The 71656-nt window shown below is 32.7% G+C and overlaps 1 protein-coding gene, 1 long non-coding RNA gene and 2 pseudogenes across 2 annotated transcripts; 3 read left to right on the top strand and 1 right to left on the bottom strand.

Moving 5' to 3' along the window:
- Positions 1 to 10081: 10081 nt before the first annotated feature.
- Positions 10082 to 10970, top strand: LOC133030972 (uncharacterized). The gene is made up of 2 exons (XR_009684525.1): positions 10082 to 10710; positions 10832 to 10970. It is a non-coding gene; the product is annotated as an uncharacterized LOC133030972 (long non-coding RNA).
- Positions 10971 to 36864: 25894 nt separating this feature from the next.
- Positions 36865 to 39736, top strand: LOC115723338 (E3 ubiquitin-protein ligase RMA1H1). Its single transcript, XM_030652781.2, has 2 exons — positions 36865 to 37026; positions 38832 to 39736. The coding sequence occupies exon 2, from the start codon at positions 38854 to 38856 to the stop codon at positions 39622 to 39624; it is 771 nt and encodes a 256-aa protein (XP_030508641.2). The 5' UTR covers positions 36865 to 37026; positions 38832 to 38853; the 3' UTR covers positions 39625 to 39736.
- Positions 39737 to 42138: 2402 nt separating this feature from the next.
- On the bottom strand, positions 42139 to 43802 carry LOC115723675 (uncharacterized; annotated as a pseudogene).
- A 1026-nt stretch (positions 43803 to 44828) lies between these two features.
- On the top strand, positions 44829 to 59316 carry LOC133030784 (uncharacterized; annotated as a pseudogene).
- The last annotated feature ends 12340 nt before the right edge of the window (positions 59317 to 71656 follow it).

Genomic DNA, 71656 nt, shown 5'->3' with positions numbered 1-71656 from the left:
TTAATATACTTAACTTTAGTAAAATTAATTTTTTTAACTATATATTTGCTACTAATTCAATAACTATATACATATTTTATTTAAAAAATATAATTTATATTAATCATATTTTTTTAAGGATTAAATTTGTAGTTGATATATTCAATATAGTAATAATTAATCTTATGTTTTAAGGTAACTAAATGATTACTTCGTACATATAAGTTATTAATACTTGTAAAAATTAATTATTTTAAGACTAATATATTAGTTGTAAAAGATCATTAGCTTTTACTGACTAACTATTTCGTCACAAATTTCAAAATTTTTAGTGACCAAATAATTTTAGTTACCAAAAATTATTAGTTTCGCTACTATTATAATTTGGCGCCAAAGTTTTAGTGACTAAATACTATTTTAGTCACTAAAATAACAAACAGTGACTAAAAGATTGGTCATTGATTTTTTTGGTTCTAATTAAATGTTGTCTCATGACTAAAAATATTTACGACTAAATATTAGTCGCAAAATCTAATTCTTAGTGACTAAGTTGGTTTAGTCACAAATCTAGTTGCTGAAAACTTATTTTCTTATAGTGTTGGTAAATTCTGGTTCAGCTTATTGGAAGTTCAGAAATATAGGTCCATGGTCCCCATTCTAGTTGAGAACATACTGCTTGTAAGACTCAAATAATTGATTTTAATTAAGCAATTATAATCCTAAAATTAGACTATGTCTAGTTTATGAACCTGGCTAAATTGTGAAGAAAAGAGATTCTAGGTTTTATTTATTAATTGGAAGACTTTATTATGTCTAATTAATAAATATATTAAATGGCAATATTATTTAATAATTTATTTTAGTTATTAAATAATTAATTTTGGCATTTAAATTGTTAGAATTGGAAAATTGGCGTTTTTGAGAAAATAGAAATGAAAATTGTCAAAATTGCAAAATACCAAAGTGGGGCCCATTGACCCATGGCCGGCCACTTAATGGTGATTTTCCAATTAATATTTTCATTATTTTAATGCCTAATAATTTACCTATAAATAGATAGTAATGGCTCACAGAGATTGAAAATCAGAAAATTTTGCCTTCAAAAAATTGAGCCATCAACTATCCTTCTATAGCCGAAACCTCTTCTCCCTCTAATCTTCTTCAAATTTTTGAACCCTTGAGTGATAGAGTAAGTGCCCACACGCATCAAGTGGTATCTCAATCATAGTCTGGAAGATTGTGAAGAATCCAAACTGGCTCAGATCTTGGTGATACTCTGCGACAGACAGGATACAAGAGTTAGAGATCTGAGTGGAAGGAGACATATTATTCCGCTGCATCCAATGTAAGGTTTCCTAAACTTTATATGTGTTTAATTTCATTATTTTAGAATTCATATTAGGATGTTAATGAAACATACTTGTTAGTAAATCTAGATCCTGGTAAAACATATTCCAACGTTAACTTCTTCATGACACAGGTTTCTTGGGAGCAAAAGTAGCCTCTACCCCCATGGAAGCAAATATTAAATCAAGCAAAGATGTTGGCACTCCTCTTTCGGATCCAACCATTTATAGAAGACTTATGGGTAAGCTCATTTATTTGTCCATTACTCGTCCGGACATCTCCTATGCTTTCAACACTTTAAGTCAGTTTTTATATGAGCCACGCACCCCTCATTTACATGATGCACATAGGATTCTTCAATATCTCAAACGCACACCAGGCCAAGGCCTGAATTTTTATGCTAATTCTAATCCTCATTTGTGTGCTTTTGCTGAATCTAACTTCACAAATGCAGAACAACAACTTAAAAATAATTTTAGTTGCAGATTGGGGCTCTTGAGTTGACACCCGTCGGTCCATCACAGGGTATTGTGTCTTCCTTGGATAGTCCTTGGTCTCATGGAAGTCTAAAAAGCAGCCAACACTTTTGAAATCTTCCGCTGAAGCTGAGTATCGAGCTATGGCTCAAGCTACTTGCGAAATCACTTGGATCCTTGCTCTCTTATTAGACTTTGGCATTCATTACACCAGCCCACCTGTCTTATATTGTGATAATACAGCAGCTATACACATCCCGAAAAACCCAATTTTCCACGAGCTTATGAAACACATTGATATTAACTGTCATATTGTGAGGGAAAAGCTTCAACAAGGTCATCTCAAACTCCTACATGTCTCTACAAAGGATAACATCGTCGATATCTTAACCAAACCTTTATTCCCCAATCAATTTCAATCTCTTCTACACAAGATGAAAGTTCACGACATGTACACTTCATCTTGAGGGGGGTGTATTAGGATTGGGCTTATTTCTTATTTTATGTTTTGTGCTTCTTATTTGGGTTTTTCCCACTTTGTATCAATACTATATTTTTCCTATTATTGGGTAATGAGAATTTTACCACTTTTCCTTAATACATATGTCTATAATTTCAATTTAATATAATACTTCTAACTTCTAAGTATGCGAAGATTTAAACTTTTAAAATAATAAGAATAATATTGATTTGTTTAATGTCCTTCTAGATGATGTTGTTTAGTTAGACTAAACAAAGTGTAGTCATTATTATTAATCTAATCAAATCCAAAAATACTTCTAAATTAATTTAATAATTTCATGACTGAAGTAATAACATATATTCTAAATACAATATAACTTTCGTATATTATTAACAAAATATACAAAAGTTAACATATGCCACGAGACTACCTGAGCAAGGTAATTTGGGTGTTTATGGTTAGACTGGACTTTTCTGATGCTTTTTGCGGCGAAGCAGTTGCGGTTTGCTTGGCGCTTGAGGTGGCAAAGGACAAAGGACATCAGTTTATCCTGATAGAAAGCAATTCAAAGATAGTGATCAACACTCTCAACGATGTGGAACCCGATTGGAAATTGAAAACTACTATTTATTTTGTAAAAGAATCGTTCCCTCCTTCATTATCTGTTTATTTTATGGGAAATTTACAAAAATACTAGAATTTGAGTTAACTTTTACAAAAATACTGTCACGCAGAAAAGTTTTCAAAAATACTGTGTTTTTATAAAACACCAGTAGAACACTAAACAGAACAACTCAAAACAACTAAAAAACACTAGTAGAACACCAGTGAAAACTTAACATAGTATACTGCAGTATGAAAGTTATAAAAAAAAACACAGTAAAAAAGTAAAAAATACCACTTGGCACTATTTTTGTAAAAAAATGATAAAAGTTAGTATACCATGTATATTTAACGGCTAGATCATGTAATTTTATGGCTCATAACGTGGCCAGATGGGCTTTTACTCGGAACTTGTATGGGTCCCTTGATGTTGCTGCTATTCTCACAAATATTTGTTGTAACGACCATGAGGTCTAATGTTCTTATTGTTTTATTAATGAACGAATCTTTTCAAAAATAACATATGCCACGAATTAGAATTGGAATGTTCTAACATGGAATATAAAATAAATGGTAGTGTTTTAGGGTCAAATTAATGGGGCGCCTAATTATAATGAGAAGAAGTTCCTAACCATACATAGCCAATGCAACTTCAAGAAGGTTCTTCTAGTTCTAACATCCACTCATTAAGTGAGAGTTTGAGAGTTCTGTTATGTTGTTGTTATGGTTGTCAAAATAATGCAAGTCAGCCAACCTAAGTTAGCCACGCGTCTCCACATTGTTTAATAGAATGGCACCACGTAGTCTTAGGGTTAGGGACCACCATTGGCCTTTTGTCTGCTTTTTTAACACAGACATATATTGATATAAAAAGTAAAAAAATTGACTAACACTGCCGTACAAAGAATACTCTTCTTACTCTTCTATTCTTTCTTTTTTTTTTTTGAAACAGTTCTAGTCTTCTATTCTAGATTCTCTAATATTACTCTCGATGATATACTATTTGTTTTATATATTTTCTGATTATTATTATTACTTAAATTATAAAATTATATTAAATTTTATATTTTATATTTCAAATTTTAATATATTTTTGTATACAATTTTTAATGGAATAATTTACGGTATAAATACTTAATTTTAACTCTCAGTTAGCGGTAATAATACTTAAGTTATAATTTTGAAACTTCTATAAGTACCTAGTTAAATAAATTGACACGTGGCAATCCTGATTGGTCCAAGTCATTAAATTTTATTATTTTTAAAAAAAAATTCATTCAAATATACCAATAAGAAAATGACACGTGGATATAATGGTTTAACATTTAACGGTTAGGCACCTACAGAATTCCAGAAATATAACTTAGGTATTATTACCGCCAAAAATTAAACTTAGGTATTTATTTACAACTGAGAGTTAAACTTAAATATTTATGCCGCAAATTACTCTTTTTAATAATATGGGTAACTATTCTACTAAATTTTCATTTTTTACTCTTAATAATATAAGAAAAATAAATTATATTATAAAATCTTAATTATTTAGAATTATATAAATGATAATTTTTAATTAATTAATTTATTATAGATATGCATTATTCTACCGTTAGTTTTCAAACTATATATAGTTTGAAAAAAGATATATAAAAATTAATAAATTTATATAAATCAATTTCAAAACTGCTGTCATCATCGTATCTCACTTGTAGTAGTTGTCACTACATTAAAAGTTATTATCGTATCTTACTTTTAATCGTCATTATCCTTCCAATTTATTAATTGATAATGAGAAAATAAATAGAACTGCATCTAATTAAATATAAATTTAAATAGTAGATTTTAGATATTTTTAATTAAAGAGATATCTTCAAAAAAAATTAGAATTTGAAAAATCATCACACAAAATATAATTCTAAAAAAAAAAAAAACAATTGAGAAAATGACTGTTATCACAAAATAAATATTACGTGATAGATATATTGATTTTTTTTTTCAAATATTTATAAAATAAATACATTTAGTTTAGATATATATTTTATAAATAAATAGTATTTTAATTAAAAAATAAATAAAATAGTAACATTTTTTTTCTATAACAATCCGTTTAGATTTAGATAAATAGATTTTTTATGTAATTTTTATTTTGATAATATGTGCAATTATTTTTAGTTATTAATTTTAATATCAAAATTTATAATGAGATCGTTTGATATTTTTATTTTTTACAACTAAAATTGAGTGATTTAAATAATGGATTTGGTGTATTTAAATAATAGAATTATTAAAAGAATTTTAAAATGATTTGGAGAGTAAAACATAAGTGATTTTTTTTGGACTATTAAATATATTTGTTTAGATATTTTTTATTAAAAAATATATATTAATTATACATATTAAAAATAGATAATTATGTAAAAAAGCTAATGTTAAATTTAATAAAATAAAATTTTGAAAGAAAAGCAAAAACAACTAAGCATTGTAACAAAAAAAAAAAACTAATTAAAAATTAATAGCAAAATATATATACATGGCATGCAACTTGTTTGAAAAAAGTCTTTTTATTTTTTAATTAAATTTATTAGTAGCGATTCTGATAGACACACTTGGGGCTCGTTTGGACGCCGTATTAGGTCGTATTGTATTGTATTGTATTATATTAAATTGGATTATATATCATATTTTTATATAATACTATATTAAATTTTAATTTATACTAAAATATTTTATATTTAGGTGTCCATAAAAGTTAATACCACATATAGTTTTACATAAAAATATTGTATAAAATACAATTCAATATAATACAATACAATACAATACAATACGACCTAATACGGCGTTCCAAACGAGCCCTTGGACTATTATTTATTACACACTTACACTAATTATGTAAATATATAAATGAAAATCAGACAAGAGATACAATTAATTAGCTTATATACTTAATTGAAAAATTATATAGAGATACAAAAAAATAAACAGAAATTACCACATATATTATTTTTTAATTTTTTTTCAAGTTTATGGTTTGAGTTTCTAAGGTGGTTTCTATGTGGGTTTCTATACGAATTTCGGTTGTGATTTAGGTTTCTCCGTTAGTTGCAATATGACTTTCTATGTAGAATTCTGTATAAATGCAAAAAAAAAAAAAAAAACAAAAAACAAAAAAAAAAATGGTAATCATATGAATATTTTTCAAAGAAATAAAAATGAAATATTAAATATTTTGTTAATTTAGTAAAATAAAAATTTATATTTAGGAAAATATAAAGAAAAAGAATAAAGTAGTTTAGAGCAATTTAATTAAATAGTTATCTACTTAAATTCAAACTCAAATTTAAATTATATATCTTGTTACAATATAATATCATTATTAAATTTATTCAGTTATTATTCTATTATTTTATTTTTTAGTTGATTACTCTTAAATTTAAAACTATATGATTATTAATATTTAGTTTGATATTTTTTTCTATAATTATTATCGTATATTTCTTCTCTAACAATTTTAAAATTTTATTATTTATATACAATTATCTTATTTTTCTTTGTAAAAATTTATATTTCAAACCAAAAATTTCACATAATAGCTATGTAAAATCATTTCAATCTATTTATTTTATTTGCCAACCTATATTAATTAATAAGCAAAGTAAAAAATATCCTTAACATATAATTTATAAACATAAATATCATCATAAATTAATATGAATAAATCTCAAAAAAAAAAATGAAAAGAAAAAATTATATTTAAAAATAAATATCATAATACATAATTTATTATTTTATTTTTTAAAAAAAATATATGTTTAAAATGTACAGTAAAAAATATATACACACTAACTAAAAAATATTTCTAAATACTAACTAATAAACAAAAGAAAATCCTCTATTCAAAAAAAAAAAAAAAAAAAAAAGAACAAAACAAAAGAAAATCCTACATTTTTCAATCTATATATATAAATCTCCCTACCCCAACTAATTACTAGAAAATATTTTTAACTAAATAATAATTAAAAAAAATATCTATATAAAAAAAATATTCCCAAACCAACAAACTACAAAATTATCTCTAATTAAATCAAATAAAAGTTTCAAAAAAATTAATAATTAAATTATTTATCTATCTTTTTTCTCCACCCTTTCTATTTTTTAAAATTATCTTTAATTAATAATATTATAATGAGTCATTAAAAAAAAATACATATAATAAGGTATACTTAGTATTTTTCGGTTAGCAGTGATTAATAACTATTTAATTTTCCATTCAAAAAAAAAAATAACTATTTAATTTTAACTTTATTTTATGTGTAATTAACCACAACTCATCATTTAAAAAAAAAAAATTAGTTAAAGGTCACAATTTTTTTAATTGTTAATTTTAATAAAAAAAATTCTTTGATTAATTAAGAGTGCCTTTGGTAACATTTTTTAAATTAGTTTTTTATTTTTAAAATTAAAAAAGTGAAAATATTTTTAAAAATCATGTTCTATAGAACTATTTTCACTTTTCAATTTTTTAATTGAGAATCAAAATTATAAAAATTTTGAAAACAAAAAAAGTAACTTTCAAAATTTTTTAAAAAATTTTATATATCTATTCTATATAAAGTGTGCCTATATAACCGAATTCTTGGTTTATAAGAAATGTATGGGTAACTTTTTATTTATATTAAAAATAAAATGATTTATTATTAAAAATAAAATAGTTTATGAGGAATTTATGGGTCACTTTTTATTTATATATAATAAAATAAATCTCATTAAATCCAAAAAGTTATATTTTAGCACATACAATATAATTAAGAAACCATAAAATTTATAATTTCGTCTTCTGTTAAATAAAAATAAAAGCAACTTAAAACATTATTATAATTATGCTGCTTTGTACATGCTGCGACAAAAAGGAATGCTAATCTTATTAATTTTTCCATATTCTAGCTATTAATGCAAACCAGAAGAAAAACATTTACTAAAATCCACCAAAACTTATCATAATTAAACCTGAGGCATTAGATGCAAAATAATAATAATAAAAAAAAGATACTAACAATCTTATTGTGCATTTTATAGTGCTATAGCATATGTTGAACTTGATGACAATACAAAGAGCCTATCTGCTGTCATGTTCGCAGATATTGTAGAAAAAATATTTTTTGTGTACTGCTGCCTAACTAATGAAATATACTGCAGAGGTGTAATTTTAGAAAAATAAAATAGTTTTACATGCCTTTCATAAGTTGATTTTTTAAATTAAATAAGCTATGCACACCATGTCTAATCATTTTAAATGAAAATACATTACAATTTGTAGGAACACCGCCGCTTTGTCGACACTACCATATTCAATTTATCAACGAAAAAATGAACAATCCAAATATATGCGGACCCGGCTAGAATAAAAGGAGCAAAATATAAAAATTACACTATTGTCTCTATCGAAGCAAATGAAGATTGAAATCCACCAATGACTATCATTAGTTTTCTTATCTACAATTTTTTGACAAATATTCTTCAATTATCAATAATTTAGAGATTGATTTTTAATTTTCTTTTTATCTTACACCCATTTAAGTAATGTTTCTTTAAGTATTGGAACATCAATTTTTAATTTATTTTTAGATTAACCTAAGAAGATATTTAAATCATCAAGCTTTCTTAAACATTAATAATCTCACCTAATAACTAATAATATTTTTCCTTAATTTTTAATTGTATCACTTTCAACTAACATAGAAAAAAACTGGCATAAAATTTAATATACGTGCCTTGCACGTAGCTTTTTGCTAGTATATATATATCAATATTTTAGACTTCTACCCCAACCTAAACCTACCCGGACCCAACCTGGATTCGACTTAAATAAAATCAACAAATGAAAATAAAAATAAAATTTACAGAACACACTTTTATTTTTCGTTTTTAAAATTATAAAATAAAAGTGGTTATAGAACACATTTTTCTTTTCAAAAACAAAATTTTAAAAACAAAAAAATTATTTTATTTTTTTGACTAAAAAATTTAAAAATAAAAATGTTACCAAATGTGACCTAAGAAAAGACTTCAACCAACACAATTTAAATTTTATTTAATTAATAATTAAAAAATAAAATATTTACTTAAATATTTATAACTATAAACTGTCTATCTTAACAACCTTAGTTCTTTCATATATTTTTTCAAAACGATTTCAATAGTTTGGTACATTTTTAAATTTTAATATATTTATTGTGCTTTGGTATTTAATTTTAATTAAAAAAATAATTTATTTATTTGTCTTTCCAATGTTTATTTATTTATTTTAGTTGTATATGACTATGTTCAGAGAGTAATTCATCTGCCAAAGTATTTGGAAACACAAGTAATGAATCAATATCAATCAATATCAATATATAATATAAAGGAAAGCACAAAACATCTTAAGTGGCATTCTAATCTTCTTCTATTCTCTATTCTCTATTTTTTTCAATTTCTATTTTTTTAATACTTATATTTTTAGTTTGAAGTAATTAATTCATTTCAAATTGATGTCTAGCCTTAATACTATTGGCCCTTTAATTATTATGTATTTTATTCTTAATTATATGTGTTATTTGAAAAGACCACCTATCATTAATTATGTAGATATTATTTTTTTTTTATCAATTATATATTATTGATAATTTCACACTAATGTCTATATAGATATTCTTTATTTTTTTTTCTTTTTTTTTTAAATTTTTTAATTATTTATTTTTAATTTTTAATTAATAAAAAAACAAAATAATAAATCAAACACTCTTTCTATAAAATATAAATAATTAATAATCAACATCAATCAATATAGCTATCTATATATAAAAGAAAACTTTGAAAAAGTGATGTGGCATCTTCTACTTCTAGGATTTTAATCTTTCAATTTTGTAATTTTTTCACTATATTATTTATATTATTTACTTTTATCATACTCTATCTATCTATACATAAATATAATAAAATGTAATTGAATTTAATATAAACTCCATAACCTCTCATATTAAAAACATTATTTATCATTATAATTAACATTAACATTAACATGATAGAATATAATAAGTCACTTTTTATTTTATAGTTTTTTACATTATTTAATTTAATTGTATATCTATACATTATTAATACAATGTAACTTAGCTTTAATCATTAATCTTAATCATAATCTCTAAAATTAAAAATACACTATTCACTATTGTAATCAACATTAACATTCTTGTAGAATATAGTAAGTCTCTTTTTTCATATTAATTGATTTCTATAATGTTTAACATTAATTATAATTGTAATATTTTATATTTCTCTTCCTCATTATGTATATAAATATATTTTACGTTTTATTTATTGTTATTATTATTTTAGTATTATTTTTATTGTTATGATTAATATATGCATGTAATTGTAAAATTATTAATATATATATAATCAATAATATATCACTAATACAATACAACTAACTCTTAAAATTCTCCCTAAACAAAACTCACTTAGTAGTTAATAATGAAGTAAATTCAATAAATATATTTCATTTATTATATAAGTGTCTTTTGAATTCTATAGCCATGCTTCATCTATATTTAAAGAACATTCTTATGCTATTAGCATATTGCAAAAAGAAACAAAATATCAATACTTTATATAAAATCACTATTATTGTTTGTAGTTTTATTTCTTTGTTTTTAAAATATTCTTTAATAATTTTTTTTTTTGTTGGAGCTACATTTCAGTTTGGAAGATTTTTTACTTCTCTCTATTTAGAGAAACACAACCAATTGTTGATCGTTGATAGATATAATGATGATCACAATTATTTCTACAATTTTTTTCTATGTGAGTGAAAAGTAATTTTTATTTATTAATTTTGTACATTTTCATAATCAAACTTCTCACTTTGTGTCATGTTTCAAAAAATAGAAGTTAATTTTACTAACTCTCACTTTTCTCTTTGCAGATATATTTGTTAAGTTTGTAGATGAAAGTTGCTATGAGTTCCTCCAAGAAAATTAATATGGTAATTTTGGTTAAATTAAAGTAAATCTCATCTCTCATGTATTTGTTTCTTCAAATTTTAATCTCTTTTTCTTCTTCTTCTTCTTCTTTTTTTTTTTTGTGAAAATGAAATTTTAAATTTTCAAATTGTTTTATTGCCATTTTTTCTTACAAATGTATTTATTATATAAATATATATATGTATACCATGAATTTGTAAGGTTTCTAATTTTATGCTATGATTTACGCATATATAAGTTATATACATAAAATCACTTCTATTTACTTAAATTTTTTCAACATTTAATTTTTAAATTACTATTTTTTTGCTAAGTGGAGGATTAAGCTTCTCACTACAACCATTGAGTTTTTTAGAGAGGATAAAAGTCCTCTCTAGAGAGCTCTACCCCAAAAAACATAGTTTATCCAATATTCATCACTTACATAAACACTAAGGAAATTTATGATATACTTTTCAATCAACTATTTGTATATATGCTCATTGTTGAAGAGAATTGTGAATTTTATTGTATTATTATTTCAATTCTTTTTTTTAAAAAAATATTTTAAAGGAAACATTGTATTTCTCTCTTTACATAGCAGAATTTTTGAGATGTCATGTGACAGTTTTCTCCTAATTTTATTTTTCTCAAATTTTTAAAATTTTTAGCTTTTTTCTTTTGATAATTAGTAGGAATAATTTTATTTCAACACTTAACCAAAGCCACAATATAATGAATTGGGCAACAAATAAATTAAATTAAAATATAAACTATAATATTTATATAGAGAAAGAAAGATAAAATTGGTTCTACAAATAAAGGTGATAAATTTAAATTTTTACATTTACTTTATTTTATTAATTTTATTCAAAAGAAAAAATTAACCTTATTATTTATTAATCTAATACTATTTCTTGGTAATATAACTGAGAATCTTAGTAAACATCATTTATCTTTTCAACTTTAACTTGAAATTAATATAAGTGTACACGTATAAAATATATGTATTTTAATTTTTAAATGTGAGGTTAAAAAAAACACTCTTAAAAAAGCCCTAACTATATGCTAAGAATAAACCCTTAAAAAATTTTCTTTTTTTATCTCAGTCTCTTTTTTATTTTTATTTTTATTTCTAGAAAATAAAAATTGTAGCTAATAGTTTGGTGTGTGGCATTAGTGACTATTATTAATTAATATAATAAAATTTTTATTCTCTAATAAATATGATATTATTTAACTTTAAATTACATATAGAGCATTATATCAATTTCAAATCAATATCTATTAAAATTTAAGGCATATCGTTGTACTTCTATTTTGCAAGAGGACATTAGTATAAAAAATAAAAAATCTAGGCAGAATACATGATTTACAAAAAAGTAAAATTAATTAGAAGCAAAAAGAGAAAAAAAAAATATATGAGGCAATAAATAGAAAATAATTGAATAAAATGATGCTTTCAATTATTAAAAGACCGCGCGAAGCGCGGATACGTTGCCTAGTTTATAATAAAATAATTCACTTATTTATAAAAAGTGAGTAGTGAACTAATTGACTTATTTATTTCATGTACAGACAAAACTTATTAATAAGGTTAGTTGCAACTAAAAGTGGAATTGGCGACTATAATTGAGATACGGTAACAACAAATTTAAATATTGTGGCGAATATATACAAATGAGGTACGGTGATGATAACAATTTTGAAATCATATCATAAGTTTTCTATAGATTTATCAATGGTCTTTTTCTCATGACTTAATTTTGTATGAGGATATTAATTTATTTTTCTAAGTAAAAAATATTGTAAAATAATTAATTTTACTAATAAAAATATTATATCTAAAATATTAAAATATCAAAATTTAATATTGAATGTATTTATAATATAATTATCAATAAACTAAACAAAAATACAACCACACGTGAAACGCGGTTTGTTTTCTAGTCAATATATATCTATATATAAATGAGAAGTATGAGACAGTGAATGACATTCTAAAATCACTCCAAAACTATTTTTCTTTTCTCTCCTTAATTCTCTCAATTTTAATATTTTATTAAAGCATAAATCTACAAATTGATATTTAACTATTTTTTTAATGATTTTTCTATAAAAAAAGTATAAATCTACAAATTGATATTTTACTATTATTTTAACTTTCTATAGAAATATAAAATATTTTTAAAAAAAGTTACAAAATAAAAAAAAATTCCAAAAAAATGTTAAAACTTAAATAAAATATAATTAATGGTAAATTTTGTTTATATATACATATCAATTAATATAGGCTAATTAGTAATTTTTCTCCCTGAACTTTGACATGTATTAAATTGTGCCCCCTGAACTTTTTTGGCGTTGGAAATTCCCCCCGAACTATTGAGATTGTTAAATTTAAGGACTTTTGTCTAATTTCATTCAATTTTACTATTTCAATGATTGTTTATGTACTAAACCATGCTCCCCAAACTTTGATATCTACGAAATCATGCCCCTTCAATTTTGATATGTACTAAATCATGCCCCTTGAACTTTCATCCGTGTTAAATTTTTTTATTAAAATTAGACAAAAGTCCTTAAATTTAACAATCTCAATAGTTTAGGGGGAATTTTTAACGGCCAAAAAAGTTCAGGAAGGACAATTTAGTACATGTCAAAGTTCGGGGAGAAAAATTACTAATTAGCCATTAATACATATATATATAAAAAATATATATATCAATATATCAATCAATCAATTTATATATATAAAAGAAAAGTATAGTGACATGGCACTCTAAAATCATTCTAATTACTTTTATTTATTTTTTCCTTAACTTTTTCTTATTTTTTAATTTTTTATTAGTTTCATAAATATTAATTGATATAAAATATATACCTCTATTTATTTTATCCTTAATTCTCTCATTCTTTTTATTTTTTATTTTACTAAAAATAATAACATTAAACCTCACATACCACATTACCTTTTTGGCCTCTTTTTTTTCGAAATTAAGATATTTAAAATCTATATGTGTATATATTACCGCAACAACCCATCCTTATTCATATTTAAAACCGCATAACCATCAATATATAATTTCATTCTCATCATTCTTAATTACTTTTATTAATACTGAATAATAGGACCCGCCCTGAGGGTAGGCAGACTAGGCGTGCGTCTCGGGCCCCCGAACGCTCAGGGCCCCGAAATTGTGAAAAAAAAATATTAATATATAGATAAAATTTTAAATAAGAACAAATTATAATAAAAATTGTTCGGTGTAGTGGCAAAGGGTTTAACTTCTTTTTAAGAGGTCATGGGATCGATTCCCAACCTTTACATTAGGACTGTACATCGGTCGGTTTATACTACATATTTTCTAACCCAACGTAAAGATCAGTTTGTAAAATTCTACATACAACCTACCCTATTTAAAAAAAAAAAAAAAAAAAAAAAACTCTTAACCCGACTGACGGTTTGAACCGGAATAAGAGGGTTTTTTTTTTAAAAAAAAAAAATCAACTAAAATAAAAATTAACCACATAAATACTAAATATATGTGAGAAAGAATTTTATTGAGAGGTTGAGAAAGAATTTTAGGATTTGGGACTTTTTTTAAATATATATTATATATTATATAATATATATATGTATAATAAAAAAAATGTAAAAATCGGGTTGGGCGGTTTGGGTCAATTTTCAACCCGCCCAATTAACTGATTGGACGGTTTAGAATTTTGTCGAGTTATGTCGGTTTTATCGGTTTTGTCGGTTTGGTTTGGGCGGGTTATTCGGGTTGGGCGGTTTACGAAAATTATTGTACACCCTTACTTTACATTTTAATTTTTTTAAAAAATATTTAATGTGTAGTTATGAGGGATTGAACGTTGGAGCTCTTAAGAGTTTTTAAAAACTTTACCATTAAACTAAGCACTTGAGCTATAATTTTTATAATACAGTAGAACGTCTATTCAAGAATACACTTGGAACTAAGCAAATTATATTCTTATTGAGAGGTTATAACTAAATAGAGTTACACTAGAAAAAAAAAATTAAAATACCAAAAAATATCAATATAACTGTTGCCCCTGATTTTGCCCAATATACGTGGACCAACCAGACAAGGACACGTGGACACAAAGGCTTTAGTGCTCAAAATAATAGCTAAGTCTTTATGAAGAAAGGCGTTATCCGGGACCTGCCTCCCGGAGAAGGCATACGAAGTCCTCTATGCTCCCGGAGGCCAAGGTGGCATGAAAGCACCTCCGGGAGACGTCAGACTTCCTCTGAGCAGTCATCTCGCATTTAATGCCGCATGGGAGGAGGCGTGTTAGAACTGCCACACGCAATAAAGTCTGACGACACAACCCCCGATCTGCACCTACGAGACTATGACCATTTAAGTCTAATGACGGCTACTCTGTGAAGAATCACATCAATCAAAAGACAATAAGGACAATCCTCATAAAACCCCTACGCCACCTAGGGATTTGACCATGCATTACCCATGGTATATTCATTGGGAATACCCAACTTTACTGATAGTTATAGAAATACATGTACTATAATTCTGGGAATCACCCCACAAAAACATTATAAATACCCCTTCAAAGCTCATTAATGGGGGTCGAGATTTTTGGGTTGCATAAGTGCAAGAAGAGTAAATACTCACCAAGAACATTCTCTGTATTAAATACACTCATAAATATACAGACTCGTGGACTAAGGCTCATTAACGCCCCAACCACGTAAAAATCCTTCTCTTAATTTCTTACAGCTCTTTTAATTCTTATTATGTTATTGGTTGCCGAAAACCTCGGTCAACATTTTGGTGCTTTCATTGAGAGTTGAAGAAAGTTTCTGTAAACACACAATACATTACAACAATGGTGGAGACTCGAAGTACCCGTCAACCTCGCCCCCTAGAAGATGCTCAAGACCCGAATGAGGAAGACGCAGCCTCAAGAGCAGCTGAGGGTTCCGAGGAAGAAGAAGGAATTCCTGATGATGATTACGAGGGAAACCTCGATGAGTACGCCTACGATGACGGTAACTACTCGGAATTATTGCTCTTAAGACAAAAAGTTGTTGATCATGAAGCTGAGATCGCAGCCCAAAAAGCACAAAATCAAAAGATGCAAGAGGTAATGCTGGGCATGCAAAAAGCCATGGAGGCAGCTGGAATCCACGTGCATCCCAAAGCCATGTCTGCTGGACTTGGGAAGGAACCAGAGGAATCCTCGCCAAGTACCCAACGACAAAAATCTAGGGAACCAAGCCCTATAAGGTATCCCGCTGAAGGGAACCAAAAGAAAAACCCCACTTCTACCCCCGGGAAAAAGAAAAAGGTGCAGGATCCGCGAAAGGTCTGCTCAGATTTCCCGAAAAGGAAAGGTCCGCAGAGGGGCAAACTCCAAAAAGGGAGTCTTGGCCCTCAGGATCGAGAGGACCGAAAAAGCGTTTCCATGCACCAGGAGCCCGGAGGTAGAGGAAGAAGAGGACAGAAATGTCCTTCCGTTGATTTGAGGAATCAAATCAATGGGAATCAAGGTGACCTTCGGGATCACCTTGACCAAAAGAAATACGGGCCCGCGGTCTCCACGGGAACGTTAAACGAAGGGATCATGGCGGAACTCGCCATACTCCGAAAAGATATCGCTCGAGTCTCCCGGAGATAAAAAGGCGACGACTCCCACTCAAACTGTGAGGACTGGGAGCCGCGTGCTAAGCACATCCTGGAAGCAGAGCTCCCCAAGAATTTTAAGATGCCCGAAATGGCAGCTTGCACAGAGAACTTCGATCCAAGCGACCATCTGTCACGGTTCAACCGGGTCATGACGGTCATGAGAGTCAGCAATGACGCTAAATGTCTGTGCTTCCCGCTTACTCTAAGCGGGTTCGCGGAGGAATGGTTCAAGAAACTAGAGCCAGGATCCGTGGGCTGTTGGAATAAGTTACAGACCAACTTTCGGAGACAGTTTGTCGCCGCAAGAAAGGTTAATCTGGAGGTCAGTGCCTTGACTAACATCAAGCAGCTTCCTACAGAGACCTTAAAGAACTATATAAAGAGGTTCCGCGAGGAAGCCTCGAAGACCAAGAAAGTGGATGACGGACAACAGCTTGCCTTTCTGCAGGCAGGCATCCATACAGGAACTCCATTCTGAAACGAACTACAACAGGAAGGAGCTGCAAACCTTCAGGACTTCCAAAAGAGAGTCCAAAAATACATCAATCTTGAAGAGGCCCAAATAGTGGCCTATGGAGGGTATTATCCCACCGGGATATCAGGGTATGTGCCCGGAGCCCAGCCGTCGGGTACTGTCCCGACAGCAACTCCACCAATGAGCGGCATACAATTCTCCGCTACTCCCGGATATAGCCAGGGCTAGGCCTCAGGGATAAATGGACAAGCCCTCTCGCACTCCGCTCCGACTGCCAGCTTGGCCGGTCCTTCCCAAGGTTCAAGGAGTAAAAGATCCTCCAAGGGTAGCACCTGGACGGGGGAAAAGCGACAAAAAAGGGGGTACACTCCCCAATATACCCTGTACACGGAGTTGACGGACTCCCAAGAACGTGTGTACTTTGCTACTAGGCAAAATACACACTACCGGAGACCACCTCCTCTGTACAAAGATAGTTCCCGGAGGGACCTCAGCAAGAGGTGCGAGTACCATAATGACATTGGGCACATCACCAATGAATGCAAAAATCTCAAAGACGAGATAGAAAATTTAATCCGATTGGGGCACCTCTACGAGTGGATAAAAAATCGGTTGCCTCATCTCAACCTGGGTCAGGCGGCTGGAGCTGTGCCCCAGGGAACACCAGGGGGTGCGACAGGAGTATTGGCTCCATTTGCTCCCGCTGGAGATGCCCAGCATATCCCTGGTCTGCCACCCAGACCTAATGGGAGAGTGGCCATGATCTCGGGAGGATTCCATATCGGAGGAACTACCTGCAAAGAGCTGAAGCGGTATGCAGGGGCCATGAAACACAATGAGGTTTGGGAAGTTACCCAACTCCCGGCTCAAAGGCCCCGGCTGATGGATCAACCCATCACATTCACGGAAGAAGACGCTAAGACGGTGCGTTTTCCTCACCATGACCCGTTGGTCATAGAGACTCCCATCGCCAATAAAGTGGTGGCCAGGGTCCTGATCGACAACGGGAGTTCCATGAATTTACTTTTCAAAGAGGCCTTCACTGCAATAGGCCTGACGGACCGAGACCTCTCACCCAGTGGTTCCCAACTCACAGGGTTTAATGGAACAACACTTATCCCAATGGGGAAGGTGAGACTTCCAACCACCTTGTGCCCGGACACCCCTAGAGCACGTTCAAGTACTGTACTTTCGTGGTGGTGGACTGCCCGACAGCGTACAACGCAATCCTCGGCCGACCGGCCTTCGTAGACTTTGGCACAGTCACATCAATATGGCACTTGTGCCTGAAGTTCCTGACCCAGGAAGCTGGGATAGGGACGGTGAGAGGAAATCAGGGGGAGGCGAGGCAATGCTACAACGTTGCAACTCACCTACCTGTGCTGATGGTCCGGGAAACCATTGAGCCAGAGATGGCTGAAGAAGACGAGTTAGATCCCCGCGTGGGGTCCGAAAAAATCGTAGAACCGATGGAGGACGTCGAGGAGGTATCAGTGTACGACCTCGACTCCACCAAGGTACTCCGGCTAGGAAAGAGCCTAGATCCAGAGGAAAAAGAAAAAATAGTAAAGACGCTGAAGGGCGCCATTGACATTTTTCGCATGGTGCCAAGAGGACATGACTGGCATAAGTCCCCACGTCATCGCCCACGTCCTCAACGTCAACCCGGACATGCCGCCGGTCCAACAAAAGCGACGACCTCTCGATTCAGTAAAGGCCGAGGCCTTAGAGAAAGAGGTAGATAAGCTTTTAACAAACGACATGATCCGCGACGTTTACTACCCGGAATGGCTAGCCAATCCGGTCCTGGTGCCGAAGCCTAACGGAACCTGACGAGTTTGTATACACTTCACTGATCTAAACAAGGTTTGTCCAAAGGACTGTTTCCCTCTACCCAGGATCGATCAGATGGTAGACGCCACTTTTGGATTTAAGCTACTGTCCTTCATGGATGCGTACACCGGGTACAACCAAATAAAGATGCACACGGCGGACCAAGAGTGCACTAGCTTTAGGACCGATAAGGGGGTATACTGCTACTTAGTCATGCCTTTCGAACTGAAGAACGATGGTGCGACCTATCAAAGAATGGTCAACCGGATGTTCAAAGGCCTCTTGGGGCGAAACATGGAGGTGTACGTAGATGACATGCTAGTCAAGTCTAAAGCGTGCAAAAGCCATGTGGACGACTTAGAAGAATGTTTTGAGGTAGTCCAGAGATATGAAATGAAGCTCAACCATAAGAAATGCACCTTTGGGGTCAAATCAGGAAAGTTCCTGGGCTTCATCATCAGCGAGAGAGGGATTGAGGCAAACCCAGAAAAAATTCAAGCTCTCTTGAGCATGCCATCCCCCAAGAAGCACAAAGACGTGCAGAGCCTAACCGAAAAGGTTGTTGCCCTGAGCCATTTTATCTCCCGGTCTACAGACAAGTGCATTCCCTTCTTCAACATTTTGAAGAAGTGCCAGAAATTTGAATGGTCTGACGAGTGCGAGGAGGCATTCAAAAAATTGAAAGAGCACATGGCCAAGCCTCCAATCCTGTCAAAACCCGTTCTCAGAGAGGACTTGCTCCTATACTTGGCCATCTCCGAGCACGCGATCAGCGCTGCCTTAGTCCGAGAAGAAGAGAAAACTCAACATCCCGTGTACTACGTCAGCAAGCGCATGATAGGGGCAGAGACGCGGTACCCCATCATCGAAAAGCTAGTTTCTTGCCTCCTAATGGCATCAAGAAAATTAAGGCCGTATTTCCAAGCGCACCCAATCAAGGTGTTGACCAATCACCCACTCCGGCAAGTCCTGCAAAAGCCAGAGGCGTCCGGAAGGCTCCTCAAATGGGCGATGGAGTTAAGTCAATTCGACTTGCACTACATACCCTGTATCTCCATAAAGGGACAAGCCTTGGCGGACTTCATCACCGAATGTAATGAAGCTGAGGCAACCGCGAACGCGCTAGTACCATCGGTCCCCACATGGAAAGTATTTGTGGACGGAGCCTCCAATGAAAATGGATCCGGAGCGGGGGTTGCAATGATCTCCCCAAGCGGACTACGACTCCAGGCAGCCCTACGGTTCGACTTCTCAGCCTCAAACAACGAAGCCGAGTATGAAGTCCTGATAGTAGGGCTGAGATTAGCAAAAGGCTGTGGGGGCCAAAAGAGTAGAAGTCTACAACGATTCCCAACTGGTCGTGAACCAGATATCAGGAGAATACCAAACGCGCGGCGAAAGAATGGCCGCGTATGTAACGATAGTCCGGGAGCTGCTCCACGAGTTCACGGACTATAAAGTAGAAAGAATCCCCAAGGAAAAGAACGCTCATGCGGACTGCCTGGCTAAGTTAGCTTCAGACAGTGAAATTGAAGGACTGGGGGTAGTACCCGTGGAACGCTTGGCAGAACCAAGCATCAAAATAAAAGAGGCCATAACAACGATTGGGCAAGAACCCAACTGGATGGTCCCCATCATAGAATACATAACAAAAGGTGAGTTGCCCCAAGAAAGGGCACTGTCCAGAAAGATTCAGTATCAGGCTGATCGTTATGTAATGATGGATAAAATTCTCTATCGAAGAGGACTCAGCATGCCTTATTTAAGGTGTGTATCGGACCCTGAAGCTAGGCAAATTATGCTAGAGGTCCACGAAGGGTTCTGTGGTAATCATACAGGAGGACCAAGTCTCTCAAAGAAAATATTGAGACAAGGATACTTCTGGCCAACAATGAAAAAAGATTGCATAGACCACGTCCAAAAGTGTGATTCGTGCCAAAGGTTCGCGAACATACCGAGAGTTCCTCCCAATGAAATTACCCTGATGACTAGCCCCTGGCCCTTCACGGTTTGAGGGATAGATCTTATCGGGTCCCTGCCAACAGGAAAGGGAGGAGTAAAGTATGGAATAGTAGCAGTAGACTACTTCACCAAATGGACGGAGGCTGAGCCCATGAAGACTATAACTGCTAAAAAAGCACTAGACTTTGTTATTAAAAACATAGTGTGTCGATATGGCTTGCCTCACAAAATAGTCTCTGACAATGGAAAGCAATTTGATTGCGAAGAGTTCACTGACTTTTGCAACCAACACGGAGTTGTAAAAAGCTTCTCCGCGGTGGCAAGGCCGCAAACAAACGGGCAAGCAGAAGTAGTCAACAAAATTCTAAAGGTCACCCTAAAGAAAAAGCTGCTGGCCTGCAAAAACAATTGGCCCGAAGAGTTGCCAAGAGTGTTATGGGCCTACCGGACGACCCCTAGAATCACGACCGGTCACTCGCCTTTTTCAATGGCATTTGGTTGTGAAGCAATGGTCCCGGTAGAAACGTTATTCCCATCCCACAGGAGAACAACTTACGATCCAGCTACAAACCAAGCTTTATTACAGGAAGCGCTGGATCAAGTTGAAGAACTCCGAGACGAGTCACAAATACGAATGGCAGCTTATAAAAAGAAGGTGACCAAATATTTTAACTCCAAAGTTAAAAATAGAAAATTCGCTATAGGGGATATGGTCTTAAGAAGAGTCTTCCTGTAACACCCTAACTAGCATAGGCGTATTACGTGATTTTTAAATGTACTGTGCAGCTCGTTGCTAATCAACGAGGTTTATGGAAATCGTGATTAATTAAAATTTTTGCTTTTTAATTAAACTTAGAAAATATTTTATACAAAATACTCGGGATCCCGATTAAAATACTTTACAAAAGTTTACTGTCTAATACAAAATACTTGTCGCCTAGCGACTAATTACAAAAGCGCTGCTGTCCCGAGGATCGTACGCTCCAGCCCTAACTACCCCGACATGCACAATCTTCATCGGCTCGTCCTCACGGTTCCTCAGCCTTGGCCTTGCCCTTACCTACACATAAACATAGCACTGTGAGTCGACAGACTCGGTAAGAAAAGCATAAATCATAAAACATACATAATCCCCGGTTATGATCAGACGCCCATACCCCTAACCATAATCCTAACTGCCGTGTCCCACACGATACTGAGTCGTGAACGTTCATAAGACGATACTATTGACAAGTAACAGCCTATACTCGGTTCACTGGTCATACTCCAGCTGCTAGTCATACTCTAGCCTAACCGGTGTGTTACAGTATCAGCCTATACTCGGTATACTGGTCATACTCCAGTTGCTAGTCATAATCTAGCCTAACTGATGTGATACGGTCAAACAGTACTGTACCACCAACCCTAGTATCAGCCTATACTCGGTATACTGGTCATACTCCAGTTGCTAGTCATAATCTAGCCTAACCGATGTGATATGGTCGGATGGTATGAAGCCAACATACATATCTAATGTAATCTAACAGGTTTCCTAACATGCACGTTAAACATGTAATACATATGCATACTGTTATACTAATCTTACCTCAATTCCGAATTCAGGTGTGCCGGTCAACCTGAGTGGAACGAACTGCACGGCGGTTTACAGGCTCCTAAACCATAACAATCACAACACTAATAAGTGATACGCTAAATCACTTCCCGGGGACTTAAACTAGAAACTAAAAGTTTCCCTATCGATAAAAAGCATGGCAATACCCCAAATAACATAAAAACACAAAAAACTAGGGTTCCTGAAAATCCCCCAACCGGCAGACCGGTTCTGCAACCGGAATTCCGATTCTGGGAATTCCTAAACCCCATCCGGAATTCCGGTTGCACATCCGGAATTCCGGTTCCTCGCAGGGAACAATCAAAAATTCATAACTCAATCCAAACAACCCCAAATCATACCAAACTTTCCAGACCTGCTATTTAGACCCTAAGGAACATTTTTAAAGCATCAAAACCGAGCTTCATGCATACAATCAAAAATCACCATTAAAGCATCAAACTTTGAGTTCAAAACTCAAACTTGATTAAACATCACTAACATGCAACCAAATCAGCTCAAATCTACCTAAACATGCATATAATAACTTCAGAAAACAACAGCAAGCAACAACAAGATTCTTCATTTTTCTTTGAAAAACATAGTTTTGAGTAAAAATTCCATATATTGATAAAACCAACAAATCACTAACATAATCATGCTTGAATTAACATTTTAAATCATGTTCTAACTTCAGAAATCAACAACAACATACAGCAGCAAGTACAGCAACAAAACTAAGCATGCAACCAATTCTTACTTGATTTTTCAAGAAACTAAAGAGGAAAAGAGTAAGAACAATACCTAAAGCTTGAATTGCACACAAAATCAGCTTGAAAAACCAAAGAATCAACAAAAATCTTGCTGCTCAAAGGGGGGCCGAATAGAGAGAGAGTTGAGAGAAAGAGAGTTTTGCTTTTCTTGATATTTTTTTCCAATTTGATAAAAATTAAATTCAAATCCTTATTTCAGCCAAAACCAAACATAACATAACATAAATTTCCAATTACTAAGTCCACTAAAGGACAAAACCTCATTGGGGAAAAATGACCATTTTGCCCCTCCACACTAAAATAACATAAAGGGCACTAAAGGGTATTTTGGGAAATTCTAAATTCCCAACCGATTCCGACATTCCCAATGTCTAAATAACCGTCCCACAATACTAACATACTAAGTTGTGATTTTACTGAGCCAAACACCGAGTTCCATGTTACCGGGCACTTGAAATGCAAAATTATAAAATTCACTATATGACATAAAATGCATTTCGGAATTCAATAATAACAGCATAAATAATTATTTAAATATCTATAAATAATTTTCCAGAATTAAACATAATTAATTGCTAATTTCCAAATTAAACTAAGCGTTCTTTACACTTCCCAGCCACCCAAGAACCCGGAGTGGGGGTACTTGGGCCAAATTGGGAAGGGCCATATGAAATCAAGGACGAAATCGGCTCCGGAACTTATAAGCTAAAAAGGATGGATGGAACCATTGTGCCAAGGGCCTGGAATGCCGATCACCTTCGAAAATATTACCAATAGTCCAAATGTATAACTTAGGCTTTGTTTAAAGGGTTTGTACCGTCTAAGTGTATGCAACCTCTGTATTTTAAATAAAACTGAGTGCCTTAAAAACAAAGTTTTCATGCCACTCAGGGGGTTCTAAAGCATACCACATGGATAGATGAAAAATAAGCCAAAAGTAAAATATCCTGACCCAAAGGGCAGGTCCAAAAAGAGAAATTATGCATCAAAAAAGATCATATGTATAAATATCCTGACCCTAAGGGCAGGTCCAAAATAAAGAATATGCATCGAAAAAAAAGAAGATCATATAAATAAAAATCCTGCCCCTGAGGACTGGTCAAAAAAAAATATATATATATATACAAAGGGCCCGGGGACAGGCCTTAATCATTGTCTCCTTTTAGAAAATAAAACAGCTATTAAAATAAAGATTGTCTTAAACAAAAGCAAAATAGCTGTAAATAAAAAAAAAGGAGATAAGAAAAAGCTTGGTTGAAATGAGCTGGATTCAGAACGGCCTAATCAATGCGAGGAGGAAGGCGAGGACCAATGCGCGCCTCAAGCATGGCGTCAAGCTTCTTCTTCTTCTCCCGAAATTTGGCAATCATCTCCGCAGGTTTTGGGTAGAAGTCAAGCTTGATACTCTGGCCATTTGTCGACCAGGCCATGTAGACGCCGTCATCGAAGCGTTTAATGCAACGGCTGCAGGAAACAGGGGAGAGGAGCTCGTCTTTCTTAGCCTTCTTCAAGGCTTGGTCTTTAAAGTCCTTGAGCTCCTTCATCTCCACGGCTAAGTTAGCCCTGGACTCCAGACCCGCCTGGTGCAATTCCTCTAAGGATCTCACCTTGGCGGCCATCTCGTCCAAGGCCTCCCTGGCCTCCCGAAGCTCGCGTTTTGCCTTGGCAGTAGCTTCGCCCTCCGCCCTCCGCCCTCAACGCTTCCCGGTGCTTCGCCTCCAGCCTATCCCTCCGAAGGACCTCCTCTCGCATCATCGCCTCCGCCTAGGCTTCCCTTTGCTTAGCCTCTTCCTTGAACTTTGCCTTGGCAAGAGCCTCCTTTCGCTCAGCCTCCTCCCGGAACGCCCGCCTTTCAGTAGACAGGTCCTGCATGGTCTTCACAACCTCGTCTATGCCCCAATATTCGGACAAGATGAAGCCATGATTAATTATGGTTTTGGAAAGGCGGCCGACCTCTGCAGTAATCTTGAAAAGGAAGCAAAAGTGAGTGAGAGCCTTACGTAAAATAATGAGGAAAGAAATAAATCACAAAGTACTTACCGCAGCCAGGGCATGGCTGAGGTCCTGAACCTGGTAGACGGAGTTCAAGGATGCACAAGTAGCGTACCGTTAAGGCGCGCACCGAGTCAGCTGGGAGACGTACTCACTGGTCATCTTAGAGGGAAAAGGGGCCATGGTGGGCCCGAGGAAACGGTTGAACCAGTCCGTCAGGGGGTCCATGTTCAGATCCCACGGATTTTGGTAGTTCTCCTCGTTAAGAGAGTTTTGCACCTCCTCCCGCAAAACCCTCTTCAAGGCCTCCACCTCAGCGTGCCCCCAAGAGTACTCGTCAAGGGCATAATTGTACTTGGCAATCCGAAGCTCTTGCCTCTCCTCATCTCCGGGGACCGGAGTCAGCACAATGCCATGAGGCACTGTAAACTCCTCCGCCTCGGGAGGGATCCCGGAGTCATGGCTCGGGGCCGGAGTGTCCACCCTCCGCGGGTGTTTAGAAGACTCCTCTACTACCATCTTGCCTTTGTGCTTGCGCACCAGAGAAACTTCTTGCTCTTCTTCACCTTCTTCAACTTCCACAGGAAGAGCCCCTTGCTCTTCTTCACCTTCTTCAGTTTCCTCAAGAAGTACCTCCTCCTCATCCACTAAGTCAATGGTGTTTGGAGGGGCACTGGAAGAAGCCTTCCCGGGGGTGACCATCTGGGAAGAAGTAGGAGGAAGGGAAACATCAGGACTGTGGGCTCCAGCAAGGGTGGCCAAGATCGCCTCCATGGGGTCAGCTGCTGCAACAAGAAGAAAAGAGTCAAGTGTTAGAATGTTTGTGAAAGCACCGGACACTTAAAAAGCAATCAAGCTAGTCCTACCCTAACTCTCTAATTCGGCCCTGGCAAAGTCCTGAATCTTAACACTGGCTGCATCATCCCCGAGATAGCTGTCCGAGGGACGGAACCAGCTGGAAGACAGGTAGGCTGAGGGATCCAAGGGAACAGGCACCGGAGGTCCAGAATCCATCCGGGACCAGCCTAAATAATCACCTAAGTTGGAGAAGTAATACTCCTTTGCATGATCCCCCCACCGAGTAGAGGGCATCCTAAACCTAAGGAGACGTTCATCGAACCCTATCGGCCTAAGGCTAGCATATTCACGAACAGGAGGGACGTAATGTATCGTTAGAGGGGACTTACCAGAACCAGAAGTGCTGGCATCGGGAGCCCCCGTGTTCGGCACCTGGACAGTAGGCCTTGGTCTGGGGGCCCTCCTTTCAACCGGGCTCCCAATACGAAGGGGCCTCCCGGCGGCAGCCTGGGCCTTAGCGTAAGCCTGCTCCTGGGCCTTTTGGAAGAGGTACTTTTGGTACTTCTCTTCCGCCGTGGCGATGATTTCCTCCCGGAGTACCTTTTCTGCGGCCGGAGCCCTTACGTTCGGGCAGATGACCTTGGAAAGGTGAGAGTCCTCCACCGATTGATGCCCCAAGATCAGCTTGGCCTTCTGGCAATTCTCCGTTGTGACCAATCCCCCGACGTCAAGGTCCTTCTTGTCATATGTGGCGAAGGTCTTGGTCCGTTTGAGGAAGAGCTGAGTAGGTGCAGTCCGCTCATAAGTAGGGATCCTAACCCACTCCGTGAGAAGCTCCGGTGTTCCACAGCCTGGAACCCGGAGGAGAAGAAGAAGCGGTGACGATACTCCTTGACGTGTTTTTGCTGGTTGAAGGGGACCGGGCCCTCATTCAAAGGGTGGGCCCGGAAGCCATAAAAGTCGTCCTTAAGTTTGTCCCCCTTCTTGGGGACAGAAACAAGTTCACAAAAATACAATATCTCCACCGGACTGGGAAAGCCCCAACCCTGGGCGGAGTAAAAAATAAACAAGCGTGAAAGCAGGCGGTAAGCTTGAGGAATGAGTTGGTATGGCGCAAGGCCGACAAATACAAGGAAATTAATCTTGAAGGGGAAGCATAGCCCCCGTCATCAAATGCGTTTGGCTCTAAGCTCCGAAGCCTCCGTAATTGTGATTGGGCGTCTATGTATAGGGGTCCCAAATTTTAATTTTGTCTTAGGCCCCATATACCTTAGGACCGACCCTGCTGTATATAATATATACATCTTCCAATATAACAAAATTACTTCAATGTAATTTTCTTAATAGCTTCAATGAAGCATTATAATAAGTTTGGCTCAAGAAATTATTAGATAGCATTGTTATGCTTAATCTTAATGCTTCTACGTATATACTTATTGCTTTTAGATTAAAAAGGTACAGACATAAGTATAACAATATATAATGTAATTTTTTTTTTACGTATTTTGACATTTAAGAGAGAGAGTCTAAGCACATCAATCTCACTTTACATATATTTATATATAATATATATAAAGGAGTCTTTGATTTTGATTTTTTAAGAAAGAAAAACATTACCCACATTATTCTCTTTCAACTTAGTTTAAAAAAAAAATCACCACAACCATATACACTAAGATTCATAGATAATTCGGGGTCCTCCCTCTTTTTTTCTTTTTTCTCTTTTCAGTGTTTATTTATGCTTTGAGGAAGAGAAAAAAAAAACAAATATGAATATGAATTTTTTCTTGTCATGTACTGAAAAATTGATTTTTTACAAATGCCAATAATTATACTAAATTTCAGTAAAAATACTACTGTAACAGTCTGCAGCAGCAGAATGTTATTCTGTCACTGCAGAACACAATTTTACAAAAAAAGAAACCAGAATAAATAGTTCAGCATTTAAAAACTTGACACAAGAAAATTGTATGTAGTATTTTTATTCTTTCAAGCAATATTAGTCTACGGGACCACGCCTAGAGAATGAAATCAATTAGTAAAGTATCAAAGTTTACAAAAGCAATTGACTTAAACAAATTTAGACTCCCTCTAGTGATTTGCCGCAACCATTTGTAATCCACCTTGCAAATCTGATCTCTGAAACACACCAAGTAGTGAACTCCCTTCAGCTATTGATGTGTGCTTACTTCCTCCCGAAGAAGGCTTAAACAAATCTTCTCCTAAAGATATATGCTCACTTCCTCCCAAAATGAAACTTGGAAAAGTCTTCCCCCGAAGACCCACACTTGTTCAAAACTTCTCTTCAACCTATTCTATGAATAGTATGAGATCATAATAAGAAAACCAAAACCTAGTTGAACACTCTAGGTTTTTACAAATGAAACACTATTCTCACAAAGAAAGATATGAAAATATGAGACTATAAGAGATAAAAATCATTCGACTGCTCTCTAGGTCCTATTTATAGAACATAGCAACCCTAGAGATAGCCACAAAACGATTTCTCAGCTGTACAAAACTTTCTTAAAAAAAATTCTTGATTTGCGGCATCAGAATCGGATTTTACAGCAGCAGATCAGGACCAAAAATGAAACTTTCCAAATTGAACCAAGATCACGAATTTTGACTTCAAACCTGCCAAATAAAGTTTATTTGATTTGTTCTAATAAAGGCAAAACTGAAATCATCCATTAGAAAAATGGAAAGTCAAGTTTCGCAAAGTTAGACAACTTTTCATAAGGGAATTCCTTCTCTTACAAGAAGTTTGCTGAACCAAAAAGAGATCAGCTAAGAAGAAATCTTTCCTTAGAAGAAAAGAGTAATTAAATGCACAAAATCAATATAATAAAAATAATTTAAATACTCAATAAAAATGCACAGTAATTAAAAAATATTTTGATAACTAAATTGCCAAAAAAAAACCTAATAATCTCCCCCTTTGGCACTTTAGATAATCAAAATATTTTAAATAACAAACACCTACGAAACAAAGTTAGCGAAACAAATATAAAAACTCCCCGTGAAAAGCATAACATTAAACTAAAATAAAAAGCTAACTTTGACCAAAGATGAATACAAATACAAACCTCAACTCCCCCTGGACAGTTGAGTATACAAACAAAATTAAAATCCCAAATAAACCTCAACTCCTCCTGGACAGTTGAGTATACATTCAAATTAAAATCCTGAGTACTCTCCCTTTTTGTTTATCTATAAGGGTCAAAGACAAAAAGAAACCAATATTTTCCAAAAATTAAGATCTGAAAAACAATCATGGTCAACAATTAAACAAAATATAAAGGATAAGAAATCAAAATTTAAGAGGAAACTCATCAAAAATTTACTAAATAAAGCACATGTTGATACTTACCAAAAGAAAGCCAAATGACCAATTTTTCTTAGCCCAAAAGTCAAGTGACACGACACTTTTTTTTAATTATCATTTTTTTGTCAAAATAATAAAAAGAAAAAACTAAAATATTTTATACAAAAATCAAGTAATTCCAATGCATGCATCTTTTCAAGATTCATAAAAAGGAAAATAATCATGTTATGCTTTCAAAGATCATAAGAATTTAGTATCTCAAATACAAACCATACTTACCAGATGTTGAGAAAAAATAGACAAGTTACATAAAATGTGAACCAAACTTTATGTTTTACTAGAGAAGACTTACAAACTTGTATACACTTGTCAGACATTAGTGTATGCAGTGAAAATAGGATCATTAAGATTTTTATTTTTTGCCTTTTTCAATTTGATCCCGCGACTGGATGCTATCACAACATACTGAAGGTAGCCCTTTTCTATGGTAGTGCATCATCTTCATAACTCTCAATTACAAAGTTCCAGCTTACTCAAAAGATGACTTTCACACCTCAGTATGAGTAGCTCTATTCCAGCAAGGGGCCTGACAAAAAACTGAAACAAAAATCGCTCAACTCTATACATTAATACTTTAGTTTATCCTGATCACACATATGTAAGTAACTTGACTCTTTTAACCCAACCTCAAAAGTATGATGAGTACAAGAAACTAAGCTAATCATCATCCAAAAGCATAAACATGTTTCGTCAACCAAGAATGAAAGAAGGATAGATGCAAGATAAGGACTACCCAAAATTTTGACAAAATGGAGAACCAAATGAAAAAAATTAAATAATGCAAACCCCCAAAGATTTTTTGACGGAGTCAAACTGACTTGAATCTAAGGCTTTAGTAAAAATATCAGCCAATTGTTTTTCAGTATCAGCATATTACAACTGTAATGTTTGGTTGTCAACAAGTTCCCTAATAAAATGATGCCTTATATCAATGTGTTTTGTACGAGAAGGTTGAACAAGATTTTCACATACATAATGACAAGTAAGAACAAATGTGAGAGTGTAGCAATTATCAACAGATCTAAACCCTTGTAAAATGCATTGTTTATTACTGTTAAGAACAAAGCAATGATTATTGTCAAAATAGACGGTATACCCTTGATCACAAATCTCACTAATGCTGAGTAAATTAGCTTTTAGTCCCTCAATAAGCATAATATTTTTCAACCTTGGTAACCCTTCAAAATTGAGAGTTCCCATACCAATGACATTTCTTGTTAAACCATTGCCAAACGTGACCTCACCACATTGCATTGGTGTGATATTTACTAAAAAAATCCTTGTCACATGGCATATGTCTGGAACAACCACTGTCAAAGTACCACATTTGAGAAGAAACACTTTTATCAAAAAAAACCAGCTAGACATTTTTCTTTTTCATTCCATTTTTGTTTCAAAGCACTATGTTTCTTTTGAAAAATTTTCAAATTACCAAAATAATTTATTTTGTACAAATTTTCCATGGTGAAACATTTGGGTCGAATATGCCCCTTAATACCACGAAAATGACAGATTGGAACAAACATTCTTAACTGAGATCTTATCCTTTTTGAACTTACTAGAGACTTTCCTTCTGCAGACGACATTTTTGTAGCAGCAGATCTTAAATTTGCAGCAGTAGGTAAATTCGCTAGGACACTAGATTTTATAAATTTTGTTTTTCCAGAATTTTCAGTACCATTTGATCCAAGAGCAGCAAAGCCTCTTTGACCTACATTCTGAACTTCCTCAAAAATAGAAGATCGAGGATTAAGCATTTATATATTTTTATTGAAATTTTTAAGTTCCTTCTTTAATAGAATAATTTCCTCATCTTTTAAACAAAAATTAGTCTCATATTCTTTAATTTTCAATTCAAGAGATTCAGTTTGATGAGACAATTGTTTATTTATTTTTTACAATGATCTATTTTCAGAAGTAACCTGTATCCACTTTTCATACATAACCTTGTAAGACTTAGCCAGTGATTCCTCATAGATTTCAGATTCATCAGAATCAAAATTTTCTTTTTCAATGTTATTATTTAAACATACCAATCTTTCTTTCACCTGTGAATCACAAACAAACTTAGAAGAAACTGAGGTTAATGCAACATTTTTAGAAATATCTTAATCACTATCAGTTTCATCGTCACTCCATGTGACATTGAAACTTTTCTTATTCTTTTTCTGTGTATTTGCACATTCAGATTGAATATGTCCAAAACTTTCACATTCTCTACATTGAATTCTCTTTTGATTGTTAGTCATTGAAGGTTTTGAAAAAGTATTACCTTTGGAGAATTTTGGAAAATTCTTTTTGTCACTTATCTTTTTCATGTATTTCTGAAAGTTTTTAGTTAAAACATCTATCTCATCATCTTCTTCATCATCTGAATTTTCTTTTTTCAGCAACATTAAAAGCAATACCTTTACCTCTATCAGCAATGGACCTTGGTTTGTCCTTCTACTTGATTTGTTGATTCAATTCAAAAGTACGCAAAGAACACATTAACTCATCTACCTTCATCTTGCTAAAATCTTTTGCTTCCTCCATAGCCAAAAGTTTAGTGTCAAACCTATTAGGAAGAACTCTAACAATTTTTCTGACAAGAACAAATTCATCAAGCTTTTCACCAAGAGTAAAATATTGATTAGCTATATCAGCTAATCTTTCATAAAACTCAGATAGGGTTTTAGATTCAGACATTCTAAGATCATCAAATTTGGTCTAAAGCATAATAAACCTAGAACGCTTAACATCAGAAGTTCTCTCAAATTGAGTTTGAAGGATTTGCCAAGCATCTTTAGCGGATTCACAAGAAGATATAAGCTTAATATAGCCTTCACATACTCCATTAAATATAGCATGTAAAGCTTTGCTATATTATAAGCAGACAATTTATCATCTTCAGTAGACCATTCAAGTTCAGATTTTAATTTAGAATTACCTTCGAAATCTACCACAACAAGAGGAGACCATCCTGAAAGAACCATCCTCCATGCTTTCTCATCTTGAGACTTGATAAAAGCCCTCATTCTAACCTTCCAATAAGGATAGTTAGAATCGTTGAGGAGTGGTGGGCGAACAATAGAACTTTCTTCTACAAAGGGAAACATATTGCAAAAGCACAAGAAAACGTTAAAAAGATCACACTAAGAGTTTAGTGTCCCGCTCTGATACCAATTGAAAAAATGAGTTTTTGCAAATGCTACTAATAATACTAAATTTTAGTAAAAACACGGTTGTGATAGTTTGTCGCAGCATAATTTTATTCTGTCACTGTAGAACACAATTTTGTAAAAACAAACCAAAAATAAATAGTGCAGAATTTAAAAACTTGACACAAGAGAATTGTACGTGGTATTAGTGTTTTTTCAAACACTACTAGTCCACAGGTGCACACCCAGAGAATAAAATCAATTAGTAAAGTATCAAAGTTTACAAAAGCAATTGACTTAAACAAATTTAGATTCCCTCTAGTGATTTGCCACAACCCTTTGTAACCCACCTTGCTATTCTGATCTCTGAAACACACCAAGTAGTGAACTCTCTTTAGCTATTGATGTGTTCTTACTTCCTCCCAAAGTAAGGCTTAAATAAATCTTCTCCCGAAGATATATGCTCACTTTCTCCCGAAATGAGACTTGGAAAAGTCTTCTCCCGAAGACCCACACTTGTTCAAAGCTTCTTTTCAATCTATTCTATGAATAGTATGCGATCATAATAAGAAAACCTAGTTGAACACTCTAGGTCTTTACAAATGAAACGCTCTTCTCATAATGAAAGATATGAAAACATGAGACTATAAGAGATAAAGAGTGTTTGGCTGCTCTCTAGGTCCTATTTATAGAACATAGCAACCATAGAGACATCCACAAAAATGATTTCCCAGCTGTACAAAACTTTTTTAAAAAAAATCCTAATTTGCAGCATCAGAATCGGGTTTTACAACAGCAGAGCAGGACCAGAAAGGAAACTTTTCAAATTGAACTAAAATTACGAATTTGGACTTCAAACCTGCCAAATAAAGCTTGTTTGATTTGTTCTAATAAAGGCAAAACCGAAATCATCCATTAGAAAAAGGGAAAGTCAAGTTTTCCAAAGTTAGACAATTTTCCATAAGAGAATTCCTTCTCTTACAAGAAGTTTGCTAAACCAAAAGGAGATCAGCTGAGAATGAATCTTTCCTTAGAAGAAAAGAATAATTAAATGCACAAAATCAATGTAATAAAAATAATTTAAATGCTCAATAAAAATGCACATTAATTAAAAAATATTGTGACAACTAAATTGCCAAAAAAAACCTAACATGTACAATTAAATTTGGATGAGAGAAAACTAGATTTTTTTACCCCAATTTTTTTTCTTTATTTATTATTGATAATATATATTCTTTTCTCAAAATAATAACTACTTTATATTTATATGTTTCATTTTTACATAATACATTAATAATTAGGTATGTTAGGTTGTAAGTTATAGAAATACTATGGTGGGTATTAATACTATGATTAATGATATTATACAGAGTTTATTGATGATATTAATATAATTTATAATATATTAAAATAATTGTAGCACATTTTTTTAACAACTGTATATTTACTACTTTGATGTATATTTGAAGATAGTTGATATTATTACATCTCTACTTTAATTTGTTTGAGTATTAAAAAATATATCTAACAATATTGGTAACTATTTTTTCTTTAAATTTATTTTAAATATTTTTATCTATTTTTTTTTAACTCATTGCATAGTAGTTAACTCATAATGATTGAGACATAAGGTAGTGACATAATACTTTTCTTTTATGCATGGCAATGATAACTCATTATTTGATTTATTTTATGTTGAGGGCAAACCTAGCATGGCAATGATAATGATTTTGAAATTATATGATGAGTTTTTTTTTATAAATTTATCAATTATTTTTTTTAGATTTCTATTTTATATGAAGATTCTTCAATTTTTTTAATTATAACCTTTTAAAATATCTCTTTTTTATTTTTATTTTAAGAAAGAATTGTATGATAATTTTTCTACAACATCAATTTGTTTTTCTACCTAGTAGAATAATTATTCTAATTATTATTAAAAGAAATTATATTAAAAATGTTAAAATTTAAAATTTGATATATTATTATGACTTAATGATCACTAAACAAAATACAACCATATGCAAAGTGCAGTTTATTTTCAAGTATATATATAAAGGAGAAGTATGAGGCGGTAACATGACATTCTAAAATCACTCCAAAACTATTTTTCTCTTCTCTCCTTAATTCTCTCAATTTTAATATTTTATTAAAGCATAAATTTACAAATTAATATTTTACTATTTTTTTAATAATTTTTCTATAAAAAAAGTATAACTCTACAAATTGATATTTTATTATTATTTTAATTTTCTATAAAAATATAAAATATTTTATAAAAGTTAGAAAATAAAAATTAAATACCAAAAAAAAATATTAAAACTTAAATCAAATATAATTAATGGTGAATTTTGTTTATATATACATACATAAATAACAATCAATATATATAAAGCAGAGACATAAAACGGTGACATGATTCTCTAAAATTGCTTTAAAGTTAATTTTCTTTTCTCTCTTTAATTTTTTAATTTTTTTAATTTTTAATTCATATAAAATTATTTAAAAATTATTTTTCTCTTTTCTCCTTAATTCTCTCACTTTTTTTTTTAATCTATAAAAAATACAAAAATAACTCCATAAAACTCAAATTATAGTAATAATAATACAATATGCAACCTTAACGTTTTTGGCTTATTTTAAAAAACATATAATAATAGTATAAAAATGATATCTACGTTTTTTATTTTTTTTTTAATTTTTTTTTTAAAAAAATTAAGATATAATAATAATAACAATAACAATAACAACAACAACAACAACAACAACAACAACAACAACAACAACAACAACAATAATAATAATAATAATAATAATAAAAGAATCAGTTGTACGTGATACTAAATAATATTTCAATTGTACTTTTACCACGTTTCATTAAAAAATATTAATTAATTTTTAACAAAAACCTACTTTAAAATGATAACTTTAATCTCAAGTATCACATAATTATAGCTAAAGAACATTGTTATTGGACAACAGTAGTGCCCAACACCTTTCATAGGTGGCACATTACGATTGGTTAGAGATAGCTCCTAAATCTTATTTTTCTTTAAGTTATATGAGACCTGCTACTTAATTACACTAATAGTGATACCATGAAGGATTGCCTTTTAGCATTTCTCATAACTAAAATATCATATTTTTTTAATATTTATTTCTTTTTTTTTTAATTAAGATATTTAAAAAATAATATTTACTTTTTTTAAAACATATTAATTAATAATAAAAGAACAAACTAATGAATTTTCTCTATTGTCTTAAAAATATTAAAAAAAAAATCTATAAAATTCGAGATGAAATTTAAGAGTAAGATATAGATTTAGAAAATACGATAGTGACAACTACAAGTGAACTACGGTAATGACAAGGGATGAGATACAATGATAACAACATGTGAGATACGTTGATGAAAATAAGTGAGATATAATGACACTACAAGTGATATACAACAATAACAATAGTTTTGAATGATCGAGATATGAAAATAATACATTATGTGGAACACCGTAATTTTTTTCTACACCACCCTATTTATTTATTTTTATAAAAATAATTTCTTTTAACAAAGTAATTTAAAATACTACATATAATAAATTTTAAACTTCTTAATAAATAATTCTAAATAATAATTAATAAAATTGTGCATTTAGTTTTTAATAAATAAAATTATTAATAATAATATGAAATAAGATAATATATTTATAATTTTATTATATATTAGAATTATATTTTTAAGTAACTATTTATTATAATATTAAAAAAAAAACTTAAATTAGCTGTGCAAAGAGCGGATATATTGTGTAGTGAGTATATAGGGATAATTACATAAGGCACTATTTTTTGTAAAGAAATTATATTTTTACGTTTATTGAATTTTTTTTTTAATATTTTTACGGTTTTCTATAAAAACAACAAAAAAATAACAAAAAAATAATATCTAAATAATAACAAAAAATAACGTACAGATAACAAAAAGTCAACAACAAATTAACAAGAGTACAACATTAAAAGACCGCATTTTCTGTAAATAAAATTAAAAAAAATCATAAAAATGTTTAAAATTTCATGCAATCTTATTTTTATAATTTTTTTTTGTTATTTTTGTGTATTTGTGAAATAATACCTATTATATATATAAAAAATAGATAGGAGATAGTTTTATTTTTAAAAAAATAAAATAAGAAAGGAAGAAAAGAAGCGGAGGTCCACGTAAGCAATGAGAGAGATAATTATTTGTCAAATGAAATCAATTAGCAAACACGCGGGTGCTAAACGATAATGTTAATTAATAAATTTTTAATTTTTAATTTTAATTAACAATTTATACCAAGCGGAGGTCATATATATATGTAACATAACTAGTTTGCTCTCCCTTATAAATGCTACTCCTTTTCACATTCCTCTTTCCTATCGTATACAACTCCCACTCTCTCTCTCTCTTCCGCCATTAAAGCTCTGTTCTCAAGGTTTTCCATTGCTACAACCTCAACCTATTCTCTACAGCTTAGTAGAACACCCTCTCAAACTATCGGTATGCATTCAACTCTGCCTTCTCTTTCTTTTTGACACGCACGCTACGAACATGGTCAAAACCTTTTTTTTTAATATTTTATTTATATATATGTATGACGAAACAGTGTTCTTCCATGAATTTATCAATGAATTTGAGGAGGCATATATGTTTCTATACGCACATATTTATGAATGTGATTGGTATGGTATGGCGATGGCTTTTGTTTTTGTTTTTGTGATGCTTCGAACTTTAATTTGTTCATTTTGGTGACCAAAATAGTTGATAATTTGGTCGATCATTTACTCTTTTCGTTGTTTTGCTCTTTTTTATTCTTTCTTGAATCCTGAAAATAAATTGTCTGGGATTCTTTAAACTCTTTTCATTTAAAATTTTGTTTACTAGTGAACCCAATGGTAATCATAATAATTTATTTGGACCATTTTTCGTGCTTTACGGGGAACCAATATTTGAGATCCATTTTCTTAAGTTCAAGTTTTTTTTTTTTGCTTTTTGTTAATTAGCTTGCCTTAATGTAGATTTATTTTTCATCTTCCAATCATTAGGATTTGGAACCTTGTTATCCTAACATAGAAAAACTTGAGCCATATGACTTCTCTTGTACAAAATTTGTAGTCTTTAACAACTTTAAAGACCCATCGTTTGGCCCCTTTATGCTTTCTTCAGTGAGTTATGTGTTTTCCTAAAACAGTCCTTTTTGTATTTTCTTTTCTTTTGTTTCAATTGGTTTTGTTTGGAACAGAGATCCTGTTCGATGGCTCAAGAGCGATATAAAAACTGAGTTTCATTGTATTGTGTTTGGTTGGAGCTGTTATTGAGTATAACCAATAGACTCTCTACTAGTATAAAATAAATATATTTTTATCTATCTTTGGCTATGAGTTCGATTCGTTATAGACTATATTAAATATTTTCTAAGGTTTGTTGGTGTGTTGGTCAAGAATAATTATCACGTTGGTTCTCTCAACCTGTGGTGGTTGAACAGAATTTATGCTTTGGCTAATTTCTCCACCAGAAACCTGGTTAGACTTTTCTAAGATTTAAATTGTTAGATCTGATCTCTAGTGGGTCCTCAGAAAGATTAAAGAGGATGTTTATCTTGATGACTGTTGCTAGGGAATTGCGTATTTTCAGTTTCTTTATGGGATCCACCTAAAATTTGAATGATACTTATTTTTAAATATTTGTTATCTTCTTGCATAATAGAGATTTAAGGCAAAAAATTTGCTTTCACATCTTAATCATGGTTTTAAGTGGAATCAATGTTATTTATTGAATCTTGGTGGAAAAGCGTCTAGGCGACCAGTTTCAGATCAGTACCACTGTCCTTTAATATCTGGTGTTGACTAGGTTGCTTATACAGACGTGGAAACTTTGATTGTTAAACCAAGCATGATATTAATTTTATTCCTCTTTTTTCAACTTCTAGAAAGCTCAATTATAATGAAATACTCATAATAAATCTCTTGATCATCACAATCATTAATTTCTTTTCAGTTTTCCCTCTAGGTACAACATTTTGCCTCAGTTTTCACAAAATATCTGTAACTAATCAAGAGTTGTTGGAGTTTTTAAGCTTGGTTAATTATGCAAATTGACCTTTGGTAGCTGGGTCCAAGTCCAACAACACTTTTATGATATCATACATTCATTTTGTATACAATATACATTTATTGTGCACTGTTAAATGGTTGGAAGATCTTTGCTGAAACTTCCCTCACGTGTCTCTGATTTGTCTCTACTACATATCTGGTTTTTTTAAAAGAACACAAGTAACTAACATAGTTGTTTGTTTGTATGATCAGATCTCGGAAGCAACCCAATAAGATGGCCTTAGAGGAGTATCTTCAAGATGGCTTGTCTCAGAACAGCTCTGTTGAAGAAACTAAATCATCATGCCAGAAATGGAAATCTTTCTCAGATGATCTAGATAACAACCCATCAGCGGGTTTCGACTGCAATATCTGCTTAGACACAGTTCATGATCCAGTGGTTACTCTTTGTGGCCACCTCTATTGCTGGCCCTGCATATACAAATGGCTTAATTCCGAGAGTGTTTCTTCTGAGAACCAAGAACCGCAGCCTCAGCCTCAGCCACAGTGTCCTGTTTGCAAAGCCGAAGTCAGTCAGAGCTCTTTAGTCCCTCTGTACGGCAGAGGCAAAACTACTACACCCTCTAAAGGAAAGGCTCCAAATCTTGGTATAGTAATACCGAGAAGGCCTCTTGGTCCCTTTTGTGGGGTTGATTCACCAAGAACTACTAGTACAAACCCATACATGAGTAATCCACAAGTTTATCAACGTGATTATCCTAATCAAAACAGCGTTTATAGGGGTGGCTATACTTCACCTATGCTAAGCCCTGGTAGCACAGTTGCTAACTTGTTGGATCCCAATGTTGGGATTTTTGGCGAAGTGGTTTACTCAAGGGTGTTTGGAAACTCGATTACAAATTTGTATACGTATCCCAATTCTTATCATCTAGTGGGAAATGCTAGTCCAAGAATTAGAAGGCTTGTTATGCAAGCTGATAGATCACTCAGCAGAATCAGTTTTTTCTTGTTTTGTTGCGTAGTTTTGTGCCTCCTTTTGTTCTGATAACACATTTGTTTTTATCTCCCTCACACATAGCACTAGTGTAATGTAAAATTTAAGAGTAAAGAATACGGAGTGAAATAACAGAAATACAATCATCATACATTTTCTATTAGTTTTTGTTTGTCCAAACCTCAATTGATCAATCTGCACAACTTTACAGCGTGTATGTATAATTGTGCAAAACTGTGCAATGCAAATATACAAATCTCACACGACATTTGAACTGACAGAATATGGAATGGCTTCCACAAACAAATCATCTAATCTTAGGTCTGTTTCAATGACGTACGTTACAATCATATAGAATTATCGTTTTTGGAATGGAACTGTGGTCCTTTACACAAAGGACAATAGTTCTGTTCTGAAGTATGGGTTAAAGATAAGATTTGGTTTTGTGGGCATCCAGAAAACGACAACATGTAAGTAGTGATCATAATTCAGGGTTATTATGATGGTATTAGCAATGGTCCGAAGGAGGCGGTCCAGCCTTTCCAAACCAAAAAAGGTAAATATGATTAAATATTAAAAGACCACTTCAGGAGTGGGCGGTAGATGAGTTCATAAATGTCCCCATCATAATAATTTTGTCCAAAACTAAAACCAAAAGGTGATTAAAAAAAGAAAAGAACGACACGGAGGTGGATGCGATGGTCTTGGCGGCGGCACGGCCCGGAAGGGGTTGGTAAATGGTAATGTGGCCATCGCTGTTGCTTGTTGACCCTTCAATTTGCTCATTCCTCACAAAAGGAGTCATTGGACTAGTGGCCACTTATTTTTTTCTAGATGATGCTACCCTACCCCACCGTTTTTTTGCCTGCCCATACGTTTTTAGAAAAATAATAATAATAATATAATAAAAGATTAGAACAAGCAATAAAATATAGACCTAGTGGCCAATAGGTACTTGTAAATGTATTAGGGATAATATATTGAAATTGTAAATGTATATAAAACTAATAGGATTATCACTTTTATATACTATACTAACTACTAATCACAGTTACTCTTCACACAAATTGAGCTATAATTTCTTTCGAATGAAATAAAAATGCCCATATTCGTACTATTCACATCATCTTATGAGTTTAGGTACAACTACCCAAGTCTTTGCAAGTCCATCAACGCAAAAAACTAAAAAAGAAATACAAGCCAATAATTAAGAATGGAACAAAAAAAAGAGAAAGTGTGTGTTGATAATTTTGCATGTTTTTCTCATCTTTTTATTATTATTATTATTATTATTATTATTATTATTATTATTTTATTTTAACACTAAAATTCCAAGAGTAAACTCAATAGTGAAAACCTAATTGGCTTGTAAAATACTAGTGATACAATCAGAATGATCGTGCCACTAAATATAATAATCAATTAAGGTAAGAGCTAATTTTGCTAAGTGTGCCACACTATTAGCAAACCTAAGACAATACTGAAAGAAATACTGTTAATTTTTTTTTAATAAATAATCCTAACTATACAATCTAAATAACAATCTCATTATTAGCTTCTCTACTTTATTCTTCAAAAATAAATCACCAAACCTTATTTTCTTTATTTTATCTCACATTTTTATATTATATTATACATCAAATTCTTTATATTCTTATCGATATTATTAAAATAATATATATTGAATACACTAATAATGTGTAAATTAATAAAATATTATATTATACATTATATATAACTAAAAACAGTAGTAAACTCAAAATAAAGTATTATAAAACTAATAAAATAAATTTTAGCTCACTTTCTCTCCATACCTACATGTGGAGATGAGAATGCAAATGTATTATTAGCTAAATTACAAAGAACTTGATGGATGAGTTAATATGAACTTTTAGCAAAAATTTTCAACCTTTTAGCTATTATAAAGACACTATAACAGTGCTCTAAGATAGATCAATCTTATATATAATCTAATGGGACACTAATTTGATGTGACATATCAACTTTTTTTTTGTTGATAAGAAAAAAATTTATATATTGACCTAAGGTCAACCCCAATGGGTATGCAAAAACTCAATTACATTGTGATATTACACCAAAACCAAATTCAACCGCACGGCATTTGTATAATTATTTTTGGGTTTATTTACAGTGTCCCACCATATTTTGGTGGGCATTATAGACAGCACTATTTTTTTTAATAATTATATAATATTTAAAAAACTAAATAATTATAAATAAATATTAATCAAAACTTTTATAAATATATTTGTTTGTATTTTTATATTTTTAAGTGTGCTAAAAAAATAATTTAGGGGTGTTTACGGTGCGGGTAGTACAGTTTTTGACCATTTTTTAAACCAATCCGCACATGTAGTTTTTCTAATTTCCCAAACCACACCCGCACTGCGAAACTAAAAAATCGTGAAAACCTTACCGCAAATAATGGTGTGATGCGGTCAATTTTTGCGGTTTGGACTGTCGCCAATAATTTAACTACCACAAATACAACAAAGCTTGAGCAACACTTGTCAAAAATACCATAAGGCTTGAGTTGGACATTCACATATTGGACCTAACTAAATAAAAAAATTCGTATTTTTATAATGTGCGGTGCGGTGCGGTTTGAACCGCATATTAAAAATTAATTGATTAACACCCCTAAAAAATATACACGTTAATTAAATAGTTAAATTCATCAAAAAAAATATATATATATATTTGTAACACTTATATCAAAATAAGAAAACTATATACTACATCCATTAATTAAAAGTACCTCATAAAAAAAATTAAAACATTACACATTTAAGCAAACATATAAAATTAAATTCAAATACACTTAAGGAAACAAAACAAACAAAGAGCTTAAACAAAGTTAATAAAACTAACATCATAATGAAACATACTAACACAACACCAAAACAAAGCAACAAAGAACTTAGAAAAAAAAATTAACTAAATCTAAAACTGCGGAAAGTCATTTCCAGTTCCGCCAAGATAATTATAATATTGACTAATCTTTTGATGGATTTTCAGATCCTTCACCTAAAGATCCTGCATCTTCAGTTCCTTGATGTTGAGAAGCTCGGTATTGAGAACCCTGATATTCAGATCCTTCTCCTTAATCTTCATGTTGAGATGTTTGTGCTCTTTTTTTTAGTATTCTTTTTTTTTTTTCACTTTGAATATACTTACGACTCTCTAGATAAGATATAGAGTTTAAATCCATAAATATAATTTTATTTTCTTCTCTCATTGTAGCCACATCATTTTTTTTTTTGCTTTTGAATCCTATTTTTTTTCTCTTTGAATTTCAATTCTGTCACATGTACTCTTTCTTAATGCTTCAACAAGTCGTTCACTCTTTTCCATTAGTTTTTTATATTGTTCTTCACTTTTGACTTTTTCTTTTGCTTTCTTCACACCAATAGGTCTTTCTGTTAAGTTAACATCGATTTGTTCATCAGTCATATTGAGATCAAATGAATTTATAGCAGGGGATGCCGATGTCGATGACTCAAAACCGAGAGAGCCTGATTGGGATACAGTAAAGTTTCCACCTTGTTATTGAAATCTAGTTGCTCCATTGGCATTGTTATTTGTAAATTTCTCACAATCTTTAAGAATGGGCCACACATGATTGTATTTGAATCCTTTCTTGTATTTTGGATCTTGTGATAATAATATTTTTGCTTGATTTATCTATAAAAATTAAAATATTTTAATGATATGAATATAATTTGAAGGCAAGCAATTATAAATTAACTAATATAATAAACACTCACAATATCTTGCTCTGAAGCACCACTCAGATTTTTGTTTTCAATTTGATTAATGGATCCTCTGAATTTTGAAACTGTAGCAAGAATTGTTGTCATTCAGCTTTGCAAAGATCTTCTAGGTCTACGTTGAGTCATAAACATCTCGGGTAAGTGGTACTCAGCTTCCACTCTTCCCCAAAATTGATCTTTGGATTGGTTTATTCCTATAATTGGATTTTGAGAAATGTCAAGATATACACGACATAAATGTATATCTTCTTCAAGTGAGTATGACAAAGTTCTAATTGAAGACATTTTGGAAGATAAATTAGAAGAAGGGAGAGAAATATACTGAAGATGTGTATTCATTCAAAGAGTAATATGCTCTTATATAGGGGTGTAAAATGGCTTGATAATATTATATTTCTTATCTTCAAATTTTTGAAAGAGTTAAATTTTGGATATGATTTGACTATGCCATCTAATGGTTGAGATGATGATCAAATAAATCCAGTGGCCCAAATTCATTTGTCAAGTATCTTTACTTTAAATTTTGGGAAGAGTAAAATTTTGGGAAGAGTAAAATTTTGGGAAGAGTAAAATTTTGGATATGATTTGACTATACCATCCAATGGTTGAGATGATGATCAAATAAATCTAGTGGCCCAAATTCATTTGTGAAGTATCTTTTTTTTCAAATTTTGGGAAGAGTAAAATTTTGGATATGATTTGACTATACCATCCAATGGTTGAGATGATGATCAAATAAATCCAGTGGCCCAAATTTATTCGTCAGTTATCATTTTTTTTTAAAAAAAAAAATTTGAGAAGAGTAAAATTTTGGATTTTATTTGAGTATACCATCCAATGGTTGAGATGATGTCAAATTAATTGATTGGCCCAGATTTATTCGTCAGGTATCTTATCTTCAAATTTTGGAAAGAGTAAAATTTTGAATATGATTTGACTAAACCATCCAATAGTTGAGATGATGATCAAATAAATCCAGTGCCCCAAATTCATTTGTCAAGTATTTTTACTTCAAATTTTGGGAAGAGTAAAATTTTGGATTTTATTTGACTATACCCTCCAATGGTTGAGATGATGATCAAATAAATCTAGCGGCCCAAATTTATTCGTTAATTATCTTTATTTAAATTTTTGAGAAGAGTAAAATTTTGGATTTGATTTGACTATACCATCCAATGGTTGAGATGATGATCAAATAAATCTAGTGGCCCAAATTTATTTACCAAGTATCTTTACTTCAAATTTTGGGAAGAGTAAAATTTTGGATTTGATTTGACTATACCATCGAATGGTTGAGATGGTGATCAAATAAATCTAGTGGCCCAAATTTATTTGTCAGGTATCTTATTTTAAAATTTTGGATTTGATTTGACTATACCATCCAATGGTTGAGATGGTGATCAAATTAATCCAGTGGCCCATATAAAATTGCTAGATTTCTTATCTTTAAGATTTAAAAAATGAAGATAAGATTATACACATTATAAATTATGGACCTCATATTTGAAAAAAATATAATACGAATTAGTTTCCATAAAAAAATAAATTATGATATTGGTAGTTCATCTTATTTATCATCTTCTTGATCATCTTCAGATAATAATTATTACGATGAACTAGAAAAGCAAGCGGTATGTCAAGTTACCGCTAACAATAATTTTTTCATCACTAAAAATCAAAATAACCAAGGATCACATCGAGGCTCAATTCCTGGTCATATAGTTATCAACCGTGATCGGGAAAATACTGATCGCAATCTCTTCAGTAACTATTTTGCAGAGAATCCTCGATTTCCAGAGTCGATGTTTCGACGACGATTTCGGATGAGTCATTTTTTATTCCTTCGTATTTTTGATGCAATAACAATGCATGACGACTACTTTGACCAATGAAGGGATGGTATTGGTAAACTCGGATTATCGAGTTTACAAAAAGTAACAGCTGTATTTCGAATGTTGGCATATGGTGTACCAGCAGATGCTATTGATGAGTACATTAAAATAGGCGAATCTACAGTTTTAGAAAGTTTGAAATGATTTTGTCGTGGTGTTGTGGAGGTGTTTGGATGTAACGCCCTAATGCTAAGGTACGCTACAATGCTTTTTCAATTACGGTACAATCTTTTCTAATCAAAGAATTTTCACGAAAAACATGTTAAATTAAAACTTTTATAATAAATATTAAACTTTATATGATATTAAAATATTTGCAAGTGTCGGGCTCCCGTTTTAAAACTTAAATTTCAAAATACACGTAATCCAGGTCGCACAACGACTACAAAATATAATCCGCAGATGTCCCAAGACCGAACACTCCAGGTCGTGCTGCTCCGATATGTACAACTTCATCCGAGCTCAGGTTCACTCCAGTTCAGCTTTCGCCTTTCCTTTACCTACACATGAAAGTAGAACTGTGAGTCAACAAACTCAGTAAGAAAAGCATATAACATATCATATAATTTTTGACTTGTATTTAGGCGCTCATACACCTATTTACAAGGCTTAATAGATGAGTACGAACGTTCCATACTAGGGTATAACCACTATACCACATACACTACGTACCTCAATGTACGAGTGTTGGTAGGGTTTGTTTCATACCTTGAGTACCACTGAGTGATATACCACGCACTCCCAGTACCTCTCCGTACTTATGCTGGTATCACGGTACTCTCAGATAACATTCACTATACCAATGCACTCTATACTATAACCGTATAAGTGTTGGTAGTGCAAATTACATTTTAAGCATGCATATACACATAGCATATACATACACTCAGATATCCATATCACACATTATATACAGTTCCTACCTTCTTTCTGAATTTAAGTGTGTTGGCCGACCTGAACGGAAAGTCTCGTGCTAGATGGATGCCCTAATCACATTAATCACAACATAGGTAAGTGACACGCTAAATCACTTTTCGGGGACTTAAACTTGAAACTAAAAGTTACCCTATCGATAATTAACATGACAATACCCTAAATATCTCAAAAATGGGAAAAAACTAGGGTTCCAAAACTGCCCCAACCGGAAGTTCGGTTCCTGAGACCAACCGGTTGACCGGTTGCAACAGGTCCCCTAAAACCGGAATTCCGGTTCTGTGCTGAGAACCCGAAAAATACCCCCATGACCTCAAAATCAAGCCAAACTTTACCAAACTTTCCAGTATACCTGTACAATGCATAAACAATATAATCCAACTAGAAATTCTCAGAAAAAGTCACTAAATCAAAGGATGCCATTAAAGCCCTAAACTTGAGCTTCAAAGCTCAAGCATACTCAATTCCATCTCCATACACCAAAACTAATATCCAAATCTTAAAACCAATTCAAAATCAACCTAGAAATCAGATTATACAAACTTTAAACCTTAACAACCCCTATTTTCAAAAATCACATACTCAAACTAAAGAAAAAGCTTCAAAACACATACTTAAGGGTTCTAGGGTTTTGCCTTTGCTTGAATCCTCCTCCAACCTTGCTGAAAATACCAATTTCAGCAACAAATCCCCCTTGGTTTACTTCAGCCGAATTAGAGAAAGAGAGAAAGAGATAGAGGATTTTCTATTTTTGTTTTCCTTGATTTTACTTCTAATTTCCCTAAGTGGAAATAAAGGTTAATACCTTAACCTTGGCTGAAGTAAAAGCTTGCTAGGTGTCACTCTAATAGGCAGCCACCCCTTGCACCATTTAACCAAATGACCAAATTGCCCTTACTCATAAAACTAGGGTATCTCAAAAGCTAGGGGTAAAATGGTCAAATTCCATAACCCCGCTTAATCCCAATATTTTATTTTCTCTAAAATATTTCCCACTAAGAAATAAGGTTCTAAACTTACCCATGTGATCAAACTAGCCATCCATCGCATTTTCCGTTGTCGCCGAGCAAAAATTACAAAAATAACATAATTTACATATAAATCAAATAATGCACCTAGAGTTTAATAAAATCTCCGGAATTGAGAAATTATAACTCTAATATTCATTTATAAATATTGGGGTCCAAAAATAATTCAATTCATAAATAATTATAAAATTAACAGGAATTAGTGTTAAGTGCCTTCACTAATCCAAATTACTAAAGCGGTCATTACAATTATCCCCCCGTTAAAAGGATTTCGTCCTCAAAATCTAACCTCAAAAGCTCTGGATATTGAGTCCTCATATCAGAGTCCAACTCCCAGGTGGCTTCTTCCACCTTACTATTCCTCCAGAGCACCTTAACCAGAGCAATAGCTGTTGGGTTTTATGCCCTAAATATAACACCATTTCAATGTAATCCATATTATTCAATATCAATAAAGAAACAGAAGTATTTTTCATTCATTTGTATGTTTTGGTTCATCTTATCAATTGCTTGTGTATTTGATTTATAAATTCATCCAAACCCTTTTCACATACTTGATCATGTTTATTGTGTTGTCAACACAGTGGAAAGTAAACATGACTATGTGATTAAAGATTCCTAGATTTATCAGAACATTGGGGTTTTACTGATATGACAATCTACAACAGAGTTTACTTGCATTTGGAGAAATGCTATGTTCTTTCCAGAGCATTGGTTAAAGTAAAGCTTGGGTTGGATGCATGGAGTATGCATCGGAAGGGACCGATATTGAACTTTGACATAGATTAATTAAACTTACCGTAATATCTATTCAGGTCAATATCACCTAGTTGATCCTAGATCAAATGATCTTAATCCTGATATGATTAGGTTTAATCTCAAGAGTGTTATTCGTGTTCTTTGATTTGTTAGTTAAGCCTACTTTTGGGTTAGGGTGATATGTACATTTTGGGAACACGGTAGTGCAATTGAGTGGGAGCGCTAACATAAATATGGAATCTATAGCTTCTATCTGGCAAATAGAAAGTAAAGGATAATTTCCTTCGAGCTTGACCAAACGAAAATAAATGGTGGAGTAATCATTTCACTTAGCTGAAATATCATTTATACGGGATTAAGTGTTTTAAGGATAAAATACATTGTAGGGTGTTACGGTAATCTAATCCCTTTACAGTGTAGATCATCTATATAGAGGATCATTGATCAAATTAGGATTATAACAATGGATAACTAATGACGTGTATATATGGTGGAACATATAGAGCGTTCTATATACTGAGAGTGCAATTCTAAGTTCTATGCGTGGATTCAACGAAGAATTAATAAGTCAGTGAATTTAGGATGTAAATTCTTGATCTGCTTATTGGAAGCTCGGATATATAGACCCATGGTCCCCGCACTAGTTGAGACAATACTACTTGTAAGACTCATTTAATTGGTTTTGATTAATCAATTACAATTCTCAAATTAGACTATGTCTATTTGTGAATTTTTCACTAAGCAAGGGCGAAATAGTAAAGAAAGAGTTTTTAGGGGCATATTTGTTAATTAAGATACGTTGTTTGGTATAATTAATAAATATAATAAATGATAATATTATTTAATAATTATTTATAGTTATTAAATAGTTGAAATTAACATTTAAATGGTTGAATTTGAAAATTGGCGTTTTTGAGAAAATGAGATGCAGAAATGATAAAACAGCAAAATTGCAAAAGTGAGGCCCAAGTCCACTAAGCCATGGCCGGCCACCTTTGTAGGTTTTATCATTTAATATTTTCATTATTTTAATGAAAAATAATTCAAACCTAACCCTATGTGGCATGCTATAAATAGATAGTGATGGCTTCAAGAAAAAGTAACTTTTGTATCTTGTTTCCTTCAAAGAAAAACCTGAGCCATCACACTAAACCTACCCGCCACTCTCCTTTCTTCTTCATTGAATATTTTGAACCCGCTTAGTGATAGAGTAGTGCCCACACACAGCAAGTAGTACCTCAATCATAGTGAGGAAGATCCTGAAGAAAGAAATTCAACAAGAAGGACATTCGGGCTCGGATCTTGATAATACTCTGTGACAGAAAGGATACAAGGGTTAGAGATCTAAGTGGAAGGAGACATATTATTCCGCTGCACCCAATGTAAGGTTTCTCATACTTTATATGTGTTTATTTATAATCATTTTAGAAGTTCAAATTTAGGGTGTTAGTCAACATACTTGTGAGTAGATCTAAGATCCTGGTAAAATAATTTCCAACAATAGCCTTGTTCCAAAGAACCTTTTCTTTTCTATCAAGAATCTGTACAAGTTGCTCTTCATAGGATAAGTCTGATTGCAGTTCAAGGGCTTCATAACTCAAGATATGAGTCGGGTCTGACACGTATTTCCTTAACATAGCAATATGAAATACGTCATGAACCGTTGACAACATTGGTGGTAAGGCTAGCGGATATGCTACCTGCTCGACCTTCTCAAGTATCTGAAATGGGCCAATGAACCTAGGGCTTAACTTACCCTTCTTCCCGAAGCTCCTAATACCTTTCATTGGTGAAACTCGCAGGAAAACATGTTCCCCTGCCTGAAATGTGACGTCTCTGCGCTTCAGATCAACATAACTTTTCTGCCTGCTTTGAGAAGCAAGCATCCGAGCGTTGATCTTATCAATAGCTTCATTGGTCTTCTGAACCAATTTCGAACCCAAGTACTTCCTTTCTCCAGTCTCGTCCCAATGAATAGGGGAGCGACATTTTCTACCATATAGCATCTCATAGGGAGCCATCCCTATTGTACTCTGATAGCTATTATTGTAGGAGAACTCAATTAGAGGCAAGTACTTACTCCATGAACCCTCAAAGTCCATGACACAGGCTCGCAGTAAATCTTCCAGTATCTGAATCATTCTTTCTGATTGACCATCAGTCTGAGGGTGAAAGGTTGTACTAAACTTCAACTCGGTACCCATAGCCATCTGAAGACTCACCCAAAATGTAAAGACCGCTTAGTATAATTTGAAAATTAGCAGTTAATCATGTTTAATTATAGAAAATTATTTATAGCTATTTAAATAATTATTTATACTGTTATTATTGAATTCTGAAATGCATTTTATGTCATTTAGTGATTTTTCATAATTTTGCATTTCCGGTGCCCGGTAACATGGAACTCGGTGTTTGGCTCAGTAAAATCACAACTTAGTATGTTAGTATTATGGGACGGTTTATTAGACATTGGGAATGTCGGGATTGGCCGAGAATTTAGAATTTTCCAAAATACCCCCTTTAGTGCTCTTTATGTTATTTTAGTGTGAAGGGGCAAAATGGTCATTTTGCCCCATATTGTTTTGTCCTTTAGTGGACTTTATTTAGTTAAATTATATGTTTATTAATGTTAATTTTTGGCTGAAATAAAGGGTTGGGTTGCATGCTTACTCTTTTATTCAAAATCAAAGTTAGAAAAAATCAAGGAAAAGCATTTTCTCTCAACTCTCTCTCTCTCTCTCTCTCTCTCTCTCTCTCTCTCTCTCTCTCTCTCTATTTTTGGCCCCTTGAGCAGCAAGGTTCTTTGAGATTTTTCTTGTAAATTCATCTCCTTTTTGGTGTTCTAATCAAGCTAGGTTAGCTCCTAATCTTTCTCTCCTTAAGTTTGTTGAAAATGATGAAAAAATGAGTAATGCATGTATGGTTTTAATGTTGTTGCTGCTGTTAGTTGTTGTTGTTGTTTCTATGTTTAAAATGCTGAATTAAATGTGATTAGATAGGTGGAAATACATGCTAGTTATCCTTGCTCTAGTTTGACAATTTTCATGTTCAAAAGCTATGGTTTTTCAAGTGAAAATGTGAAAAGAGCTGCTGCAAAGTTTGATTGTGTTTGAGTTCAGTTTCTGCAGTTTTTATATGCATGAATATGTGATTTTAATCAAGGTTTGATGCATGATAGGGTTTTTTAACCAAGTTTGAGTTTTGAACTCAAAGCTTGGAGCTTTAATGAGATTTTTTTATATCTGTGTGTTCTGGACTGTGTAGATGCTTTAGAAATGTTCTTTGGGGTATGTAGAACAAGTCTGGAAGGTTTGGGGTGAATTGGTTTTGATTTGATGAAGTTATGAATTTTTGAGTTTTGTCTACGAGGAACCGGAATTCCGGTTGTGCATCCGGAATATCGGATGGGGTTCAAGAATTTTCAGAACCAGAATTCCGGTTGTGCAACCGGTCTGCCGGTTGGGAAATTTTCTGGAACCCTAGATTTCCTCGTTTTTATGTTATTTGGGGTATTGCCATGCTTTTTATCGATAGGGAAACTTTTAGTTCCTAGTTTAAGTCCCCGGGAAGTGATTTAGCGTATCACTTATAGTGTTGTGATTGTTTTGGTTTAGGAGCCTGTAAACCGCCGCGCAGTTCGTTCCAGTCAGGTTGACCGGCACACCTGAATTCAGAATTGAGGTAAGATTAGTATAACAGTATGCATATATATTACATGTTTAGCGTGCATGTAGGAAGCCTGTTAGATTACATTAGATATGTATGTTGGCTTCGAACCATCCGACGGTGTCACATCGGTACAGGCTAGAGTATGACTAGCGACTGGAGTATGACCGATTAATGCAGTATGGTGACACTGTATCACATCGGCACAGGCTAGAGTATGACTAGGAGCTGGAGTATGACCAGTGTGCCGAGTATAGGCTGATGCTCGGGTTGGTGGTTCTGTACTATTTGACGTATCACATCAGTACAGGCTAGAGTATGACTAGCAGCTGGAGTATGACCAATGTACTGAGTATAGGCTGATACTGTAACACATCGGTATAGGCTAGAGTATGACTAGCAGCTGGAGTATGACCAGTGTACCCAGTATAGGCTGTTACTTGTCAATAGTACCGTCTTATGAACGTTCAGGACTCAGTATCGTGTGGGACACGACAGTTAGGGTTATGGTCAGGGGTATGGGCGTCTGATCATAACTCGGGATTTATGTATGATTATTATTATGCTTTTCTTACTTAGTCTGTCGACTCACAGTGCTATGTTTATGTGTAGGTAAGGGCAAGGCTAAGGCTGAAGGACCGTGAGAGCGAGCCGGTGAAGATTGTACATGGCGGGGCGGTTAGGCCTGGAGCGTACGATCCTCGGGACAGCAAGGCTATTTTTGTAATTAGTCACTAGGCGACAAGTATTTTGTATAGTCAGTGAACTTTTGTAAATGTTTTGTAATCGGGAGCCCGAGTATTTTGTATAAATATTTTATAAGTTTAATTAAAAAGCAAAAATTTTAATTAATCACGATTTCCATAAACCTCGTTGATTAGCAACGAGCTGCACAGTATGTTTAAAAATCACGTAATACGCCTATGCTAGTTAGGGTGCTACACAAAACTTCGATGTAAACTTTGGATCCTTGTCTGACACAATAGATTTAGGGGCTCCATGGAGACGAACTATCTCCTTTACATACAGTTCAGCGTACTGATCCACTGAATATGTAACTTTCACTGGCAGAAAGTGAGCTGATTTTGTAAATCTGTCCACTATGACCCATACCGAATCATACATTCCTGTGGTTTTAGGCAACCCAGTTACAAAGTCCATTGCAATGTCCTCCCACTTCCACTCAGGTTGGACTAAAGGTTGCAATAACCCTGCCGGCCTTTGATGTTCAGCCTTGATTTGCTGGCAGGTCAAACACTTGTACATGTAGTCCACCACATCTCTTTTTATCCCATACCACTTGAAATAGGGTTTCAAATCCTGGTACATTTTGGTGGTTCCCAAATGCAGTGAATAAGGTGTCTTGTGAGATTCATCAAGTATCTCTTTCTTGAGCTCATCAACATCAGAAACACAAAATCGAGCTTTATACAACAACATTCCACTGTTTGAGACTAAAAAGTCTCTGGGTCGACCAGCCATTACCTCGTCTCGAACCTTAACTAGCTCGAGATGTTCTAGTCGTGCCTTTTTGATTCTCTCTAGCAGATCAGATTGAAGTGTCAAGTTATGTGATTTCCCAACCCCAAACTCAATCCCTACACTAACCATTTCAGAGGCTAATTGAGGGGCTATCAGAACCGCGGTACAAAATTTCCCAGGACCCTTTCTACTCAAAGCATCGGCTACAACATTGGCCTTCCCGGGGTGATACAGAATCTCACAGTCGTAGTCCTTAACCAATTCCAGCCACCTCCTCTGCCTCATGTTCAAATCCTTCTGGCTGAAAAAGTATTTGAGACTCTTATGATCGGTATAAATCTCAGACTTCTCACCATAAAGGTAATGCCGCCATATCTTTAGAGCAAAAACCACAGCAGCAAGCTCTAGGTCATGAGTTGGATAGCGCTGCTCATAATGTTTTAATTGACGAGAGGCATAAGTTATAACTCTGTCAGCTTGCATCAGAACACATCACAGACCCTTTCGGGATGCATCACAATAAACAACAAATTTCTCTTGCTCTGATGGAAAAGCTAACACTGGAGCTGTTATCAAACGTTGCTTCAACTCCTGAAAACTTTTTTTGCATTTATCTGACCACACAATTTTTTGATTTTTTCTTGATCAACTCAATTAGGGGCATAGAGACTTTAGAAAATCCCTCGACAAAACGTCGATAATACCCTGCTAAACCGAGAAAACTTCGAACCTCCGTCACAGATTTTGGTCTCGGCCAATTCTTCACTGACTCAACCTTGTTTGGATCAACCATAATCCCGTTCTTTCCAACAATATGCCCCAGAAATGATACCTCAGATAACCAGAATTCACACTTTTTGAACTTTGCATACAACTTGTGATCCCTAAGTCGCTGTAATACCATTCGAAGGTGATGCTCGTTCTCCTCTTCTGACTGAGAGTATACAAGAATGTCATCGATAAACACTATAACACAATTATCAAGGAAATCCTTGAATACCCCATTCATGAGATCCATAAAGGCCGCAGGAGCATTAGTCAATTTGTTCTGGGGAATGGATACTTGTTCTTAATCGTCAATTTATTTAGCTCCGGATAATCAATACACATTCTGAGAGAACCATCTTTCTTTTTCACAAACAGAACCGAAGCTCCCCATGGCGATACACTGGGTCGGATAAACCCAATATCAAGCATCCCCTGAAGTTGCAACTTAAGCTCCTTGAGTTCTGCTGGAGCCATTCTATATGGAGCTTTAGAAACAGGTTCGACTCCAGGTGCCAGATCAATTACAAAATCAATCTCTCATTACGGCGGCAATCCCGGCAATTCCTCGGGAAACACGTTGAGAAAATCTTTAACCACTCTAACTACCTCAGGCCCAAATGTTTTGGGTCTGCTGGAGTCAATCACCACAGCTAAAAATCCTACACATCCACTGTGTAGTAGGTCTCTAGTCCTCAATACAGAAATAACCGGGATCCGAGACCCCTGAACTGATCCAACATAGACAAATGGATCTTCACCTTCTAGCTGAAAAGTCACCATTTTCCGCTTACAATCTATACTGGCCGAATACTTGGACAGAAAATCCATCCCAAGTATGATATCAAACTCTGTTAATTCCAGTTCTATAAGGTTAGCGCTCAACTCCCTATCCTCAATTCTAACCGACATAGACCTAATGTGCCTATTAGAGATAATCAATTCCCCGCTAGGCATTAGGGTTCCAAACCCTCTTTTTAAAATATCACAAGGCCTACCCAAAGGATTAATTATTCTTGTAGCTACACATGAACATGTAGCTCCTGAATCAAATAATACTGTAAACAACGAGTTGTTGATAGGAAGCTGACCTGTCACAACAGAAGGACTAGCTGCAGCATCAGCTTGGGTAATAGCAAACACTCGAGCAGGAACCGGTTTTACCTCAGCTTTCGGCTCCTCTTTCTTTGCTTGAGGGAAATCTTTCTTGAAATGCCCCACCATGCCACACAGAAAGCATGTCTTCCGGTTGCACTCTCCCGGGTGATGTTTCTTGCAACGAGGACACTCAGGGTGAGAGTAACCCTGGCGTCCACCTCTGCCTTGGTTTCCACAAAACCACTTACTTTGTCCCGAACCACCAGGTGCTGGGGTGACTTTCCTTTTCTGCTCATTGGTGGAGTCACCACCATCCCTACCATAGACAAGAGTAGGAAAAGTGGGGGTTCCACCAACGCTCGAAGTCCCTCAGGGTTCCTGAAGGAATTTCACAGCACCCTCGGCTCTCAAAGCCTTTTCAACCATTTCAGCATATGATGTCACTTTAGTGGTAGTGATCACCAGATCATGCCTAATCTTAGCACTTAAACTGGCCAAATACTTTTCTTTCTTACTAAAGTCAGTTGGCACGATTCCCACGGCGAGCTTGGCCAGACGGTCAAACTTGGTAGTATATTCAGTAACCGACATCCCCTCGGTTTGCACCAACTCAGTGAACTCTTTCCGCTTAGCACTGCGGACAGTTTCATTGTAATATTTAGAGTTAAACAAATCCTTGAATTCTTCCCAGGTCATCACTGTGACGTCCCGAGTGAGGGTTATCAACTCCCACCACACGAGGGCATCCTCCTGGAACTGAAAAGTGGCGCAAGTCACCTGAGCATTACCAACCACTCCCATAAAGTTGAGAATACGCTCAATCACTGTGAGCCACTGCTCAGCCTTCATCACATCAGGACCTCCCAGAAACACTGGAGGCGCCTGCTTATGGAACCTTTCGTACAACGACTCCATACGGTTGCCAACAATAGGTTGTTCTGCTGGCGCCGCTCGAACTGCAATGGCTTGAGCAACTTGCTAAGGAGGCACGACAGGAAGACCCTGCTGCCTCAACCTCTGAATCTCTTTATCCTGCTGGCGGATTCGGTCTTGCATTTCTGCAAATCTCTGCTCCCAATCCGGAGGAGCTTGTGGTGGATTTACATGGTAACCACCTTGAACTCTGCCACGGTCACCACCACGACCACGGGGATTTAGGGGATTTCCCTGACCGCCTCTGGTCTCAACCATGTTACCCTGACTTCTTGTATTTCGCGGGGCGTCCATTTTATAGGACTTGGCCTGTGAACCCATAAGCCAGGCAGGTTAGACAGCGATCAAAATTTAATACTGCTCTTAAGGACTTAAAGGCAACTCACTTAACATAAATAATTATAATCTAATATGCTTCCTAACATGCTTTAATAATCATTTAAAATACTAAACAAGTGCGGACTTACTGAACCGTAAACTGAGCTTTCTCTGATGAAGATTGTACATGTCTTGGCAAGCTTCGGTAGACAAACCTGGCGGCTTTGATACCAAAATTGTAACGCCCTAATGTTAAGGCATGCTACAGTGCTTTTTCAATTATGGTGCAATCAAAGAATTTTCTCGAAAAACGTGTTAAATTAAAACTTTTATAATAAATATTAAACAATATGATACTAAAATATTTACAAGTGCTGGGATCCCGTTTTCAAACTTTTAAAACTTAATATTTCAAAATACACACAATCCAGGTCGCACAGCGACTACAAAATATAATCCCCAGATGTCCCAAGACCGAACACTCCAGGTCGCGCTGCTCCGACAATGACAACTTCATCCGAGCTCAGGTTCACTCCAGTTCAGCTTTCGCCTTTCCTTTACCTACACATGAAAGTAGAACTGTGAGTCGACAGACTCAGTAAGAAAATCATATAACATATCATATAATTTCTGACTTGCATTTAGGCCCTCATACACCTATTTACAAGGCTTAATAGATGAGTACGAACGTTCCATACTAGGGTATAGCCACTATACCACATACACTACATACCTCAATGTACGAGTGTTGGTAGGGTTTGTTTCATACCATGAGTACCACTGAGTGATATACCACGCACTCCCAGTACCTCTCCGTACTTATGCTGGTATCACGGTACGCTCAGATAACATTCACTATACCAATGCACTCTATACCATAACCGTATAAGTGTTGGTAGTGCAAATAACATTTTAAGCATGCATATACACATAACATATACATACACTTAGATATCCATATCACACATTGCATACAGTTCTTAGCTTCTTTCCGAATTCAAGTGTGCTGGCCGACCTAAACGGAAAGTCTCGTGCTAGATGGTTGCCCTAATCACATTGATCACAACATAGGTAAGTGACACGCTAAATCACTTTCCGGGGACTTAAACTTGAAAGTAAAAGTTTCTCTATCGATAATTAACATGGCAATACCCTAAATATTTCAAAAATGGGAAAAAACTAGGGTTCCAAAACTGCCCCAACCGGTAGACCAGTTTCCAACCGGAAGTCCGGTTCTTGGGACCAACCGGTCGACCGGTTGCTACAGGTCCCCCAGAACCGGAATTCCGGTTCTCTGCTAGTAACTCCAAAAATGCCCCCATGACATCAAAATCAAGCCAAACTTTACCAAACTTTCCAGTATACCTGTACAATGCATAAACAATATAATCCAACCAGAAATTCCAAGAAAAGGTCACTAAATCAAAGGATGCCATTAAAGCCCTAAACTTGAGCTTCAAAGCTCAAGCATACTCCATCTCCATACACCAAAGCTAATATTCAAAGCTTAAAACCAACTCAAAATCAACCTAGAAATCAGATTATACAAACTTTAAACCTTAACAGCCCCTATTTTCAAAAATCACATACTCAAACTAAAGAAAAAGCTTCAAAACACATACTCAAGGGTTCTAGGATTTTACCTTTGCTTGAATCCTCCTCCAACCTTGCTGAAAATACCAATTTCAGCAACAAATCCCCCCTGGTTTGCTTCAGCCGAACGAGAGAAAGAGAGAAAGAGATAGAGGATTTTCTATTTTTGTTTTCCTTGATTTTACTTCTAATTTCCCTAAGTGGAAATAAAGGTTAATACCTTAACCTTGGCTGAAGTAAAAGCTTGCTAGGTGTCACTCTAATAGGAAGCCGCCCTTACACCATTTAACCAAATGACCGAATTGCCCTTACTCATAAAACTAGGGTATCTCAAAAGCTAGGGGTAAAATGGTCAAATTCCATAACCCCGCTTAATCCCAATATTTTATTTTTTCCAAAATATTTCCCACTAAGAAATAAGGTTCTAAACTTATCCATGTGATCAAACTAGCCATCCATCGCATTTTTCGTTGTTGCTGAGCAAAAATTTTAAGAATAACATAATTCACATATAAATCAAATAATGCTCCTAGAGTTTAATAAAATCTCCGGAATTTAGAAATTATAACTCTAATATTCATTTCTAAATATTGGGGTCCACTAATAATTAAATTCATAAATAATTATAAAATTAAAAGTAATTAGTGCTAATTGCCTTCACTAATCTAAATTACTAAAGCGGTCATTACATTGGAAGTCGCTATCTTCGATCACCTAACGCTGATGAAGTTGCAAGGATACTCCACATTGGTGAACGACGAGGTTTTCCAGGAATGTTGGGTAGCTTAGATTGTATGCACTGGAAGTGGAAAAATTTCCCAATAGCTTTGGGAGGACAATATGTGGGTCGTAGTGGATCACCAACTATTATTCTTAAAGTTGTAGCTGACTATGATCTTTGGATATGGCATGCATATTTTGGTCTACCGGGATCTAATAATGATATTAATGTGTTGGAGGCATCCCATCTTTTTGCTAATCTTCCTGAAGGTATAGCTCCACCTGCTAATTATGTCATTAAAGGAAAATCGTACAATGTGGGCTACTATCTAGCTGATGGTATATATCCAAAATGGTCTACTTTGGTTCAAAGTATTTATGAGTCACGGGGTCTAAAAGAAATATTTGCAATGAAACAAGAAGGATGTAGAAAAGATGTCGAATGTGCTTTTCGAGTATTGCAATCAAGATTTGCAATTGTGGCAGGATCAGCATGCTTATGGAATAAAAAAAATATTACATGACATAATGACTTTGTGTATTATCATGCATAATATGATAGTAGAGGATGAACGTAATGTTAATGCAACTATTGAAGAATGAGTTGAGGTGCCTAGTCTAGAAGTTGAGATGGTGGGTGATGACAATGTTCGATTCCAAGAATTTCTCGCTTGACATAGAAAAATTATAGATAAAGACGCTCACATTGAACTTCGAAATGCATTAATTGAGCACCTATGGGACGAATATACTAATTCTTAAAATTCGTATAATTTAGTTAATATCTTTAATGTGTGTTATTTTATGGAATTAATTAAATGTAGTTTATTTTGTAAGAGTAAAAATGAAATGGAATATTTATTGCAAATGAAGTAATATTAATATTTTTACTAATTTAAATATTTGGCTATAATAAATTATTATTATTCAATAAATGATTTATTAATTAATTGATTTTTGAAATGTATTAATTGAACACTTCAAAGATAAAATTTAATTAATATTTTTAAGGTGTTTTAATTTTTAGAGTAAATTAAATACCATTTTTTAAGAGTAAAAAAAATAATGTAATGTTTATTGTAAATTAAAAAATTTAATATTTACTAATATAATTTATTTGATTTAACAAATATTTAAAATATTCTTATTATATTAATAAAATAACAGAATAATAAAGAATGTAATATTTGGTGTAATTTTTTGGTCTTGTGGTTGGAATTGAAAAAAAATATAGTGTTGAAATATTAGTTTTTTGGTGTTGATTTAACACCAAATTTGAGTTTCTCCATTGGAGATGCCCTAATAATTAATACATTTATTCATTAAAATAAACAATTAGCACTTTTGCCTTTTAAATTTTTTATTTACATTTTTTTTCTAAAATATTCAAGTTACATATTTATGTCCCATTTTTTAGGGTCAACTTTTTTTACCATTAATAATTAGTATATTTACCTTTGAACTTTGAACGATACCAATTCTTTTTTTTTATTATTATTTTATGAAAAAGAATAAGATAATTTTCTATTACTTCTTAAAAAATTAAAGGAAAAAAAATTAAAAATTGATCAATTCTTAAATTAATAAAAAATAAATTAAGTTCACTCATACAAGCATAGATTATTCTTAAATACAAATTAAAGCTTTATTATATTCACAAATACATATTTTAAAATTCAAAAAAAAAATTATTAAAAATCCAATAAATATTTTTTAAAAAATTAAGATTTTATATATAAAAAAAACTTATTTATATTTAAAAACTCATATTTTAAGAATAAAAACAAAATTAAAAATCGAATAAACATACAAAATTATTTTTATAAAAATTATAAAATTAAACTAAAATAAATATTATATTTACTTAAACAAACCTAGATTTTTGAGAAACTAAATTTTGAATGCACCTTTTTCATATATCAATAATTTTTAAAATAGATAATAATTTATTTTTAAACCTTTTAATATTTGAATTAATATTTATGAATTATCAAATATGTATAGAACACTTCTCAATAAATATTAATTACTCCTTGATGATTACTTAAGAAATAACTAGAAATATTAAACCATTAGATATTGATCTAATGGTCAATAATAAAAGGCGAATTTGAGTTTTTATGATTAATTTAGCTACTTAATTAAAAAAAAAAATCTCACTTTCTACATTATATCAAAATTGTTTTATATGGAAAATATGGATCTCTGACTCAACTTTCTTTACCTCTCTAAATTAATGGAAAAACCCCAACTATTTAATATTTTGTTGGGTTTTGTGACCTAAATAAAATCCATTTCAATATAATCAGATTTACTAATTAATAAAGATCAGAAATCGCATTCTATGTTGCATGGTTCACATGATTTGTTTCATGATTATATTTAATGTATAAATTCTATTAAGTCCAGAACATATGTATTTGTTCATGATTATAGTGTTGTCAATACATTGGAATATAATCATGATTATATGTTCAAAAGTTAATTCCCTGATTTGTCAGTTCACTAGATTTAGACTGGCATGATAATTAGCGATAGGTATACTTACACCTTGGATAAGTGTTATGCCCTTTCCAGGGCATTGGCAAAGTTTACGAGTGTCGCATGTGTGAAGTATACATTGGAAGGGACCGATATTGAACTTGGATTAGATATGATAAATTTACCGTAATATATATTCAATTCAATATCACCTAGTTGATCCTAGATCAAATGATCTTAATACTGACATGATTAGGTTTGATCTCAAGAGTGTTATTCGTGTTTTTTGATTTGTTAGTTAAGTCTACTTTTTGGTCAGGGTGATACGTACATTTCGGGAACATGATAGTACAATTGAGTGGGAGTGCTAAACATAGATATGGAATCTATAGCTTCTATAGGTATTTATAAGTGAAATGATGATTTCCTTCGAGCTTGGCTGAATAGATATAAATGATTGAGATCTCATTTTAGTATTTATATTAGTTCACTAAAATATCATTTATAGGTGGCCAAGTGTTTTAAAGATAAAATACATTGAAAGGGTGTAACGGTAATTTTATCCCTATGCAATGTAGATCGTCTATAGAGGATCATTGACTATTGGGATTATAACAATAGATAATTATTAGAGTGTCTATATTGTGGAACATATAAAGTGTTCTATGTAACTGAGAGTGCCATTCCAAGTTCTATGGTGGATGCAATGAGGAATTAATAAGTTAGTGAATTTACTTGGTAAATTCTAAATCTGCTTATTGGAAGCTCGGTTATATAGGCCAATGGTCCCCATACTAGTTGAGACAAACTGCTTGTACGACTCAGTTAATTGATTTTAATTAATCAATTATAATTCAAAAGTTAGACTATGTCTAGTTTATGAATTTTCACTAAGCTCGGGCTTAATTGTAAAGAAAAGAGATTCTTGGGTTTATTTGTTAATTAAGAGACTTTATTAAGTCTAATTAATAAATATATTAAATGACAATTTTATTTGATAATTAATTTTAATTATTAAATAAACAATTTTGGCATTTAAGTGGTTGAATTGGAAAAATGAAATTTTTGAGAAAATAAGGTAAATAGTTAGAAAAATGGCAAAATTACAAAGTGGGGGCCTACATCCTATGGCCGGCCACTATTGCTCTATTTTTACCATTTTTTTTAATGCCAAATAATTCAAACCTAAACCTAGGTGGTTCCCTATAAATAGATAGTGATGACCACAAATTGAAGGATGATGAACACACTTGCCTTCAGTCAAAAATTTGAGCCTTCTTCCCTATGCTATTTGAACCTCTCTTCTCTCTTCCTCTCTTCATAATTTCGAACCCTTGAGTGATAGAGTGAGTGCCCACACACATCAAGTTGGTCCTTAATCATAGTGTGCAAGACTGTGAAGAATCCTAACACAAGGACTTTTATGTGTTTAAATTACATTGTTTTAGAAATTCATATTTAGGATGTTAAAAACATACATGGTAGTAAATCTAGATCCTGGTAAAATAATTCCAACAACTGGCCTCAAAGCCATGGCAATGATTTACTTTCATGAATAATGGATTTAAAACGATGTTTGTGTTGATTTGGATAGTTTCATGATAGTTTATCTGATTATATGATGAATGTATGTGTTTTACGAAATTTTTCCATAATAATAATTTTATTTTCTTTCTGAAAAATATTTTATTTGGATTCCTTGTGAAAAATTAAGCAATTTTGTTTTTTACGGAATCAATTCTGATAAAAATTGAGGAAGTTATGAATTTTGGAAGATTGGATGCCATGGCTGTCTAAGCTTCGTGCACGCACACACCAGGAGCTTTGGACAAGACACTCATGTGCGCGTGTGCGTGGGGACAGATGATGTCTGAAGCGGATGCCGTCAGACACGAGATGCTGCATCTCGTGTACACGCATCCTGCATGCACCGAGGATTGCCGCTCAACCCCCTGCTAGCTCCTCCTTCCGCGCGCGGGTATGGGCATTTGCAGCCTCTCATGGCTGCAAGTGCAGCCAACACCAAAAAATGTGATTTTCATGGGATTTTTTTCCCAATTTTGAATTTTTGCAATTTTCAAACCTAAAATTAAAATAAAATATTATTTTTAATATATTTAAACTTAAATATCAATTTTAAATTAATAATATTTAGTTTTAATAGATTATTGTTAATTTTATGATATTTTGAGGTTTAAATTTAAAAATTGATTATTTTATTTTTTTTAAACTATGTTCAGATTTAAAAATTTGTTAATTTCTTTAATATTTATATATTATTTAATTATAAGATTAGATATTTTAATATTGGGCATATTTTAAATTAAAAGATAACTTTATCTTTTTAATTTGAAATACTATATTAAAATTACCTTATATAATAAATTAAATAATTAATAAATTTGAAATTAACCTTAATATTTTTATAGATATTCTAACCATAATATTTTCAAATTCTAAAATTTGTTATTTTGATAAATATTTTATTGTTTATAAATTATAAGTTAGAAAAATGATATTTATGCTATTTTATATCATTTCACTTATTAGAAATTTATAAATTGTATTTTAAATATTTAAGTAATCTAGATATTTTTGTAGAAATTTGAATAATGCTTAATTTGGGATATTTTGACATATAATTAAGATAATTATTATTTATTTATTATTTTATTCTTAAAATAATAATTGCCTAACCATATCTTTTTTAAAATTGGTTTATTTTATTATTTTAATTTTATTAAATTATAAGGTTAGAAAATGATATTGATTTTTTTTTAAAAATCATTTATCTAATTTGATATTAAATTTAATTTTATAAAATAATTTAAATACACCTAGATATTTTAAATTAGTTTTCATTTTTGAATTTTAAATTTTGATGAGTTTATTAAGGCTGGTTTTAACAACCCTAAATTTTCAAAATTTAGTTGGTTAGTTTAAAATAATAATTTAATTATATAAATATCTTATTTCACAATCTGTTACATGGACATTGTTTGTTTATTTAAATTGTTTATTCAATTTTTTTTTAACAAGCCTATTATTTATTTGATCTAAATTGATATGATTAACTTGTTGACAGATCCAATGATCTGCTTTAATCATAGTCCAATTGTCAATAGATCCTATAAATAATTTGTAACAGGTAAATTTGGTACTTCTTTCATCTGTGTAAACCTAGTGACATGATAGGGCCCATCCAAATCATTTGACCTGTGTGAGCCTATATGTTTGCTATTGGGCTTAGATGCATATAGGAAGTCCATTTAAGTTTTACTAAGTAAATGGATTAGGTTGCTAAAATCAATTTTGACATAAGTAAATTTATTTAGGCCCAATTAGATCTAAGCTTATTCAATGAATAACAATTGTTTATTTAAAGGTTAAATTCCTCTCTTTTGGGCCTTGTGTGAGAGTTAGCGGGCCAATAGCACTGGGCACGACATACTGAACCCAGCCCTCCCTCATATGAACCACCCCAATTGTGAATGCCCATTTGCCTTATTTAAATAAGGCTAATTAGGATTTTTGCCCCCTGAACTTTGACATGTACCAAATTATGCCCCTTAACTTTTAAGGTCATTAGAAATGCCCCCTGAACTATTGAGATTATTGGATTTAAGGACTTTTGTCTAATTTCATTCAATTTTACTATTTTAGTGATTGTTTATGTACTAAGCGATGCTCCCTAGACTTTGATATCTACCAAATTATGTCCCTCAAACTTTGAAATGTACTAAATTATGCCCCCTAAACTTTCATCCATGTTAGACTTTTTTATTAAAATTGGAAAAAAGTCCTTAAATCCAACAATCTCAATAGTTCAAGGGGCATTTTTAATGACCTTAAAAGTTCCGGGGGCATAATTTGGTACACGTCAAAGTTCAGGGGTTAAGAATCTTAATTTGCTTTTAAATAATTGTATTAGTTTAATTATATTAGTCTAACGACATTAAAATTGAATTAGCAACATAATTAACTTTAAAATATATGAAATTTATTTTTTATTGAATATTTTAAAGTTAATTTTAGAAAAACACTTAGTTAATGAGATATATTATAGATAGTTATTTATAGTAACTAATTATATTTTCTAATATTTAATTAATTAGGAAAATATTTTTAAGTTGAAAATTAATTATTCATTAATTAATTTTGGACCAACTTAAATTAGGATATTTTTCCTAGTATTAAATTAGAATTAATAATTAAGTTTATTTTATACTTGATTATTTAATTCTTATATTTAATACATTAAAATTGAAAATGAAATATTTAAGCTGATTGATTTTTCGATACTTAAATATTGTTATTTTCAGAATATTTAATTAAATAGAAAATTATTTTATTAATCATTTTCCCACAATTTGGAAATTGCATTAATTAAATGCAGATAATTTTGATTTTTTTTTTTTGAAAAATAGATTATAGTTGAAAATTAATTATTTATTAATTAATTTTAGATCAACTTAAATCAATTAAATTTTTCATTAATGATTAATTAAAATAAATAGTCTAAAATATATTATATTTTAATTAGAAAATAAAGAGATTAGTTAGTGAAAATCTAGATAGTTATTCTCTGTTTGCTTGAATTATTTTTCTTGTTACATTTAATTAAATAGAAAATTAATATTTAAGTTGATTTTATTCATGAAACTTAAATATTTGATCATTTTCTTTATATTTAATTAAATAGGAAAATTATATTTATGTTGAAAATTAATTTATTAATTATATTTGGATCAACATAAATTAGAACAATTTTTGAAGGATTTATTTTATTTTATTTTAAGCAATTTCGATTTTTTTTTTAAATACATTGGATTTCGAATTTTGCTATATATATTTATAGAAAATTAAATTTGAGTTGAAAATTATTTATTAATTTTTGATCAACTTAAATTGAATAATTTCTGAAATATTTATTGAAAATTATTACTAAGATGGAAAATAATTTAATTAATTTTCTCATCAATCTAAGTATAATTTTATAAATATTAAATTAGAAATTTATATTTAGAATTTTTTTTCTAAATTGGAAATTTTAATTAAATAAATATATATTTAATATAAATTGCTTAAAATAAATATTAGAATGAAAATACGACTCCTTAAAAATAATGAGCTTTAGTTATAAGGATATTCGATCTCCATTGTTGGTCCTACATGGTTAAATATTTTCAATATAACCTCGAGACGCTAGACTTCGTCCCCCTTATGGATGGATATTCGTTGAAGTATTTAACACTGTAACGATCTCTTATGATAAGTATTTTGTAAGTTTTCGTCTCTATTAGACTCTCCCCTATGGTGACTACTTAGAGATAAATTTACGAAGTATGAAACAATGGTGGAAGCTCATAAAATAAGAATAACCTTGACTCTCGCCTACCGGGACAACGTTGGATTCTTATTTTGATCGAATAAAAGGTTGCTAGAATGTTTACCATTTTAGATGAGCTGACAACTCTATTCAATGAATGATTACTTTGACTCTCGCCTGCTGGAACACTGTATCAGTTTGTTGGAAACCTTGGAAATTATTTAAGTATGATAGTTTTGTATTTTCACATGTCTTTGTGATTTCCTAAATGCTTAATAATTTCTAAATTGTGTGAGAATTTATATTGAACCATGTTGTTTTCTGTTATTAATTGTAATTGTAAATTTCATGTAAAATAAGAATAACTTTGACTCTCGCCTACCGGGACATCGTAGGATTCTTATTTTAATCGAAATTATCCTTTAATTATTCCTCTTAGCTTATTCATTTTGAATTTTCTTACATAGTATATCATTGGATGAATGGTTTATAAATCATCTGCTTATTATGTCATTCTATTTTCTTTTATGAAATTGAATGGCACAGATGACTATAATTCCAACATTCTATCCCGAAATGATATAATCCTCGATCTTAGAATCTCCTACTTATATGTGCTTACTTTAGGCAGATTAGACTTAGAGTTAGATTAGTAGTAGTGGTCAAAGCTAGAATCATTACTCATTGTATATTTGGTATAAATTTAAGTCTTTGACTTTAAATTTTAGATTCCAAATAGAAATTTTATATTTCTATTTCCAGAATACAATACTGTTCAACTTTAACAAGTTATTAATATCCATTTTCTATCAATAGATTCAAACTGTATGTTAATGTATGGAATGTGAGTTTAGTATTCTGTGACCAAAATCCACTTAGACTATTCTAAGAACTCTTTAATGTAACTGGACCTAAGTCATCGAAAGACCACAACCACATATTTTATAAATCTATGACATTTGTATCTTGTTCATAGTGGTTTTGACAAGATCATTCTCTGCAAAGAGTCAATATGCCTATATCCATTGAAAGTAAGATCATCTATATTAGTAGATGGATGTACATTCAGGGGGGGATATGAGTTTTCGTTATATTCTTAAGACAATCACTCTAGATTTTACTTTATGCAAAGAAATGTGAAATGTTTGAAAATTTTCATGAATTTCTAGCAATGGTGGAAAACCATTAAGGTAAGTGGTTAAAGATCTTGCGAACTGATAGGGGTGGAGAAATATTTGATAGATATGCAGTTCAAAGATCATTAAGTTGATTTTTGAATTATATCCAAACTTACCTCCCCAGAAATTCGATTTGCATTATGATGATAGTATAAGGTCTATGATTAGTTACTAGTCGTTGCCTATACCCTAGTGATAGGAAAATTTCAGAATGATGGAATGGTTGTGTACTTAGTGTAAACCATTACTAGATTCATGGATGACCTAATCGTAATCTTAAGAAAGGCTAGAACTGTTAACTAAGGTTTGCATGTTTGATAGCTATTCTAAGTGATTAATGGTGGACCATCCCATAGTCATTAGATAAGAAAGTGTTTATTTTAACAAATACTACTTTTCTAAGATAATGACTAAGTCTGAAAACAAAGTAGCAAAATAGAGGAGATATTTTTTCTTCTTGATTCCAAAACTGTTCTATCATCTTATTCTATATAAGATGGTCCCACTGCCTCTGTTGTCTTGACACAACTAAAGAGGATAATTCCACTTATGTTCTTAGACAAAAAGTCACGGTACCTTGTCGTAGTGAGAGAGTTTCAAGGAACTCACCCTGTTATGACTTGGAAGACACTTGCGATGAAAATCCATTGTTAGTTTAAACAAGTGTTAGGTTATTTTTAGTATTAATTTTAGATTAAGTTTAGTATATTTTTAATTGAGTTTTAATCATGTTTGGAGCATTTTTACGCTTGTTATCTTTTATTTTTGTAGCTTTAAAATAGAAGAAATTAGAAAAATATCAGAGAAAAAGATGGGAAAAAAGATAAAAATATCTCACAAATATCATGATATTTAAAATAGAGAAAATTGTGCAAGAAAATAAAGCTGAAACTTCAATCCTGAATTCAACGGTGTTCTAATTAGATTTTGGAAAAAGTCAAAACATGAAAGTTCTAGATCTCTCTTTTATCTTTCCGAGCAATATTGAGAGAGTTATGGTCCAAATACTATCAGTCGACGCAGCAGAAAAAAATATCTCGTTTGAGGTTTCCCAAAAATTTAAATTCGAGTGGGAATTTAAATATTGCGTTTTTTCCATATTTTTAGGCCTTCAATGCCTATATAAAGGGAAGAAGGGAGTTGATTTCATGAAGCAATTTCAGAGAGAAAAAAGGAGAGAATTCAGATACAGAGTGGAGAGATCAACTGCAACGGAGGAGGCATACTTCTCAGGATTTTCAGCGTTCTTCTCTTCTTCTCTTCTCTATTTTCATCTCTTTTCTTAAAGTTAATATGTGTAATTGTGCTTCAATGAACATGAGTAACTAAACACTTTATTAGGGTTAGATGGATATTGTTTGACATTGTTTATGGTTTTAATATGATTTATTTCCCCCTAATTTCTATGTATTCTATTTTATTTGTGCTTAATTACTTTTAATTGCCTGATCACCAATTATTTGTCTATGATTTTGATGCGAGATCTGAGAAGTGAGTGTCAAATATGCTATAGTAGAATAGAACTGAATTTCGATATAGGACGAGAGTACCTATATGGTTTAGATAGTTTATAGGGTTTCTGTGTTTAATGCCTGTTGCATGTTAAATTTATCACGAGAGTAGAAAGTTTACATGTAATTGAGGTTTATATATCTGAGAAGACTATAAATTACCTTAGTAAACCTGCTATTGCATAGGAATTAATATTAGGAAAATAATCATATTAAGCCATATTCAATAAAAACAATTGAAATCGACACCCTAATTTATTAACTATCAATTTTCTCGAATCGTTGCTTCCAACTATTTTTCTTATACTTCATTGTTTTTCCTATCTTTTATTTAATCAAATAGAAGTGAAAGTTTAATTTTAACGTACTTAACTCCACTCCCTGTGGGATCGACCTCACTCCTAGTGAGTCTACTACTTGAAACGATACGTACACTTCTGTGTGCTAAATATCGCAACAACAAGTAATGGATTGTCAGAATAAGAAACTAAGAAGCAAAGCCAAGAGAACTATGGTTGAAACCATTCATATGGAACAACCAAAAGTTTTCTATTACAAGGACAAGAAAGGAAATTTCATTAGTAAGTCTATTCAATGGACTTAACAAAACTTCCTGTTCCTAGTAGTAAAAGTTTGAGTTTATCTAAACCTATGGCTTGTGGTATGCTTGGTAATTTACTTACTCTAGTGCAAGCAACTTACTTTAGTAAGATGCTGAAGCATGCTTTTAGTGGTTAAATCTATAGAAGCTTCTCGACTTCTAGATATAGATTTTATTTATCTAAAGAAAAGTTTCAACTATTCTAAAAAAGATAAAGGCCAATGAAAGAATTCCTTAGGATCAACAGTGAGAGGTCTCATATATGCTTTCATATGCATTAGACCAGACACCTACTGTTGAGTGGGAGTAATTAGTAAGCATCAGATTAATCCAGGAAACGAACATTGGAAGACAATCAAATGAATCTCAAGATTAAGAAGAGGAACTATATGTTAGTCGATAAGGGTGCATTTAATACTCTTAGACTACACCAAATTAGATTTATAGAATTGCCTTAGTGCTAGAAAGTCTGCTGATGAGATGGTGATTACTCTGGGGGTGGAGTAGTGATTTTGGAGAAGTGTAAACACCTATCTTAAGTCTCTAAGTCTACTAGAGAGACTGAATGTTAAAGTTGCAGGAAAGATACTTATTCAGTATAAGGAAAGTTCTATACATTTTTGGCATCATTCCAACATTTATTAACTATTAGTGTTACTTCCTGACTAACGCAAAAGTAGTTGCCAAAAAGTAAAGAATCTAGTATCCTTAGAGGAGTAGAAATATAGAGAGGAATTTCACAATATCAAGGATTTTGTGATTAAGGAAATGTAATGGTGGAGGAAAGGTTGTATTGAATACAACCTGTCAGATCCTATTATGGAGAGAATACTACATACTACACTTGATCTGGATATCAAGGTGTTGAGATTATTTGAAATGCACTTTTTGTTTTATATTAGTGCAAGTGGGAGTTTGTTGGGTTTTGTGCCAAATAAAACCCATTTCAATGTAATTAGATTTACTAATTAATAAAGATCAGAAATCGCATTCTATGTTGCATGGTTTATGATTATATTTAATGTATAAACTCTACTAAGTCCAGAACATATGTATTTGTTCATGATTATAGTGTTGTCAACACATTGGAATATAATCATGATTATATGTTCAAAAGTTTAATTCCCTGATTTGTTAGTTCACTAGATTTAGACTGTCATGATAATCAGTGATAGGTATACTTATACCTTGGATAAGTGTTATGTCCTTTCCAGGGCATTGGAAAAGTTTACCAGTATCGGATGTATGGAGTATACATTGGAAGGGACCGATATTGAACTTGGATTAGATATGATAAATTTACCGTAATATCTATTCAATTCAATATCACCTAGTTGATCCTAGATCAAATGATCTTAATCCTGACATGATTAGGTTTGATCTCAAGAGTGTTATTCAGTTCTTTGATTTGTTAGTTAAGCCTACTTTTTGGTCAGGGTAATACGTACATTTTGGAACATGATAGTACAACTGAGTGGGAGCGCTAAACATAGATATAGAATCTATAACTTCTATAGGTATTTAGAAGTGAAACGATAATTTCCTTCGAGCTTGGCTGAATAGAGATAAATGATTGAAATCTCAATTTAGTGTTTATATTAGTTCACTAAAATATCATTTATAGGTGGCCAAGTGTTTTAAAGATAAAATACATTGAAAGGGTGTAACGGTAATTTTATCCCTATGCAATGTCGATCATCTATATAGGATCATTGATTATTGGGATTAGAACAATGGATAATTATTAGCGTATCTATATCGTGGAACATATAGAGTGTTCTATGTAAATGAGAGTACAATTCCAAGTTCTATGGTGGATGCAATGAGGAATTAATAAGTTAGTGAATTTACTTAGTAAATTCTAGATTTGCTTATTGGAAGCTCGGTTATATAGGCACATGGTCCCCATACTAGTTGAGACAAACTGCTTGGTAGATTGAGTTAATTGATTTTAATTAATCAATTATAATTCTAAAATTAGACTATGTCGAGTTTATGAATT

Source organism: Cannabis sativa, chromosome 9 (genome assembly GCF_029168945.1).
Source record: "Cannabis sativa cultivar Pink pepper isolate KNU-18-1 chromosome 9, ASM2916894v1, whole genome shotgun sequence".
NCBI classification, from domain to species: Eukaryota; Viridiplantae; Streptophyta; class Magnoliopsida; order Rosales; family Cannabaceae; genus Cannabis; species Cannabis sativa.
This window is presented reverse-complemented; position numbering and strand designations above follow the sequence as displayed.

Excerpts from the sequence above, each read along its gene's own strand:
- LOC115723338 (XM_030652781.2), top strand. The coding sequence starts at position 38,854 with ATGGCCTTAGAGGAGTATCTTCAAGATGGCTTGTCTCAGAACAGCTCT.